Below are 70,635 nucleotides of genomic sequence, written 5' to 3'. Positions count from 1 at the left end.
AAATATGGTACTTGGCTGGAGAAGTGCAAAGTTCGGAGCAGTGCGAGTTTTGCGGGATGTCTGAGTTTGGGTTCGCATCTTGCTTTGGAAAAGGAGATTTGGGCAAGTCCCCCTTTAAAGGTGTACTGCATCCAGTTTTTTACCCCTTCCTAACTTGCCACTCTCTCCTGCGGTCTGCTCTCTTGACCTAAGGGAATTCCTTTCAGCATCAGCCAGAGGCTGGGATTGGGGAGTTACATAATCTGGCTGCATCTACCACATTGACTACCCCAGGTGCAGCCAATCAAGGGCAATCCAGTGATGGACATGCTTGTGTGATGAACAGACTTTAAAACTCCTCCCATGCAGCCATGTGCACAGAGACCCTCTGGAAAGCTCTCCAGTGCAGGCTGCCTTGAGATCTGTCCCAGAAACTCCAGCGGGTGCAGAATGCTGCAGCGAGGCTCCTCACGAGGTCCCAGCCATGGGAGCATATTCACCCAGTGCTTTACCAGTTGCACTGGCTCCCGGTGGAGTATCGGGTCGGGTTTAAGGTGCTGGTTTTGAACTTTAAAGCCTTTTGTGGCTTAGGGCCCTCATATCTACGGGACCGCCTCTCCTGGTATGCCCCACAGAGGACTTTAAGGTCCATGAATAATCATAGAATCATAGAGTTGGAAGAGACCACAAGGGCCATCGAGTCCAACCCCCTGCCAAGCAGGAAACACCATCAGAGCACTCCTGACATATGGTTGTCAAGCCTCTGCTTAAAGACCTCCAAAGAAGGAGACTCCACCACACACCTTGGCAGCAAATTCCACTGTCGAACAGCTCTTACTGTCAGGAAGTTCTTCCTAATGTTTAGGTGGAATCTTCTTTCTTGTAGTTTGGAACCATTGCTCCGTGTCCGCTTCTTCTTCATCATAGTTTAGAGGTCCCAGGCCCTAAATCAGATTATCCTCCACCAGGGCCAGGGCCTTCTCAGTGATGGCTCCGACCTGGTGGAATGCTCTGTCCCATAAGACCAGGGCCCTGCAGGATTTAACTTCTTTCTACAGGGCCTGTAAGACAGAGCTATTCCGCTTGGCTTTCAATTTGAACTTAGCCTGATCTTTTATTCCCCTTCCTTCCCTCCCCCTCCCCTTTTTATGAAGATTACCTGCTCTGGGATCCCACAGCTAATTCTCCCCTGGTCTCCTTGCTGGCCCAAAAAGGACTAACTTAGCCAGCTAGCCCTGGTGATCATCTAATCATCATTGGATGGATTTCCCCCCCTAAATTGATTTTTGAATTCTGAATCTATCATTATTCACGTTTTATACTGTATTTTATGCTGTTTTTTGTTGCATCAATAAGTGTTTTAAATTTGTTTTTAGCCGCCCTGAGCCCGGTTTCCTGAACCGGGAAGGGCGGGGTATAAATAAAAAAATATTATTATTATTATTATTATTATTAATGCAGCTTGCAGATTGCTCGTTTTGCACTGAAGCAGAATCTTTCCGCTTTGGCTACGGAGAGGATCCGCCCCAATTCCCTACCCTGGGGAAGGGCTGTATACCAGTGGGAGAGCCATCTGTCTTCATGAAGACGGTCCCAAATTCAATCGCCAGCATCTCCAGGTAGGATTCGGAGAGACTCCCTGCCGGAAATGTTCAAGAGCTGCTGATAATCAGTGTAGATGAGTGGGGGTCAGTGGGATTGCCACGGTGGGGCATTAAGAGGGCTGGGTGCAGCAGGCTAGGGTGCTGGAGGTATAAATGACCGCCAGGCTCTGAAAAGTTGGCATCACGGAATCAAGTTTTGCTGAATCAATTAAACCAAATGGCTTTAGCTGGATTTTGAATAAATATGCAATTAATCGTTACTGCTTGAATTTGATGCCGGGGACTGGCTTGGGGACAAGGAATGGGGGGGGCACCTTGCCAGGGAACCCCACCTCCAAGGGAAACCCCCAGAGGAGGAAGGCTCAGAGCGCAGGGATTAGTGGTGGGACACTGAGGAGAGGTCAGAGGGGGAAGATTGGGGTGGTGTTCCAGATGCTGAAGGAGCAACAGGGTTTAGTGAGCAGGGAGAGCCGGTGATAGAGAGCAGTTCAGACTCTGAGGCTGAAGCAGAGGGGGGTGGAGATCAAGAGGCTGCTGAAGAACGCAGGGAGTCTCCCTCGCTTGCTGCAACCAGCTCCCCTCCCCTCTGGCCTCCAAGAATGGGCAGAGTATTGATGAGAGCAGAACAGAGGTGGGCAGACACAGTTTGAGACTGCTGGGGAAAACATCTGGGAGACGGGGAGCCTTAGAATGGCTGGAGGGCAGGGACCTTCAGTCCTGGCCACTGCTCCATAGGGGCAAGACCTGCTGTGAAATGTTGCTGAATTGCCTGCCATTTCCTTGAATAAAGAGTTACCGTATTTGTCGCTCCATAAGATGTACCTGACCATAAGACGCACCTAGTTTTTAGAGGAGGAAAACAAGAAAAAATATATTCTGAACGAAACAGTGGATGTATAATTTTTGTGGTTCATGCTGTGGCCACAGACATGTGATTTGACTGTGAGTTTGGGGTAGCCCAATGCAAAAATCCTGAGGATCCATGTGAATCCGTGCTTTGTAACCATGTTTTTGTGCCATTGTAGCATCCCTTATCTCTCTCCCCGACTGCTTGCCGATCAGCTGCTTCCTTTCAACACCCCCTTCCCTCTTGTTTGCCTTAGTGTCTTTTCCTTAGCTGGAGCAGTTTTTTGCTCCTCCTTTTCTTCTAATTTCTCTCCTCATTGCTTTAGTATTCCTGTCTCCTCTCCTTGCAAGTTCCCTGTCTTTACCTCCCCCCTCCCAGGCAGCCCCCTTTATCACTAGAGTCCCTTATCTCCCTCCCGATCGCTTGCCGATTAGCTGCTCAGCAGCTTCCTTTCAACACCCCCTTCCCTCTTTCTAAAAAAAAAAAAGCATGATCTGCCTGGGCAATTCGGCTCCAGGGACCACGCATTCGCTCCATAAGACACACAGATATTTCCCCTTACTTTTTAAGAGGAAAAAAGTACTTCTTATAGAGCGAAAAATACGGTAACTTGACGGACACCTGACTGTTCCTTTGTGCTGACCTGCATCTGACTCCAGCCTTAACCATTTCTATCATTTTTAGTGGGTCGTGCAATCTGCCATTCTGAATAATTGCCTTTTACAGGGTAGGAGGCACTGAAGATGAGTTTATGAAGTCAAGGAGCAGTGATTCCCCCCCCCCCCACTTGAGGAACCGCTGGTGTTTCCTGAGCTTGACAGATCAGCGGTCTGAATCAGTATAAAGCAGCTTCTTTTGTTCCAGTGTTCACCCCTTAGGAGAATTTTCCAGGGTCTCCTTAAGGAACGGCACAGCAGCAGCAAGACAGTGTCCGCGTAATTCCATTAAAGCCTCATGAGAAACAGCCTTTACTTTATAATGCAAATCCGAGCCTGTCTCCCTCGCCAATAAACCAGGGCCTTCTGCAGATTTAATCTCTTTAACGGGCTGATCGCTCTTAAAGGGCATTTAATCTTATTGAGAGCGAAAGCAATTGATGTTCGCTCAGCGAGTTTGCTCTTCGGCGGTGACCTGATGGATGGCGGCCTGGCAGGCCTGCCAGGGACGTAGCAGGGGGAGGGGTGCCTTTTAATCCAGCTTGGATTATTATTCCAAAAAGAACAAGGCAGGTGCTGAGATTTCTATCAAAGAGCGGCTCATACGACTCTGCTGGCAGTATCAGTACATTTAAATAAGGACCCATTACAGTGGAGCCTCGCAAGACGAAATTAATCCGTTCCGTGAGGCTCTTCGTATAGCGGTTTTTTCATCTTGCGAAGCAAGCCCATTGACAGTTTAGTGGATTAGCGCTATTAGCAGTTTAGCGGCTTTTAGCGATCAGCTGTTAAGCGGCTTATCAGCGGATCAGCTGATAAGCGGCTTAGCGGCTTAGGAAAAGGGGGGGGGAAGGGGGAAAACCCCGCAGGAACTCGCAAGACATTTTCGTCTTGCAAAGCAAGCCCATAGGGAAATTTGTTTTGCGAAGCGCCTCCAAAACGGAAAACCCTTTCGTCTAGCGGGTTTTCCGTCTTGCGAGGCGTTCGTCTTGCGGGGCACCACTGTACTTGGTTCGATTCCCTTTTGGGACAGCTGCATATTCCTGCATTGAAGGGGGTTGGACTAGATGATTCTCAGGGTCCCTTCCAACTCGACAATTCTAAGATTCAATGTTGTTCCCCAAGGTTAATTTAAAGACATAGGAAACTGCATTATACTGAGTCAGAGCACTGGTCTATCTAGCCCAGTAGTGTCTACACTGACCGACAGTGACTCTCCAGGGTGTCAAGTCAGGTTGTTTCTCCCAGCCCTCCCTGCAGATGTCAGAGATGGAACCCTTCCTTCTGCATGCCAAACAGCTGCTCTACCTCTGAGGTGCAGCCCTTTCTGCCAAAACACAGGCAGATATCCACCAGGTCAGTGTGCAAAAGCAAACCTTTTTGGTGAACATTGCAGGATACGGGTGATATTGGAGGCACAATATCCGAATGGCAGCCGGCTGGAGAAGGCAGGCTTAGCTGGTTTAGTGCCCAGCTGTCAAAACTGGCCAGTGGCATAAAACAGTGTTGAATCGATTTACATGCAAGCATGATCCCTAAAGCTCTTAGTGTGCAATGCTAGGTGTGTGCTGACTCTGAAGTACAGCAGCCCTCTCTAACAAGGTGCCTTCCAGACAGTATAGACTACAATTGCCATCTATTATTAGAGCAGGAATAGGCAAACTCTGTAGGAGTGCAAATATCCAGAGATGTAGTGATCAGATGGGATTACCATGAGGAATTATAAAATATACATCAAGCCATCGTGTCCACGATGAAAGCATTGTGTTGACTGGGTTTGATATATTGACGGTAATTTCTGATTAAATCCCATAAGATTCTACATTCATGCCCTTTTGCCTCTACTGCCCATTTCTCTTGTCATGTACACAGCCAGTTGCTTCACCAGGCAGGCATCCTGGGCCATAAAGATAGTGGGCAAGTTTCTTTGAAGTACCGTATTTTTTGCTCTATAAGACTCACTTTTTCCCTCCTAAAAAGTAAGGAGAAATGTGTGTGCGTCTTATGGAGCGAATGCAGGCTGCACGGCTATCCCAGAAGCCAGAACAGCAAGAGGGATCACTGCTTTCTTTTTTTCTTTTTTTTTAATAATATTTATTAAATTTTGTATAACCAATAAAAAACATACATAATAACACAATATTTTCCATTATCCACATTTCATTCTCAACTTTGGACTTCCTCACATCTCTTGTTCCTGCTTTCTAAACATAAATTTTACCAGCAAATTATTAACTTGATTTAATTCATATAATATAATTTTCCAATATTTAATGTCTCAAATTTTGGGGTTTAACATACTCTTATTGAAGCTTAATCATAAAATATTACTTATCCCAAATTTATCTTTTCATCTTCCAATTGAATTTAAATTTATATTCTTTATAACTAGTTTGTTGAAGCCATGTTTTTGCTAATCTTACATCTTTCTTAACAATCATACAATTTACAATATTTTTGTAGATAGTCCTTGAATTTCTTCCAGTCTTCCTCCACCGAGGGATCGCTGCTTTCACTGCGCAACGATCCCTCTTGCTGCTCTGGCTTCTGGGATTCAGAATATTTTTTTTCTTGTTTTCCTCCTCCAAAAACTAGGTGCGTCTTATAGTCTGGTGCGTCTTATAGAGCGAAAAATACGGTAGTTTTCTTAGGATTTTAATCTTAGGGCCTGGAAATAGTTTCACAGGAAGGTGATAAAGATGTCTACCTCCTTGCCATCCTTCCACCCTCTCTTGTTTACTCCTGTTTGTGATCTCCGGAGTTTCTCTAGTCCTCTTTTATTTACTCTCAGATTATGTATGCATACTCAGAGTAGTAGTCTTTGTAGTTAAAAGAATTTCTTTTGATATAACTTTCTCCCCACGTGGGTTTGTGGAAATGCTCAGAAGAAATCTGATTGGTTCTTACGAACACTCTGTAAAAAGCCTTTTTTGTGAATAAAACGGCCTGGGCTGGGGGCTGCGGAGATCTGACGGACAGGCACAGAGAGAGAGACACGATTACACGCACCCTTCCCAGAGTCTTGCTGGTTCAAGCCTCTGTGTGTATTCTTATTAAACAGAGTTCAATCCTTCCTTTACTTTGCAAACGCAACAACTCTGGCCCTCCAGATGTTTGGGACTACAATTCCCTTCATCCCTAGCTAACAGGACCAGTGGTCAGGGATGATGGGAATTGTAGTCCCAAACAACTGGGGGGGGCGAAGTTTGCCTTTGCCTGTATTAGAGCCTTGGCCTTCACTAGGGATGGGCTGTAGCCCATGCTCTATTCAGAAGGTCCTGGGTTCAGTTCTCGGCATTTCTTTGGCCAGTGACTGTTTCTCAGCCTAGCCTACCTCACAGGGTTGTTGTGAGGGTGTTAAAAAAAACCCCAAGGCAGGAGGAGAAGTATGCATGCCACCTTGGGCTACTCTTCAGTGAAAGGTGGGATATAAATGTGATATACTAAATAGATATTATTTCTGAAGGGAAGTGGGTGACCACTCCTGACACCAAAGAATCCATGTACTGGTGTAACTTCATGGTGCCATTAGTTCCCAATCCATTAGTGCCGCTGCTGGAGGGAATCATCTCCCATCATGCAGCCCAAAGAGCAGGGGTCAGACACTGAGAGAGAAAGACCACGGCCTCAGAATTAGATAAGATGACAGGAAGTATTCGAAACCTGCCAGACCAGAGATTTTCAGAGGACTGGAATAAATATGTGAACTATTTGAAAAGCAATTGTAATCAACAGATTACGCTAGTAGGATTACAATAAGTTTTGTAAGGAGGAATATAAGAAATATTGCAAGGACGATTATGAAGAGAGTTATTAGTTATGATAATTAAAAGTAATGGTGAAATTAAGAAATGTAAATTAAGTGGAAAAGATTGGAAAATTTTCAAATGTGATTGATGGAAGTCAAAAAATTGTATAAGGTATGAAATTGTGTTAAATGACCGCTGAAAATGATATGTTGAAAATTAATTATATAGAGAAAGAGGGAGAGAGAGGGAGAGAGAGACCACGGCCTCCTTCTTCTCTGGTCTTTGCTTTGATCTGCATCCTGGATTTCTGGATGAAGAGGGCAGGAAAGGGGCAGCTAAATGCCTTGTGATCCGCACACAAGCAACCTCCTCAAAGCATCCGGACTCTGCCAGTGCTGGATCTAGAAACACCATTCTGTACTAGTTTTAAATTCTCACTTTGGGCGGGGGGGGGGGATATATGAAAAGGTTCCATTAAAAAAATAATCAAATTTTGAATATTAAAATTCAATTGAGCCAGACGCTAGATAGAGGCATCGTGAAGAAATTCAGAGCAGGAAACCATCAGGAGAAGAAATAACAGCGCTTGGACAAGGGGAATCAAACTAGACTGCTGCAAATTTTTGCAAGCATGCACAAGAGGGAATAATTTTCCTGAGATTTCTTTTTCTAAAAAAAATTAAAAATCATTTGCATCTCTAGGGCTTGATGCAATAGGGAGAGATGGTACAGTCCTGAGAAGGCAAAGCAGACTGTACCAGTTCAGGATGAAGCTGGAGAACAACATTTTTGAGTGTGTGTGTGTAAGAGTTGTGTGTGATTTTTAAAGACAAGCACAAAACGGAGTTGGCTGGGCTGCAGCCTATCTCCATGATGTGCTTATTTTCTCTCTGCAGTGACTCTTTTTAAAACGAGTGACTATTCCAAAAATGTGAACAATCCCCACCATGTGTGGTACAGTCCCCCCCCCCCATCTTCTGCTGCTGTGCTTGTAGATTCAACCCTTGGCTAGTTTAACTTCTGCTTAGAAGCCTTTTCTTATATTCCCAGTTTTAAAAAAAATACCGTATTTTTTGCTCTATAAGACTCGCTTTTTCCCTCCAAAAAAGTAAGGGGAAATTTGTGTGCGTCTTATGGGGCGAATGCGGGCTGCGCAGCTATCCCAGAAGCCAGATCAGCAAGAGGGATTGCTGCTTTCACTGCGCAGCGATCCCTCTTGCTGTTCTGGCTTCTGAGATTCAGAATATTTTTTTTCTTGTTTTCCTCCTCCAAAAACTAGGTGCGTCTTGTGGTCTGGTGCGTCTTATAGAGCGAAAAATACTGTATTTTTTTTCCTCCTGCTTCCAGTTATAAGCAATTATAGGAATTTGTGGGGGCAACGAATGGACAGATTTGAAGGACAAGTGATGGCACAGCATTCAAAACAATGCTTCCCCTCTGTTTCTCATGATCGCAATACTGAGTGATACAGATTTCCTGGGTTGTGGCTGCACATTTTATATTTAGTTGAGAGTGGCATTTACTGGCAGCTGTACCTTTTAGAGGTCACCTTTCGTTTGGCCGCTTCTGAGCGATATCCATTTTTAAACTTCCTGCTGACACATTTTCATTTGCATTGCCCACATGCCGGCCTTCATTAATGTTTCATGCTTTGCATTCGAGACGTAATTGTATCTCCCGACTGCTGCAAGTACCTCCCTGCATCTGAGGCTGGCGACTTGGCGGACGAACCCATAGACGAGGAAGCAGAACCGCGGAAGGTTCTTTGAAAGCACTGCTCCCTTCTCGCTTTCCACGAACAACTCAGAAACAGTTTGGACATGGTGTTCTTTTCCCAGCGAGGCCGGGGAAACGGGTTTGCTGGTGTGGCAAGGCGGTGTGTTTGTGAGTCAGGCTGTGTGGCTGCGCGTGAAGGTGTTGCTTCGACAGACCGAGCATGTCGCAAGTACGAAAGTTGCAGCAAGGTCTTGGGAGATCCAGAAAACTCATACAAACCATGGAGCAGTTGGGTGTGTTCTGAACTTTTGCTGGGAGCGGCGACAGTTGCACACGTCTTCCAGATGGAACTATTGCTAAGAGTGTTTGCTGCAGGGAGGGGTGGAACGAAGGAACCCAGCTCCAAAGTACAGGCCTTAAACTGTGCTTGGTAGTATACAAATAATTCCAAAGAGGGCCTCCGAAATGTGGCTTTGGCTCTGTGTCTTCAGCATAGGCGATTTGGTTGTGCAACAGTTTTTTTAATTAAAAAAAAAGTGTGTTTTTTTTAAACCACAGCAGTGGTGCAGTACGTAGCACAGAACAATTTCAGAGGGGGACCGTGAGTTTTCTTGGAAATCTTTTCTTGGAAAGAAGTTCCCAAAATATAAAGCAACATTTAGCTTCCCAAAGTTCATCCTCATCCTTTCGTGTGTAAGTGAAAGAGGCATTTAAACAAGAGGTGACATTTCCACTACTGTTCCCCATTGAGGTGCAAAGCTATACTTAAATATGAATGTTGAACCTTATCCCCTCCCCCAACCCCCCAACAAATCATCATCTGAGCTCAGTGCTTTTAACTTGTGGAATAGAATCACAGATTTGTAGCACTGGAAGAGGACCCTTCATCTAGTTCAACTTACATCACCTACGAAGAAATGTCAGCAGCTCTGGCTGGTGTTTGTGACTTCGGTCATCTGAATGACCTCATTCTCGACCAAAGTCTGCCCCCCTTCTCCATTCTGCTGCCTCATCCTCAGGTTTATAGACCCATACGTCTTCCGGGGAGCCCTGGAAGCCGGGAACGACCTCCTCCGGTAGAGCTCCCCTTTGTAGATGGAGACCATCAGGAGGATGGAGAGCAGCATCCCGCCCAAAGTCAAGAGCCCCAACCCTGCGATGATGCACTTGTCCAGGTGGGAGCCTAGGTGGGCGTAATACATCTCCAGCCTCTCCATCTCCCGGGCGGACACAGAATCCGGGTCGACTCGCGCCTCCCGCGGGATGCTATAGGCGACAATCACCAGCAAAATCCCGCTGACCAAGAAGACTAAAGCCAAGATGAAGCCATAGTCCACTGAGTTGCCTGCTGCGTCCGGCAAAGGGCCATCCTCGGACCGTGGGGAGAGGTCTACCCTAGGGGGAGCTGTGTGCTCCCTGAGGCTGCTTCCTGTGCCTTGACGGTTCCGGAAGGAAGTTTCTGCCTCTTCCTCTTCCTCTTCTTCTTCTTCCCCCTGGTAAGAGGCGTTCTCAATGCCCAAGCCAGGAGCTGTCCATGGTGCTGAAGGTCCCCCTTCTGGGACTCCCCGGCTGGGCCCAGGTACATTCCCCAAGACTGTCAGTTCCAGGGGGTGTGAGGACGCCATTGCGATGCAGTCGCCTTGCTCATCCCTCTCAGCACTTCAGCTGCTGGGGCAGAAGAATGGAGAGGAGGAATCAATGAGAACCATTTGCACCCTGGCCTTCATTCACTGAATGCTCTGGTTATCTCCCACTTGGACTACTGCAATGCGCTCTACGTGGGACTACCTTTGAAGGTGACCCGGAAACTACAACTAATCCAGAATGCGGCAACTAAACTGGTGACTGGGAGTGGCTGCCAATACCACATAATACCGGTCTTGAAAGACCTACATTGGCTCCCAGTACGTTTCCGAGCACAATTCAAAGTGTTGGTGCTGACCTTTAAAGCCCTAAATGGCCTCGGTCCAGTATACCTGAAGGAGCGTCTCCACCCCCATCATTCTGCCCGGACACTGAGGTCCAGTGCCAAGGGCCTTCTGGCGATTCCCTCATTGTGAGAAGCAAAGCTACAGGGAACCAGGCAGAGGGCCTTCTAGGTAGTGGCACCCACCCTGTGGAACACCCTCCCAGCAGATGTCAAAGAGATAAACAACTACCTGACATTTAGAAGACATCTGTTCAGGGAAGTTTTTAATGTGTGACATTTTAATGTATTTTTCATCCTTATTGGAGGCCGCCCAGAGTGGCTGGGGAGGCCCAGCCAGATGGGTGGGTTACAAATAATAAATTATTATTATTATTATCAAATCACTGACCCACCACACCTCTCAGGGACCTCAGGGGACCTTCCTGACATGAAGCCAATTCCTCCAGGAATGAATGGGGGAGAGCTCTCCTAGGTTCAATCCCTGAAGGCATCTTCAGGTAGGACTTGGTGGGAAGGTCTCCTGCCTGGTGGGAAGGTCTCCTAACCCTGGACAGCCTCTGCCAGTCAGTGCAGACCATACTGAGCTAGATGCATCAATGGTCCAACCTTGTATAAGGCATCTTCTGTGTTCTCATGCCCTCTTCTAGGTGCCGATTGAACACATGGAAGGCAGCATGAAAGGGGCTGGAAGGGACCTTGCATCAAAATTGGTGGTGGTGGGGAAGCATCAGAATCTCCCAGGGTTCCTATACAGCTTTCTGTGTTCCTATGCAAAACCGAATAGGGCCAGTGCATTTTTTCCGAGAGGATGCAGGGGTATGCATACTCCTAAACATTTTGTGAATCTTTGTACTTTTGTCCATTTACTGTATTTATTTTTGAACTATAAAAAATAAACTATATTTTTGATAAACTATATTTTAGAACTATAAAAAATAAACTATTTGAACTATAAAATGGTGATTTTCTTGAGTCAAAATGAGAGTACCCCTAACCTTTTTTTAAAGGAAAAAAGCACTGAATAGGGCACTCCATGCCGCAACATTTTATTGAAGGCAGCACACACATTCACCACCTTTCATCTTCAGTGCGGCATGCATATTCTGCGCTTTCTATTCTTAGTCAGGCAGAGGGCCAATAGAGAGCAACTGGGGCAAGGTCGCCCACCAAGCCCCATTGACCAGACAGGGATTGGGAATATGGATCCCCTTGGTCAAAGTCCAATGTTCTATGCACTACACAAAGAAGACAAGAAGAGCTGGCCACTGGATCCGGCCAACGGCTCATCTAGTCCAGCATCCTGTTCTCACAGTGGCCAAGCAGATGTCCCAAAGGGAAACTGATAAACAGGATCCGTGCACAGCAGGACTCCTGCAGTTTCCATCATCTTGGATTCAGCAGCATCGCTGCCTCTAGCTATGGAGGCAGACCACAGCCATTATGGCTAGTAGCCATTGATGGCTACATCCTTGTCCTCCTTTAAAGCCATCCAAGTCGGTGACCATTGCTGCTTCCTGTGGCAGGGAGTTCCATAGTTTAGCTGAGCCCTGCTATCTTAAGTTATCCCCAGGGATACAGGATCATCCCTGGAATTCCTTGCAGAGGAGGTAATAATAATAATAATAATAATAATAATAATAATAATAATAATTTTATTTATACCCCGCCCTCCCCAGCCAAGACCGGGCTCAGGGCGGCTAACACCCGATATAAAAACAAATTTATTGAAATGCAACATAAAAACAAGATTAAAATACAACATTAAAACATTAAAATACAGCCTCATTTCAATGGAAACTCAAATCAAAAACTTTGGGGGGGATGAAAGCGTCAAGTCTTCACCAAGGCCAACTATCCAGACTGGTCCTACGTGGGCCAGAAAAAAGCTAGGGAAGTCCCCAGATAGGAGTTCCATCACAGGAGGAGAAAGGAAAAAAGAAGAGAGGGAGGGAATCAGATTACAATCAAGTGGTATGCGATTTTTGTTAATTAAGTGTGTCTCTTGAGCCTGGTGAGGTGGGTCTTGATCTTGCCCGCACCCTGTGTGACCAAGCGGCTGATATCCTGACTTTGCTGCAGCCTGCTGGCTCTGCCTGAGGCACCTCCTTGCAGGGAAAGTGCGGCTCTTGCAAACGGAAGAAGCAGAAAAGATCAGCAGAAAAGGAGGTGTGCAGGAGTCCGCCAATCTTACACACACACATACACTTGGGATTTTTAAATTTCTTTTAATCCACAGAAGTTCAACACAAAGCACCTTCGTGGTAAGAGTGCCGGACTAGGATCTGGAAGTAAAGGTAAAGGTAAAGGGACCCCTGACCGTTAGGTCCAGTCATGGTCGACTCTGGGGTTGTGGCGCTCATCTCGCTTTATTGGCCGAGGGAGCCGGTGTCCTGCTTCCGGGTCATGTGGCCAGCATGACTAAGCCGCTTCTGGCGAACCAGAGCAACGCACGGAAACGCCGTTTACCTTCCCGCCGGAGCGGTACCTATTTAACTACTTGCACTTTGATGTACTTTTGAACTGCTAGGTTGGCAGGAGCAGGGACTGAGCAACAGGAGCTCACCCTTTCACGGGGATTCGAACCGCCGACCTTCTGATCGGGAAGTCCTAGGCTCTATGGTTTAACCCACAGCGCCACCCGCCGTCCCTAGGATCTGGGAGACCAGGGTTCAAATCCTTACCCAGCCAGGAAGCGCATTGGGTGACCTTAGGCCAGTCCCAGTCTCTTAGCCTAACCTACCTCACAGGGTTGTTTTGAGGGTAAAATCGAGGCCAGAAAGAACCATGCGTGCCACCTTGAGCTCCCTGGATATGAATGAGATATAAATGTAATCAGCCATTAAATTAGCAAAAATGTATAAGACATGTAACAAATGTTGGAAATGTAAGGAAAGGGAAGGGTCATTTTATCATATGTGGTGGGAGTGTAAGAAAGTAAAAGGCTTCTGGGAAATGATATATAATGAGTTGAAAAAGATGTTTAAATATACGTTTGTGAAGAAACCAGAAGCCTTTTTGTTAGGAATTACAGGAAGATAAATTAATAGAAGTGATTATAAACTTTTTCAATATGCAGTGACTGCGGCAAGAATTTTAATGACTCAAAAATGGAAACAAGAAGATTTACCAACATTGGAAGAATGGAGACGGAAACTGATGGACTTTGCTGAATTAGATAAACTGACAGGAAAAATAAGATACCAAAAAGATCACAAGTTCACACAGGACTGGAGAAAGTTTACGGTTTATCTGGAAAATATTAGTGATGAACAGACAACGCTAGTTGGATTTAAAGAGGCTTTGTGAGGAGAAAGGGTATTGTGAGAGGGAAAAGAGCTGTAAAGATTTATTAACTGGCAATACAATTACAAAGGAAATGTGAACCAAATTTAAAATTATGAGGATTGTGGAGGGAGCGGGGGGAAGTCCAAAAGAATTTTGTATTATAGTGGATATGAATGTGTTATTTAAATTTGTAAAAGAAAAATTTTCTTAAAAAATTAATAATAATAAAAAAGAGATATAAATGTAATCAGCAGCAGCAGCAGCAAGCAAACCAATAGCCACTGGGCAGGCATTGCTGACTTTGGACACATTTGCAAATTTGGGATATTGTTGTGTGTCACCACACAAAAACACACCATGGCCAATCACACACCACAACCTGTTTCATCAGCTATAGCAGAATGATTTTTTCTGCTGGCATGGGGTCAGACCTAAACCCAGTGGGACTTCTGAATAAGCATGCATAGGAACTGGGCCGCCAGACCCATTGACCATCAATGAAGGAGACAAACCCATAACTTCATTTTGCTGCATCATGTGAATCCTTGGACACTTTGCCCACTTTGTGGGTTGCCGTGGCTGCTACCCAGCATGACACGCCCCCCCCCATCGCTATGCGCCATGCCATTTATTTCCCTACTCTCTCCCTCTCACACGTGCAAGTTTCTGTGTCTTTTCAACCCTGCAGGGAATAGTCTGGGATTCCCCTGGTGAGGTTGCAGTGCAGCAGGTGTGATCCTGACCAGCACCAGTATGTGGGCCCCACATTGGAGCACTCTGAAAACGAGAAGCAAGAGTGGAGTTGTAAAATATCTATCAGTGCCAGCGAAGAGCAACTTCGTTCTCACACCCACCCAAGCTGCGAGAGGATAGTAGGATAGATCCATGGCTGCTCAGAACACACCCTTCATTCAGGCATAATTATTATTATTATTATTATTATTATTATTATTATTATTATTATTATTTATACCCCGCCCATCTGGCTGGGCTTCCCCAGCCACTCTGGGCGGCTTCCAACAAAATATTAAAATACCGTAATGCATCAAACATTAAAAGCTTCTCTAAACAGGGCTGCCTTCAGATGTCTTCTAAAAGTCTGGTAGTTGTTGTTCTCTTTGACATCTGGTGGGAGGGCGTTCCACAGGGAGGGCGCCACTACCGAGAAGGCCCTCTGCCTGGTTCCCTGTAACTTGGCTTCTCGCAGTGAGGGAACTGCCAGAAGGCCCTCAGAGCTGGACCTCAGTGTCTGGGGTGGATGATGGGGGTGAAGACGCTCCTTCAGGTATACTGGACTGAGGCCATTTAGGGCTTTAAAGATCAGCACCAACACTTTGAATTGTGCTCGGAAACCAACTGAACAAATTACTCTAGGGCAGCCTTCTTCAATCGAAGTGCTCTCCAAATGTTGGGGAAGACTGCTCTAGGACAACCCGCCTTCCTCTTCCGCACCCTGCACAGTTACCGTAGGGAATAGCACCAGAGTGCCCCATCTAGCCCAACATCCTGTTCCTACAGTGGCCTGTGGAAAACCCACAAACGGGATTCGAATACAAGAGCAACTCTCCCTGCGGTTTCCAGCAGTTCAGAAGCACTGCTGCCTCCAGCCGTGGAGCCACCGTGGTTAACAGTGATGCTGTCCTCCGTGAATTTGTCTAATATTTGGGCTCACGCATCCTGGTTTTTGGTGCCAGCATTGAAGGATGACTTCATACCTGCTCCCTCCTCCTCTCCCGCGCGTCCCCAATCCCTTCCACCCAGATTACAACCTCTTATCGTTTAGGAATAATCTTCCCCCACGCCCTGCCGCTGTCTCAGACACGCATGCAGCAATCCTCTCCGCCTCGCCAGCAATGGAAGCCCCAAGGAATAAGCGGGTGGGCGCGCACGGCTGCCTATTCCCCACCCCCCACCCCACTTCCAGCTGCCCTGTCCTACCTGTCCTTGCCCGGCCTGCCTGCCTGGCTGCCGCGGGGCGCATGCTGCCTGTCTGGGGACATCCAGCAGGTCCTCCTAGCTGGGGGTCAGCGCTGCAAGCGACCATGGATGCTGCCGCTGTCTGCCGTGGGCTCCTCCTCTTGCGATGTTTCGTTGCTCGGCCAGCCTGGAGCGAGGGAGTGGACTGGAGGCTGGGCGTAGGGGGCGGGGGAGAGAGAGGTGGGCTGCTGGCTCGGTTTAGAAGGGGTTTTAAACCGGAGTGAGGGGGGGGGCGGGAGAAAAAGAGACAATGCCAAAATCCTGCAGCGGCGCCCCCTGGCGACGGCCTCGGGCGCCGCAACTCGGCTCGCGCAAGGCGTGGCTGGCCGGCGGTCGCTGTCCGTTCAGCACCACGGCGCCGCAGTCGGCGCGCCGGTCTCGCTCCTTGCGAGTAGGCGGCGGCGTGCAGGAAAGGGAACCGACGGTCCGCTTTCTCGCCCTCCTCTTCACCGTCCTCCCCCCGTTTCTCCCCACAAACTGATCTTTCCAGCACTCTTTCTCTCCGTGCAATGCAAGCTTCCTCTGTCTCTTTCTCTCTAACCGGAAAATGGAGCCCCACACAAACCCCCCCACACCCAGGGCTCTGGCTGTGCTAGGATCGCTCTACAAATCGCGCACCACCACCCGGCACCAGCGCACGGGAGAAGGGAAACGGGGCCAACCCGTGGCCCGAGGCTGCGACGCAATCGCCCGATGGCACCTCCAGCTCCGCAATAAGCTGCTGCGCTCGCCCCCTTCCTCCTGCCCTAGAGGCCTCTGGGGGTGGGGGAGAGCCGGGGGGAGGAGCTGCCTGTTGCGGAGTCTCCAGCCTGTAGCCTCCTGGGGGCCAGAGGGAGGGAGGGGCGCGGGGAGAGTCGCTTCTTACCTCTCCCACGGCGGCGGTTGCTGCAGGCAAAGGTGGGGTCCTCTCCGCCGCCAGGGACCCTCCCCCACTCACCCCCCCCCCACCCAGCCAGCAAAGGGAAGGGTGGGAAGGGCATTCCCTCCCCCCCCCCACCACCGCAGCTTTGTGCCAGCTGGCTCCAGGAAAGCCAGAGGATGGGTAGGGGCCCCTCGACGCAGTCCCGGGCTTGCGAGAGAGGAGCCGCGGGGGGCATGCGGGCAAAAGGCGGGCGAGGGAACGGGCAGAATTGGGCATCCCGGATTGGGGAGGGGGTGCAATGGCTGCTGCCAGGAAGGATATGCAAACTCCCACCTTGATCTCCAGGATGTTTCAGGGATCCCTGCGGAACCGCCGGCTGGCTGCTGGCTTGTGCGTGTGTGTGCTTGTATTTGTTTATTTGTGGGTTTATATGAGGCACCCTCCAAAATAAGTTTTAACGGTCTTCGATCTGCACCGCTAGCGCTGTTACAAGATGCCACACAATGCTCGTTTTGCATTTGTAAGAGCAGGATCTTTTAGTGCGGCAGCAATTACCCTCTGGAACTCCCCGCCTATTGACCTCAGGCAGGTGCGTTCTTTTCGGCACTTGCTAAAAACGTTTTTGTTCAGGCAAGCCTACCCAGGCACGCTCGTGGATCTGTTTTTAGTTTATTCTGATTCCGTATAATTTAAAAGAGTTGGGTTTTTCTTTACTTATAATTGCACTGCGTTATTCTCTTTGTAAACCGCTTTGAGGGTGTGGGTGGGTGTTTTAAAACAATCAAATGGATAAATGGAAGAGGGTAAGGATTTGCTGATTTGAATATTTTAATGGGAATACAAAAAGGGGAGGTGTGAGGAAGTCAAAGAAATAAGCTAATGAGTTTAAAGTTATAAAAAACGGATTTGTTTTTTAACTTTCTTTTTTCTATTTTTCTATTTTTATTGTTTTTTGTACCTTGTATTTTTGTTTGAGAGTTTTCTCCTTTTTTCTTGTTTTACTATGCATTTTTGTACTTATGATTTTGTAAAATCTTAATAAGTATTCTTAAAAAAAATAAAAATAAAACAATCAAATGGTGTATAAATATTACGAAATAAATTACAACGTGAATAAATAATAGGAAAAATACTGTGGCATGTTTTCTTTAAGAGGAATGTAGGTGAAGGTCTTGTTATGAGTTTGGTGGGGTCAGTTTGGATGACCATCTGTCACGAATGCTTTAGCTGAGATTCCTGCATCGCAGCGGGTTAGACTAAAGGATCCTTGAGGGTCTCTATCATTCTATGATGCCCTATGTACTTTCCAAACCTGTGCTCCTCAGATGATGATTGCAGGGTCTGGGTCAGTGGGTCAGTGGCATCACAACGGGGGGGGGGCGCCCCGGGTTCCATGTTTGTGGGGGTGACAAGAAGTCACCCCGCGGGGACTCTCTGCGGTGCAAGCAGCCATGTGGAGGATCCTCCGTTTGCGTCTCCAGCCGCGAGCAGAGGATCCCGGCACCGGCAGCAAACCGCTATGTACAGAGCATGTGCGGCGTCGCACACATGCACTGTACTAGCGACTGCACGTGTGCTGTATAGTGGTTTGCTGGCACCACCGCTCCAGTGCCGTACGGACAGTGCCAGGATCCTCCATTCACAGCTGTAGCGGCAATGGATCCCGGCACCGTCCGTATGGCACTGGACTGGTGGCACCAGCAAACCACTAAGTACAGCGCATGTGTGGCGTCGCTACGTATGCCGCATGCGTCGTACGTAGCGATGCCACACATGCGCCCTACATAGCGACGCCTGCCCCAGGTGTCATGACGCCTTCCTTCGCCCCTGGTCTGGGTCAGTTCAGATGCAGAGAGGCAGCCCATGAGGTACTGTGATCCTAAGGCATTCATATTATTATTATTATTATTATTATTATTATTATTATTATTATACCTTGGGTTACAGACGCTTCAGGTTACAGCAATTCAGGTTTCAGACCCCATTAATCCAGAAATTGTACCTCAGGTTAAGAATTTTGCTTCAGGACGAGAACAGAAATTGCGCTGCGGCGGTGCGGCTAAAGTGGTACCTCAGGTTAAGAAGAAGAAGAGAAGAGTTTAGATTTGATATCCTGCTTTATCACTACCCGAAGGAGTCTCAAAGCGGCTAACCTTCTCCTTTCCCTTCCTCCCCCACAACAAACACTCTGTGAGGTGAGTGAGGCTGAGAGACTTCAGAGAAGTGTGACTGGCCCAAGGTCACCCAGCAGCTGCATGCGGAGACGCGAACCCAGTTCCCCAGATTACGAGACTACCGCTCTTAACCACTACACCACACTGGCTCAGGTTTCAGGTTAAGAACGAATTAAGTTCTTAACCCGAGGTAAAGGTAAAGGTAAAGGTACCCCTGCCCGTATGGGCCAGTCTTGACAGACTCTGGGGTTGTGCGCCCATCTCACTTAAGAGGCCAGGGGCCAGCGCTGTCCGGAGACACTTCCGGGTCACGTGGCCAGCGTGACATCGCTGCTCTGGCGAGCCAGAGCCGCACACGGAAACGCCGTTTACCTTCCCGCTGGTAAGCGGTCCCTATTTATCTACTTGCACCCGGAGGTGCTTTCGAACTGCTAGGTTGGCAGGCGCTGGGACCGAGCAGCGGGAGCGCACCCCGCCGCAGGGATTCGAACCGCCAACCTTTCGATCGGCAAGCCCTAGGCGCTGAGGCTTTAACCCACAGCGCCACCTGCGTCCCCGCCACAGGGATTCGAACCGCCGACCTTTCGATCGGCAAGCCCTAGGCGCTGAGGCTTTAACCCACAGCGCCACCTGCGTCCCCTTAACCCGAGGTACCACTGTATTATTATTATTATTATTATTATTATTATTATTATTATTATTATTAATAGACTACAGCAACTCCCCCCTCCCTGACCCTCAAGTCTGCCCTGTTAATGCGCCGAGTACCCAGGTGCGCACAGGTGGGTGAGACCATCTCTGCCATGCTCACCCACCCAGGCCCCAGTGATCCAGACAAGAGCAGTCTCCTCATCCACAATCAAATCATGGATGGCGGAGGTCTTCCTCTGAGCTGACCTGGAATTCAGCAACTGCAGCCACAGACCCAAGGGCTGCCTGATAGCACAACCGCAATTCCCCAGATTGGAGGAGGGGCTGGCCTGTGGCACAGTCGTCAAATAATAATAATAATAATAATAATAATAATAATAATAATAATAATATCTTTATTGTCATTGCCCCCTCTCAGGGACAACGAAATTTACTGCCTGTGCCGCGTGCCCCTTACCTGGCCTGTCCCACCTCCCACAACATAACTCCCCTTACCCAGAACCACTGTGATTGGCGGCAGGGGGGGGGGGAGCTTGCTTTTCCTCCAGCTCCTCTCTTCCCAGGGACATCCCCCCTCCAACAACAACAAATTAAAAAACAGGTTTTTTATATGCTTTTTATTGAGTTTTCTGTAACATATTCAAACAAAATAAATACTCTATAAAGTTCAACAATCATATGTCTACTTATTTACTACCTACTCTATTGCGCACGGACTTCCCTCCCTCCCTTCAACAGGCTTTCGTATTCAATTTTCTTTTTCACAGGTTCTTATTTGCATTCTACACACATCACAAGATTTATTTTAATCCTGCTACAGTCTTTAAACTTCTACAGTTGTTACCTATATACTCAAGAAATTTACTCCATTCCTTTTTGAACTTTGTTTCTTCTTGGTTACGGATCCTGTGGGTCAGTTTTGCTAATTCTACGTATTCAACCATTTTTGTCTGCCACTCCATGACTGTTGGTATTTCCTGAGTTTTCCATTTTTGAGCTACTAAGATTCTGGCGGCAGTTGTAGCGTACATAAATAGTCTATGGTCTGCTTTTCTTAATTCATCACCTATGATCCCCAGCAAAAAAGCTTCTGGTTTCAAATTAAAAAACAGTTAAAGCAATTGTAGCAATTGTCTCTGCCTTGCAACTGGCGTTGAACTAGGAGATTTAGACTGGTTGCAGGTGCAAAGGTCATGAGACCCCCACCGCTCTCAGCTGCTGGGGCAGGCATCCCTGATGGCGAGAGGGGTTAGAGCAGGCTTCTTCAACCTTGGCCCTCCAGATATTTTTGGCCTACAAGTCCCATGATCCCTAGCTAGCAGGACCAGTGGTCAAGGATGATGGGAACTGTAGTCCCAAAGCATCTGGAGGGCCGAGGTTGAGGAAGCCTGGATTACAGGATCAAAGTCTCTCCCTTACCCACTCTCCCTCCTGTTCACTGCCTTGCTAAAAACAGCTGTCCCTTGCGCCACGTATGCTCCCTGTGCTGCTTGAGAAGCTCCTATTATTGTGCCCCACGCGCTGGGTATTTTACCCCCCATGGAAGTGGGGCAGGACGCAGCTTTGTGGAACAGCTTCTGCCGCGTCGAAAGACTCAAACCTCATGGGCTCCCTCCTGTAATTGCTGGTGCAATTAACAAAGGAAGCCAGCTCAGCTATCCCCAGATAGCTTTTTGCCTGTTTCATTATGACTTGTTCGCATTGTTAACTATTTCACCCCTAGCCCAAACTTAGGAAGCTGCGTAATGCAGAGCCACGCCCTTGGTTCATGTGTTCTGCCAGAGCAAGGACTCTGAGCCATTCCAGGGAACAGGCAAATATGTATTGACTAAGCAAAGACGCGGGTGGCACTGTGGGTAAAACCTCAGTGCCTAGGACTTGCCGATTGCATGGCCGGCAGTTCGAATCCCCGTGGCGGGGTGAGCTCCCGTCTTTCGGTCCCAGCTCCTGCCCACCTAGCAGGTCGAAAGCACCCCTAAGTGCAAGTAGATAAATAGGTACCGCTTTCTAGCAGGAAGGTAAACGGCATTTTTGTGTGCTGCGCTGGTGCTGGCTCGCCAGAGCAGCTTCGTCACGCTGGCCACGTGACCCAGAAGTGTCTGCGGACAGCGCTGGCTCCCGGCCTCTTAAGTGAGATGAGCGCACAACCCTAGAGTCAGACACGACTGGCCCGTACGGGCAGGGGTACCTTTACCTTTACTTTAAGCAAAGAATAAACCACAGAGCCTAGGACTTGCCGATCGGAAGGTCAGCGGTTGAAATCCCTGCAACGGGGTGAGCTCCCGTTACTCAGTCCCAGCTCCTGCCAACCTAGCAGTTCGAAAGCCCGTCAAAGCCAGTGTGGTGTAGTGGTTAAGAGCAGTAGACTCGTAATCTAGGGAATCAGGTTCACGTCTCTGCTCCTCCCCATGCAGCTGCTGGGTGACCTTGGGCTAGTCACACTTCTCTGAAATCTCTCAGCCTCACTCACCTCACAGAGTGTTTGTTGTGGGGGAGGAAGGGAAAGGAGAATGTTAGCCGCTTTGAGACTCCTTCGGATAGTGATAAAGTGGGATATCAAATCCAAACTCCTCCACCTCCTCCTCCTCCTCTTCTTCTTCTTCTTCTTCTTCTTCTTCTTCTTCTTCTTCTTCTTCTTCTTCTTCTTCTTCTTCTTCTTCTTCTTCTTCGTGCAAGTAGATAAATAGGTACCACTCCGGCAGGAAGGTAAACGGCGTTTCTGTGCGCTGCTCTGGTTCGCCAGAAGTGACTTAGTCATGCTGGCCACATGACCCGGAAGCTGTACACCGGCTCCCTTGACCAGTAAAGCGAGATGAGCGCCGCAACCCCAGAGTCGTCGGCGACTGGACCTAATGATCAGGAGTTCCTTTACCTTTACCTAATTGCTGATCATGTGAACACAAGGAGGAACCTGTTCAATCAGAACATGAGCCCAAGAAACATACCATCCTGTTTCTCACAGCGGCCAAACAGATGACCCCAAGCAGGGTTGGATTGTCTTCCATAAACACAATTTCAACAGTGAGTCTGTAAGTGACTGTGGAGGCCATTTCTGGTTCCACACGTCCTTCCACTGTGGGGAAATCGGTTTCCAGGCGGGAGTTGATCACGGTGTGGATTTGCCAAGCGAGCCTTCCTCTTAGCACGTTTCTCCCTTGCGTCCTGAGTTTGGGTGTCTTCAAAGCCCATGACACCTTTGGTAAAGGCTGTTCTCCAGCTGAAGCACTCGCAGGCCAGTGTTTCCCAGTTTCTGGTGTTTATACTACATTTTTTTAGATTTGCCTTGAGACAGTCTTTAAATCTCTTTTGTTGACCACCAGCATTACGCTTTCCCTTTTTAAGTTTGGAATAGACTAGTTGCTTTGAAAGACGATCATCAGGCATCCATACAACATGACCAGTCCAGTGAAGTTAGAATCATAGAATCATAGAGTTGGAAGAGACCACAAGGGCCATCGAGTCCAACCCCCTGCCAAGCAGGAAACACCATCAGAGCACTCCTGACATATGGTTGTCAAGCCTCTGCTTAAAGACCTCCAAAGAAGGAGACTCCACCACACTCCTTGGCAGCAAATTCCACTGTCAAACAGCTCTTACTGTCAGGAAGTTCTTCCTAATGTTTAGGTGGAATCTTCTTTCTTGTAGTTTGGAGCCATTGCTCCGTGTCCGCTTCTCTGGAGCAGCAGAAAACAACCTTTCTCCCTCCTCTATGTGACATCCTTTTATATATTTGAACATGGCTATCATATCACCCCTTAACCTCCTCTTCTCCAGGCTAAACATGCCCAGCTCCCTTAGCCATTCCTCATAAGGCCTTTGACCATTTTGGTTGCCCTCCTCTGGACATGTTCCAGTTTGTCAGTGTCTTTCTTGAACTGTGGTGCCCAGAACTGGACACAGTACTCCAGGTGAGGTCTGACCAGAGCAGAATACAGTGGCACTATTACTTCCCTTGATCTAGATGCTATACTCCTATTGATGCAGCCCAGAATTGCATTGGCTTTTTTAGCTGCCGCGTCACACTGTTGGCTCATGTCAAGTTTGTGGTCAACCAAGACTCCTAGATCCTTTTCACATGTACTCCTCTCAAGCCAGGTATCACCCATCTTGTATTTGTGCCTCTCATTTTTTGTGCCCAAGTGCAATACTTTACATTTCTCCCTGTTAAAATTCATCTTGTTTGTTTTGGCCCAGTTCTCTAATCTGTCAAGGTCATTTTGAAGTGTGATCCTGTCCTGAAGTGTGATCCTGTTAGCCACCCCTCCCAGTTTGGTGTCATCTGCAAATTTGATCAGGATGCCCTTGAGTCCATCATCCAAGTCGTTGATAAAGATGTTGAATAAGACCGGGCCCAAGACAGAACCCTGTGGCACCCCACTAGTCACTCTTCTCCAGGATGAAGAGGAACCATTGATGAGCACCCTTTGGGTTCGGTCAGACAGCCAGTTACAAATCCACTGAGTGGTAGCATAGTCAAGACCGCATTTTACCAGCTTCTTTACAAGAATATCATGGGGCACCTTGTCAAATGCCTTGCTGAAATCAAGGTAGGCTACATCCACTGCGTTCCCTTCATCTACCAGGCTTGTAATTCTGTCAAAAAACGAGACCAGGTTAGTCTGACATGACTTATTTTTCAGAAATCCATGCTGACTATTGGTGATCACAGCATTCCTTTCTTGGTGCTCACAGACTGTTTGCTTAATGATCTGCTCCAGAATCTTCCCTGGTATTGATGTCAGACTGACTGGGCGGTAATTATTTGGGTCCTCTCTTTTCCCCTTTTTGAAAATAGGGACAACATTTGCCCTCCTCCAGTCTGCCGGGACTTCGCCTGTTCTCCAGGAATTCTCAAAGATGACTGCCAGTGGTTCTGAGATCACATCTGCCAGTTCTTTTAATACTCTTGGATGCAGTTCATCTGGCCCTGGAGACTTGAATACATCTAGACTAGCCAAGTATTCTTGTCCTATCTCCTTAGTTATTCTGGGCTGTGTTTCCTCTGCTGAATCATTTGCTCCAAATTCTTCAGGTCGGGCATTGTTTTCTTTATCAGAGAAGACTGAGGCAAAGAAGGCATTGAGGAATTCAGCCCTTTCTGTGTCCCCTGTTTGCATTTCACCATCTTCTCCTCTGAGTGACCCCACTGTTTCTTTGTTCTTCTTTTTGCGTGGACAGGCGGAGTCCCCAGATCCCGCGCGGTCCCCCCCGTCATGTGGAATAACGACTCAAGACAGCGTGCTATGGGATTAAATTGGCCACAACTTTATTAAATTTCAAATGTGGGTAGACCTTGGCTCAGGCATTGGGCGTTCTCCCTCCCCAGTCCCCAGCCGGGGACCTAGGGAGCATCAGGGTTATCCAGTGTGGGGGGGGATGGGCAGGCTCTGGAGAACATATGTTCAAGCAGAGATAGCCGCCCCCGTTACGCCGCCGCCGCAGGGGAGAGCAATGACGACCTTTCGGCATACGGTCAAAGCTTCCCTTCAGAAACCCCTTTAACGGGGAACCCTGGTATCGCCGCCGCAAAGAGGAAGATGGACTAAAGGATTCTGCCCAAGGCCTGATACCGCCAAAGTTGTGACGTTTTGCTACGGGAAAGGCGAAACCTGCCAATGCAGGGAAATTCCTTTCCGGCCCTTTAACAGCGACCTTAACGTAGCAGCACCCGCATACCTGTGAAGAAAAATTAACCTGCGAAACCTGTGAAGAAAAGTTAACCTGCAAAATAAGACATTAACTGAGGGTGGGTAGGGTGGGAGAAGCTCTGGAGCCAAGTGAGGATTCCCAGGTAAGATCCTCCCTCTATTGTGTGGGCAGGTAATCCCTCCCCTACCTGGCCTGGTCTCCTTGGCAACGCTTCCCCCAGGTGGGATTGGACAACTGACTGAGGTAGGCGGAGACCTCCAGGTATCCCACCTGAGGGAAGGCAAAGCCAAGCCTATGCTGTTGGAGCCGCTCCAGATCTAGGGGCTGCACGTATCCACGCAAAGGGCGCCCCCCGTTTTAGGCAGGGAGCGGTCATTGCTACGAACATACCCATAAAAGCCTTTTTTGTTGCTTTTAACCTCTCTAGCAAGCCTGAGTTCATTCTGTACTTTAGCTTTTATGACTTTGTGTCTACACGTGCTGGCTATTTGTTTGAATTCCTCTTTGGTGGTTTCCCCCCTTTTCCATTTTTTGTACACATCCTTTTTTAATCTTAACTCAGTTAAAAGTTCTTTAGATAGCCACCCTGGCTTCTTTAGGCACCTTCCATGTTTCCGTCTCATTGGTATTGCCTGATGTTGATGTTGAAGAATCATTGCTTCAACACTGGTGATCTTTGCTTCTTCCAATACACTGGTGTTAGAGAAGAGTGATAATAGTTTAGTGTACGTAGGCTGAGACCCTGTCTGCCTGCAGACTGTCTCGCCAGAGTGGTGCATGCTCTGGTTATCTCCCGCTTGGACTACTGCAATGCGCTCTATGTGGGGCTACCTTTGAAGGTGACCCGGGAACTACAACTAATCCAGAACGTGGCAGCTAGACTGGTGACTGGGAGCGGCCGCCGAGACCATATAACACCAGTCTTGAAAGACCTACATTGGCTCCCAGTGCGTTTCCGAGCACAATTCAAAGTGTTGGTGCTGACCTTTAAAGCCCTAAACAGCCTCGTTCCAGTATATCTGAAGGAGCGTCTCCTCCCCCATCGTTCTGCCCGGACACTGAGATCCAGCTCCGAGGGCCTTCTGGCAGTTCCCTCACAGCGAGAGGCCAAGTTACAGGGAACCAGGCAGAGGGCCTTCTCGGTAGTGGCGCCCGCCCTGTGGAACGCCCTCCCATCAGATGTCAAAGCGATAAACAACTACCTGACATTCAGAAGACATCTGAAGGCAGCCCTGTTCAGGGAAGTTTTTAATATGTGACATTTTAGTGTACTTTTCATCTTTGTTGGAAGCCGCCCAGAGTGGCTGGGGAAACCCAGCCAGATGGGTGGGGTACAAATAATAAATTATTATTATTATTATTATTATTATTATTATTATTATTATTGATTCTTTATTGTAATTGATAAGTGTAAACTGTTTAATTATTATTTGCTGATGTTCAGTTTTACTGTTTACTATTATACTCTATGGATTATTGAATATTGCTTTATTTGATGTTAATTGTTTATTTTAAAATTATTATGACTTTTGTATTGGATCAGATTGTTATGTGGTTTCTTCATCTTGTAAGCCTCCTTGTGTGTAGCAATATAGAAAGGCGGTACAGTATACAAATTAAAAGTGAAATGGGGAAAAAACGTTGCCCAAACACCTCAAAATAAAGTTGAAGAGATAGGATTTGGTGTCTCAAAAAGTTTTGAAGTTGTGCATCCTGCGAAAGCCTCAGAGAGATTTGTCCCATTGCTCACACCCTCGCCTAGAAGAGAGCGATACCCCTGCCAGCCCAAGATGTGCTGTGCCAAGGAAGGGGATCCCTTGCCACTGCTAGATCCTCCTTTCCCCAGATTTACTCATTCAGAAACATTCTGTCCTTGCTGTTCCTCGTGACAAAGCCAAGCCGCAGCCTGAAAAAGCTGGAACTGTGTCACATACAAACAAATGAAAAGGCGTCGCATCGTGACTGAGGTTTCCTTGGAAACGCATCTCCAAGGCTGGCGACAGGTCAACGGAGCCTGCAGAGATGTGCAGGGCCATTTTCTCCTCGGTGCTGCGAAAATACAGTTGCAGCAGCTGCCTTGGGAAAAGGCAGGCTTAATTCTCCATTTTGTCCCATGTTGGGGAAGGGCATGGGCTCAGTGGAGAACATTTGAACGTCCCCACTTGGCAGGCAGAATGTTCCAAGTTCAGTACCCAATGGCATCTCCAGATAGCACTGGGAATGCCCAGGATCTGAAACCCTGGAAAGCAGCTGCCAGTCAGTGTAGACATTACTGGGCTAGATAGACCGGTGGTTTGATTTAATCAATCAATAGCAGATTCCTATGTCCCCGCTGATTAGCAGAGCCTCTCTGGCACACCCCTTTCTCGCCATCACCCGCTATTTAACTGGAGACCCTAGATGTCATATCATGGGGACTGTATGCTGCCTTTCCAGGGGGCAGCCACACTTTGATCAGTTCCAGCAATGTCTATAGGTAGCAAGAAGGTTAGATAATAATAATAATAATAATAATAATAATAATAATAATAATAATTTATTTATATCCTGCCCATCTGGCTGGGCCTTCCCAGCCACTCTGGGCGGCTTCCATAAAAACCAAAAATACAGTAAAATCACAGATTAAAAACTTCCCTGAACAGGGCTGCCTTAAGATGCCTTCTGAATGTCAGGTAGTTGTTTATCGCTTTGACATCTGCTGGAAGGGCGTTCCACAGGGCGGGCGCCACTACCGAGAAGGCCCTCTGCCTGGTTCCCTGTAGCTTTGCTTCTCGCAATGAGGGAGCCGCCAGAAGGCCCTCGGCGCTGGACCTCAGTGTCCAGGCAGAATGATGGGGGTGGAGACGCTCCTTCAGGTATACTGGACCGAGGCCGTTTAGATGTGCCATTGGCCTGATCAACAGACAAGCCATTCTTAAACCACCTACAGTGGTACCTCGGGTTAAGAACTTAATTCGTTCTGGAGGTCTGTTCTTAACCTGAAACTGTTCTTAACCTGAAGCACCACTTTAGCTAATGGGGCCTCCCGCTGCCGCTGCGCTGCCAGAGCACGATTTCTGTTCTCATCCTGAAGCAAAGTTCTTAACCCAAGGTACTATTTCTGGGTTAGCGGAGTCTGTAACCTGAAGTGTATGTCACCCGAGGTACCACTGTATTCTCGGCTTACGTTCTCTTGGGACACATGTGGTTTACAGGCTGCCACAGAATTGGGCATGATCCGTTTGCCCCTCGCAGCCGCCAGAGCCTTGTGTTCCCCTGGCAGAGCCGACAAAAATGCCAGTCTCTGCCTTGCTCAGCTACTCTTGATTCCACCTCCTCTGATCCAAGAAAGGAACCATTTTTTACTTGATGGCTCCCCCTCCTGTCTGTCCGTCCGTCTGTCTGTCTGCCTGCCTGTCCTCTCTCTCTAACACACACACAAACACACATATCAGGTGCTGCTTGGCATGGCATAGAGGGGCTCCTGACCAGCTCTGCTCAGAGTGTGCTGCAGAAAGATGGAATTGGGGGGGGGGGAGAGAAACACCCACTCTCTCACCCAGGCACACATGTTCCAAGCCGAGTCACCAGTTGCTTCTGTTCTGCTGGCTGCACGGTGCCACTGCAACTGCGTAGAGGCTTGCTGGGGGGGGGCGCCTTCAGTTTGGCTGGAAGAGGAGGCGGCAAGCAGTGGGAGAGGAAGAGAGATTGGAGCTCCTGGCCTGTGCATTCGGAAGCCCCATGCTGCCCCCTCAGCGGGCAGAGCCTGGCGCTGCCTGAATGCTCCACATTTCCAGCATGCAGCTGGAAGAAGAGAGAAAGCTGCGTATCGAACAGGCGCTGGCGTGGCTGAGGAGAGAACTGGTAAGGTAAAGCCCAACTCCCTTTGTGCAGCTCCTCCCCAGGCAGAGAGGGGGAGAGACGTAAGGCTCCCTGGGCGCTTGGAAGAGCAGGCCAGCAGGCAGGAGTTTGGCAGGTGAAGCTTTTCAGAGCTGCTGGAATGCAAAAGGCTTCACCCGCAGGATTTGTGCCAGTCACCTAATACAGTGGTGCCTCGCAAGACGAAATTAATTCGTTCTGCGAGTTTTTTCGTCTAGCAAATTTTTTCATCTTGTGAAGCATGGCTATTAGCGGCTTAGCGGCTTAGCGGCTTAGCGGCAAGACGTTTTCGTCTTGCGAAGCAAACCCATAGGGAAATTCGTCTTGCGAAGCACCTCAAAAACGGAAAACTCTTTCGTCTAGCGAGTTTTTCGTCTTGCGAGGCATTCGTCTTGCGGGGCACCACTGTAACAACAACAACAACAACAACAACAACAATTTATTATTTATACCCCGCCCATCTGGCTGGGCTTCCCCAGCCACTCTGGGCGGCTCCCAATCAAGTGTTAAAAACAATACAGTGTTAAATATTAAAAACTTCCCTGAACAGGGCTGCCTTCAGATGTCTTTTAAAGATAGGATAGCTGCTTATTTCCTTCACATGTGAAGGGAGGGTGTTCCACAGGGTGGGCGCCACTACCGAGAAGGCCCTCTGTCTGGTTCCCTGTAACCTCACTTCTCGCAATGAGGGAACCGTCAGAAGGCCCTCAGCGCTGGACCTCAGTGTCCGGGCAGAATGATGGGGGTGGAGACGCTCCTTCAGGTATACTGGACCAAGGCCGTTTAGGGCTTTAAAGGTCAGCACCAACACTTTGAATTGTGCTCGGAAACGTACTGGGAGCCAGTGTAGGTCTTTCAAGACTGGTGTTATGTGGTCTTGGCGGTCACTCCCAGTCACCAGTCTAGCTGCCACATTCTGGATTAATTGCAGTTTCTGGGTCACCTTCAAAGGTAGCCCCACGTAGAGCGCATTGCAGTAGTCCAAATGTTGAAAAGGGGTGGGGTGCAGTGAGGAAGCTGCCAGGTATCCACAGAGCAAACCTTCTATTTCAGCTCTTGAGCTTCTCCAGGTGGCACAGAAGTTTGACCCTCCTTTTCTATACTGTTTGCAGAGCCACAGGTACCCTCCTAAGTGATTCCTTGCATTTGCCTTCCAACCTTTTCTGCGAGATGCTTTGTGCAACATAAGGATCTCATTTGATCCACACGACAGGTTAGTCCTTGAGATGGCAATTGACCCTACTGGCCTCTCAGTAAGCTGATTGGGGACTGCAGGCAAGAGAGAGAAAGAGAGAATCAGACTGCTTTGGCACGGAATTTATTTTGGAACGAAACCTTCTTGTGACATGCCAGTCACAACGGCTATGTTCTAACTCTGCTGGGAATCACAGAGTGCTCTTGCTTAAACTTCTCTAGGAAGGGAGTTCCCAATCCTGGGAGCAGCCACCAAGAAGGCCCTGTCCTCTAGGGCAGCTGGATGAAAGCCAGCTGGCTACTCCTGAATTTTAAGTGAGCAGGGACAGCGTTCTTCACACACCAGCTTATTCATCCCAGGGAGATCTGCTGGAACTTGTTCTTTCCATTTTCCTTTCTTCCATTTTCCAAGATGAGCAGTTGGCACTCCCTGCTCCGAAAGCCTGGCAGTCTTCAAAAGGTGGGCACTTTGCTTACCACTGCTGCAACCAGCTTTCCTGCTTCCCAGACGTGCCACGCTGTCAAATGCTGCCGCTGCCGCTCTGTGGGTGGTAGGCAAACAATTCCCTTGATTTTTAAACAAAACACCCTAGTGTGCCACCAACTTGGGTGGCTTTTAAAAGAGCATTTGAAAACCCATTGAGGATCAAGCTGTGAATGGCTACTGGCCATGATGGCTAGTACCTATCCCTACTGCCATAAGATGCCTGCCTCTAAATGCCATTTTCTGGAAACCGCAGAAGGGGAGAGTGACCTTCTTTCTGTAGGCCCTTAAAAGGTAAAGGGACCCAACTGTTAGGTCCCATCGCAGATGACTCTGGGGTTGCAGCGCTCATCTTGCTTTATTGGCCGAGGGAGCCAGCGTACAGCTTCCGGATCATATGGCCAGCATGACTAAGCAAACCAGAGCAGCGCACGGAAACGCCGTTTCCCTTCCCGCCGGAGCGGTACCTATTTATCTACTTGCACTTTGATGTGCTTTCGAACTGCTAGGTTGGCAGGAGCAGGAACAAAGCAACGGGAGCTCATCCTGTTGTGGAGATTCGAACCGCCAACCTTCTGATTGGTAAGTCCTAGGCTCTGTGGTTTAGATCACAGCACCACCCACATCCCTCTGTAGCCCCTTAGAGGGATGCAATTGAATAATGGATCTTTTCCCTTGCCCTAGGGAGGCATGCCTGGAGCCACCATTATTTTTAGGCAACAGGTGAAGACTTTTCCTCGCCAGGGGTTTTGGCACTTAACTTGGAAGAAAGAGGCATGAAACAAAAATGAACGTCTTATAAATGGAAAGAGAAAGAGAGGAGGAATTGGGAAGGGGGAAGAGGAAATAGCCAGAAAAATCACAAATTCTGGAAGCTGGCAAAAAAATGTGACTTACACCATGAGGGCAAGTGCACCCAGAGTGCTTGTTTCCCAGGCAGCAGACAGACTGAGTTTCTCTCTCTTGCTCAGCCGAGATGGAAAGGGTAAAGTTTCACTCCTTCCTCCTTAGTATTCATAGCTTTGCACAGCAGACCGAACACCCAGAGACTAACGCTGATCAAGGTTACTCAAAGGTCGAGATAGGATGATGAGCCGGATGGTGGGAGGAGGTGAATATCAGAGTGTTTCTGCTGTAAACTCGTTGGCACGGGGCTGATTTGTTTCTGAAATGGGAAGTGTCAGCACTTGGGCATGACAGGGAGCCATGTCTCCGATGATTTGGCCAATGCTGACATCACTCAGCAGGGAGGGAAAGTCACTTTGCGCATGCTCAATGACACTCTGCTTTAAGGTTACGTCACATTTCCAGGGCCTTGAAAGCACATTATCAATCTTAACACAGCCCTCAAATTATATCCAGTATGTGCCCCTTTAGAGAGAGCAATATTGCCTGACCCCCCCTCCTCTGGCAATCTGCACAGAATTTTGTTTATTGGTTGCCATCAATTTGATTTTAATTAATTTTTATAATGTAATGTTTTTAGAATCGTTGGATTATTTTGATTGTTGTTAGCCGCCCTGAGCCCAGCTTCAGCTGGGGAGGGCGGGATATAAATAAAATTTATTATTATTATTTCTTTGAATAAGGGAGACATTTGTCATTTCAGCTGCTGCCAAAATTGTTGTGGGGTTTGGGGGGAGGCAGCATTGCCATTTGGGATGGAACCTTTTCTGATTTTCTCTGAAATCTTGTTTGTTTCAACGTATCTTCGCCTTGCTATTCTGCTCACAATGAGCATCCATAGTTGCTTATAACAATATCACAGTTCACAAATAATACTCAGGCAGTAGCAAACTAATCTCCCAAGAACCTCCAAAACAAAACAAAACAAAACAAAATCACTGAGAAACTAGGAAGAAGGGGTGAAGCTGACCTCTCAGGGGAGGGAGAGAATTCCAGAGCCGACACAATGGCAGACCCTCCAAATGTCCCTATTTTCCAGGGACATCCCTAATATAGAGAAGCCGTCCCTGTTTCAGATTTGATCCCAGAATGTCCCCACTCCACGTGGGGCTGGCCTTGAGACTGACCCAGAAACTCCAGCGGGTGCAGAATGCTGCGGCGAGACTCCTTACGGGGTCCTCACTGCGGGATCACATTCATACCAACTGCACTGGCTACCGGTGGGGTACAGGATCAGGTTCAAGGTGCTGGTTGTAACCTTTAAAGCCCTATACAGCCTAGGACCCTCGTACCTACGGGACTGCCTCTCCTGGTATGTCCCATGGAGGACCTTATGGTCTTCAAACAAAAACATCTTGGAGGTCCTGGGCCACAGGGAGGTTAGGCTGGCCTTGACCAGAGCTAGGGCTTTTTCAGCCGTGGCCACGATCTGGTGGAACGCTCTGTCCCAAGAGACTAGGGCACTGCGGGACTTGACATTTTTCCGCAGGGACTGCAAGACGGAGCTGTTCCACCAGACCTTTGGCCAGGGCACAGTCTGAACCCCTCCTTTGGTAATCCTCACAGAACTCTAGCCCAATGGTTGCCATTAATTTAATTTTGAATGGATTTTAAAATGAATTGATTTTAGAATGCTGTGTTACTTTTATTGTTGTTTACTGCTCTGAGCCCGGCTTCAACTGGGGAGGGTGGGATATAAATAAATTATTATTATTATTATTATTATTATTATTATTATTATTATTATTATTATTTTATCCTTAGGATGTCCCTATTTTCATTGGAGAAATGTTGGAGGGTATGGAGTTATCCGACCCCCTGTCTGAAGGCAACCCTGTATAGGGAAGGGGTTTTTAAAAAAATGTTTAATGTTTTGTTATGTTTTTCTATATGTTGGAAGCTACCCAGAGTGGCTGGGGCAACCCGGTAAGATGTGTGGGGTATAAATAGTAAAATTATCATTATGGAATGGGACGTCCCTATTTTCATCGGAGAAACATTGGAGGGTTTGCAGTGGCGAAGAATGTCTGGCAAACGTTCGAACCTTCCTAATCTCCAAAGGAGATAAGATGCAGAGTGCAGGCAGGATCATAAGATACTGGAAAAGATACTTAGCCCTCAAGCGCTTTCCTAACTCCAGTTTATTAGTGATTTGATTTAATTGATATTCCACCTTTCCTCTAAGGAGTTCAGGCGGCATGCAAACATGGTTCTCCTCTCCCATTTTTTATTCTTACAACCACCCTTTGAGGTAGGTTAGGCTGAGGCAATGGCTGGTCCAAGCTCACCCAGAGAACTTCCTGGCTGAGTGGCAATTTGAACCCTGGCACTCTAACTACTACACCACACTGCCTCTCCACTTTACCTTAGCACACCCAGCAGTACTGCTCTAAGGTATATCGGAAAGGAAGTCACCTGCTGTACTGCAAATATGGCCATCAATCCCATGCCTAAATCCTCCAGTGTCATCAGCTAGGATGCTTTTAACACTGGCAGGCCAAGAAACTCATTAACCAGAGAGTCAAATTCGTTCCAATGTGACGTAACAGGTATCTTTGCATTTAACACGCAGGATTATTATTTTAATGCAAATTGCCTTAGCTCTGGGTTGGGGAGCACAGATCACAGGGAATTTCCTCCCAATGCAAAATGAGCATCACAGGGAAAAGTTTCCTCAGAGCTGCAGCAGGGAAGGGTTGAATCCTCCCTTCCATGCCTGCTGTGATGCTGATAAAAACTTACTTCACCCTCTGATGCTATTTGCATTTTTGAAACTCAGGGCCGTCTTTACCCAGGGATGCAAGGGATATGGGGCACCCAGGTGCCAAATTCTGGGGGGCACCAGGTGCCCACCACTGAAACCGCCTAAGCTCTTAACTATCTACCTGTTATGAAATAATAAATAATTTTGATCGAGCTAGAAAAGCAAAATATATACCCAGGTATTACCAAAATGTATACCTACTGTTTCACTAAAGGACTTTTGACTTTGTGCGCTCATTTAGCAAAGACATGCTAAGACAAGCGGTGGCGCTTGTCATTCACAACAGCGGCGCTTGTCATTCTCAACGGCGCTGGGGCTAAACTAAATTTGGGGGCGCTGGGTGGATCTTTGCACCCCGGCGGCACATATGCTAAAGACTCGCCTGTTGAAACTAGTCCAGTTAAATGCAAAGATGCATTTAACATTGTGCCAAGTTTGTTCCTGAGACCCAAGAGAACATTAAGCATTCCCACATAAGGCTTCCCAGTAACTCTGTAGTGTAGACCACTCTTACGATCTTCACATTTTAGGTGCAGGATTGAGAATGTGGTTTCACTTTGACCATGTGTGGCCTAATCCTTTGCCTGTTTAAAAGGTAAAGGTACCCCTGCCCGTACGGGCCAGTCTTGACAGACTCTGGGGTTGTGCGCCCATCTCACTTAAGAGGCCAGGGGCCAGCGCTGTCCGGAGACACTTCCGGGTCACGTGGCCAGCGTGACATCGCTGCTCTGGCCAGAGCCAGAGCCAGAGCCAGAGCCGCACACGGAAACGCCGTTTACCTTCCCGCTGGTAAGCGGTCCCTATTTATCTACTTGCACCCGGAGGTACTTTCGAACTGCTAGGTTGGCAGGCGCTGGGACCGAGCAGCAGGAGTGCACCCCGCCGCAGGGATTCGAACCGCCGACCTTTCGATCGGCAAGTCCTAGGCGCTGAGGCTTTAACCCACAGCGCCACCTGCGTCCCCCTATTTTGCCTGTTTACTCAGAAGGAAACCCTGCAATGTTCCACAGGGCTTACTCCCAAGTACACATGCAAAGAGCTGCAGGTAAGATGTGACTGGGAGACCTCCCGCCAAACATTTGTCGAAGCTACCATGCTACAGAGTCACTCAAATAGTTCTCCCTTTCTTGCTTGTTTCCTCTTCTAGTTAGAAATGCAACTCCAGGACCAAGAGCTGCTGGAGAAGTTGTTGCAGCTGCACAGCACCTTACGGGAGCTGAAAGCAGAGTGTGCAGACTGGGAGAGCTCCGATCCAAACAGGGATGTGTTTGGGGCCAGAGCCCGCTCGAGTTCGGAGGACATGGGAGCCCCAGTCCTGTCAAGAAGGTCCCTCAGACTCAGAGTGAACAGGAGAAACTCCCTCCCATGACAAATCAAGGGTGGATGCAAGGGCAGGTGGTCATTGGTCAGTGCAAACAGCTTCTTTGGCATTCCAGTGAAAAGTTTCCGGACTGTCTTGGTGCATTCAGAGGTGGAGAACATTGTGTTAGTTTTCCTGATCATAATGCTAGAGCTTATGTCCTGTTTTCTGATGTTCCTGCAACACCTGGTGGCATTATGAAATGGTGGCTTCTTGACCGATATAGTACCAGCATCTCGCACTAAATTTCATTCACACCAGTGGAACAACAAGGAACATTACTGGGGAACTTTGTTACCCTCCCACACTTTCTGCACTTGCATTCTTCTGTTCCTCTATGAAAACAGCAGGAAAGAACTACGTATATGCTGGAATACTGCCCCAAATTTCATCACTTTACTCCTGACATTTACTGGGCGAAGGATGCTGCAAATTGACTTTTTTCCTGCAATCAAATAACATGGAAATGAACACTAAACATGTACTACATGCTGTTTGTTTTACCAAATGTGGCTTCTATGTTGTGTGAAAGCTCAAATATATTGCAGAAATTAACCGCAGTTAAGGAAACATCGGGGAAACAGAATAAACTGCAGCTTGTGTGTGCCAGCTCAACTCTTAAATATGAAAGAGGGGGAAAATCAAAATATAATTCTGTGACCGGGAAGCAGAATATATTACTGTTCAAATCAAGTGTTTGCATAATTAAGATATGTGTGCTTGCATTATGTCATGATTCTGCAGTCATGACTTGGCTTTTCAAATGATTCATCTTTGCATTTTTTTTGCAGGGTGGCAGGAGGTGGGAGATGATGCCATTGCAGGCAGATGGAGGAAATCCTAAACTGTTTCAACCTCAGCCCCACCAGCAATGGCACCAACATTGATAGTTATATAGTGCCAAAAATTACTGGGTCCCTACAGTTACATTTTTAAAAAAATATATACCGTAATTCATAGCCTCTGTAAACCAGTTTTTTTTTCAATCTTCAAATCCAGATATTACAAGTTCATTAATAAATTACAAGTTCATTAATAAATTAATCATAAATTACAAGTTCATTAATAAATTAATAAATGTCAGTAATGGTTGTTCTCTAATTAAACAAGTTAACTTTGCCATTAGCCATTCCTCTAGGCTTTCCAACTTTGTGCATATAGCAATCTCACCGCTGCCATCATAAATTGGAGTAATCTCCCATCATCCTTTTCCAGTTGTGTATCCATTAACCCTGAAAGAAAGAGTTCTGGCTTCAATTGAATATTAACTTTTAAAATTTGCTGTATCAATGTATGTACATGCATCCAATATTTTTTAGCCTTTTCACATGTCTGCCAAGCATTATAAAATACAGTGGTACCTCAGGTTACATACGCTTCAGGTTACATACGCTTCAGGTTACAGAGTCCGCTAACCCAGAAATAGTCCCTCGGGTTAAGAACTTTGCTTCAGGAGGAGAACAGAAATCGCACGGCGGCAGCGGGAGGTCCCATTAGCTAAAGTGGTGCTTCAGGTTAAGAACAGTTTCAGGTTAGGAACAGACCTCCGGAACGAATTAAGTACTTAACCCGAGGTACCACTGTTTCCCTTCGTGTTCTTGGCATTTCCAGCAAACATTTGAAACACCTTTATACATTCTGAATAGTTTCTCAGGTTGGATCTTAATGAGTGAATACTATACTTAGCTGCAAGGCAGAGAACCCAAAGTATTTATTGGCCTCGCTGATGTGGTCCAAAGGAAAGCAGCGCAATAGGTTTGGCACCAGCCTGGCTGCAGGAGTTGCTCGAAAGAGGCACACAAGGCACCCTCCAACTGCCTTAGGGACTCCATTCTGTATTTCTGTAGGGTTTACTCCTTAGCCTTTTATTCTCCCAAAGATGTCCTGCAAGGCAGCAGAGATTTAGGATCAGAGTTTTCCTTCTCCTATATGGGCTGCCATGCCAGGTTGATGAGCCCCATCTGCACCATAATAGTGTATTACTGGTAGATAGATTTAGACTAGGATATGCACAGATCTAGGGATGTATGGAAGTGAGAGCTGACCATAAAGAAGGCTGATCGCCGAAGAATGGATGCTTTTGAATTATGGTGCTGGAGGAGACTCTGGAGAGTCCCATGGACTGCAAGAAGATCAAACCTCTCCATTCTGAAGGAACTCAGCCCTGAGTGCTCACTGGAAGGACAGATCCTGAAGCTGAGACTCCAATACTTTGGCCACCTCGTGAGAAGAGAAGACTCCCTGGAAAAGACCCTGATGTTGGGGAAGATGGAGGGCACAAGGAGAAGGGGAAGACAGAGGACGAGATGGTTGGACAGTGTTCTCGAAGCTACCAGCATGAGTTTGACCAAACTGCGGGAGGCAGTGGAAGACAGGAGGGCTGGCGTGCTCTGGTCCAGGGGGTCACGAAGAGTCGGACACGACTAAACGACTCAACAACAACAACATCCACAGATCATTCTGCTCTATTAGTTGTTCTGCTATGCCTCTCCAATGTTGCTGCATTTTTGCTCTCTGGAGGGGCACCCCTGCACTACAGCACAATGAAAGCAAGACAAAAATAAGTCAACCTGGAACATTTGAAGAACAGAAAGTTACAGGATTTCAGCGGGATGTTACAGGGCATGCATCAACTGGAAACACAGCAGCTTGTCTGTGCCGAAACTTTCTGAGTCTAAACAGTGTTGAAAGCAGGGTTGTGTATAACTGCCCTAATCCCATCAGGAGACAAATGCACAATAAAAGGGACATCTGGAGGAACCCTATCTGTTGTGGTGGTGGTAGGGAATACACACATAAAACTGGGTATCAGAAGGATGGGACAGAATCACTCCACCCTGAAACATTTTGTTGCAGATCCCATTTTTGACTTCTAAATCCACAACCATAACAGCAGAAATGTTTATAGAAGGAAACATACTGATATTGCTGAACCCCCAACTTCCATCAGCCACAGCAAGCATGGCCAATGACCAGGGATGATGGGAGTTGTAGTTCAGCAACACTGGGAGTGGGGGGCAAATGCCCTGCTCGTCTGCTGCACCCCAACAGCTTCCACACATCTCTTGGGGCTGGCTGTCACAAACGTCCACCACTACTACTGAGCATCACTCACCAACAGGGGCATAGCATGGGTTGCTGGTTCCCGGCGCAGGGCAAATGTTGCACCCCCCTGGTGGACTGGGCATCTGGGGTGGGGGCCGTGCAGGAAACCTGCACAGAGGGCGAATGGAGCCCACCTCCAACTGGCTCCTCACCAGCTGCCTCCATCCATCCACCTGCTCACTATACTAACCCACCCGCTGCTGCGCCTCCCTCAGCTGCCAGGGCTCTGTGCCTGTCGTGGGGGCGCCTGCTTTTACCCGCTTTAAAATGTGTGCCAGGGGCCAGGGCCCCGCCGCTGTCGCTATTCCTTTATCTCACCAGTAACCAAAAGAATGGTCCATATTTGTCAGTTGAAAATTCTTGTTACCAACAATATGACACAGAGAACTATAGAAGAGCTATACAACTTTTAGAAGACATCTGAAGGCAGCCCTGTACCTGGAAGTTTTTAATGTTTGGTGTTTTACTATGTTTTATATGTCCTGAACGCCAAAGAATTGATGCTTTTGAATTCTGGTGCTGGAGGAGACTCTTGAGAGTCCCACGGACTGCAAGAAGATCAAACCTCTCCATTCTGAAGGAAATCAGCCCTGAGTGCTCACTGGAAGGTCAGATCCTGAAGCTGAGGCTCCAAGACTTTGGCCACCTCATGAGAAGAGAAGACTCCCTGGAAAAGACCCTGATGTTGGGAAAGATGGAGGGCACAAGGAGAAGGGGACGACAGAGAATGAGATGGTTGGATAGTGTTCTCGAAGCTACCAGCATGTGTTTGACCAAACTGCAGGAGGCAGTGGAAGACAGGAGTGCCTGGCGTGATCTGGTCCATGGGGTCACAAAGAGTCGGACACAACTAAATGACTAAACAACAACAAAAGCTGTCCAGAGTGGCTTGGGAAACCCAGCCAGGTGGGCAGGGTGTAAATAAAATAACAGTAATAGTAATATCCCACCCACCTAGCTGGGTTTCCCCAGCCACTCTGGACAGCTTTTGTTGTTGTTTAGTCATTTAGTCCTCCTCCTCCTCCTCCTTTTCTTCTTCTTCTTCTCCTCCTCCTCCTCCTCCTCCTCCTCCTCCTCCTCCTCTCCAGTACTCTATTTGAACAGCAATTTTGGATCACAACTAGAATGGTCCTCAGTATCATTTTGCAAAGGTATTTTTTTAATTTGCAAAATATGGATATTTTGATACTATGCTATACTACACTGAAATGTTTAGATGTTTCCTTGATGGTCTTTGAATCTTCCTGCCATGCTTGCCATCCTCTCTTGCCACACTAGTGTGGAGCATCACACCCTTTGAGAACCTCTCTCTAACCACAACACTACACTTCTCTCTCTCTCTCCCCCCATTCTAATTTGCTGGAGAGCAGCCCAGGCAAAGGCCTGTTTTATAAACCCCTCAACGATAGTTTTATTGCTTGCTGACTGCCCTCTCTTCACAAACAGGCAGCCGCCTCTAGAAGCTTTCCAACCCCTCCTCTGGGAATCTGCTCATATTGCAAGCTCTGGGAGTAAATAAACAGGCTGGTGTTATTTTGGAAGCTTGCCAAGATCGGGGCGCGGGGGGGGGGGAGAGAGAGAGCGCAAACTCTCCTCAGCAAAGCACATAAAGCACATGGTTCTGAGGGGTTTTACAGGCAACCAGGGTGCTGTTTTCAGCCCACCTGAGCACACCAGGATTTCCCTTGTTGCTAGGCAGCAGTGTCTTCCAGCTGCTCTAAAACCTGAAATTACAGAGGCAATGGCAAGTCATCATTTAGCTGGGGTCTTTAAGATGCCACGTACGGTCCCTGAAGACAGGTGGCGCTTTCTGCAGTTATATTTCGCAATATGCCATTGACACAGTAATGAGAAGAAGAAGAAGAAGAAGAGTTTGGATTTGATATCCCGCCTTTCACTTCCTTTAAGGAGTCTCAAAGCAGCTAACATTCTCCTTTTCCCTTCCTCTCCCACAACAAACACTCTGTGAGGTGAGTGGGGCTGAGAGACTTCAGAGAAGTGTGACTAGCCCAAGGTCACCCAGCAGCTGCATGTGGAGGAACAGGGAAGCGAACCCAGTTCCCCAGATTACGAGACTACCGACCGCTCTTAACCACTACACCACGCTGGCAGCACATTAGTGCTGGATTTATGTTGATCTGTCTGCACATTATTCTGCTCTGCTGAGTGTTCTATGAGGCTTCCCCAATGTTACCACATTACAGTGGTGCCCCGCAAGACGAACGCCTCGCAAGACGGAAAACCCGCTAGACGAAAGGGTTTTCCGTTTTGGAGGCGCTTCGCAAAACGAATTTCCCTATGGGCTTGCTTCGCAAGACGAAATGTCTTGCGAGTTCCTGCGGTTTTCCCCCCTTTTCCTAAGCCCTAAGCCGCTTATCAGCTGATCCGCTGATAAGCCGCTTAACAGCTGATCCGCTAAAAGCCGCTAAAACGCTAATAGCGCTAATCCGCTAAAATGTCAATGGTCTTGCTTCGCAAGACGAAAAAACCGCTATACGAAGAGCCTCACGGAACGGATTAATTTCTTTTTTTAAAAAAAGATATTTATTAGAATTTCCAATTTAATACAAAAAACCAATACACAAAAGATTACAAAAATACACAATTAAGAAAAAAGAAAAAACAAAACAAATGATTTCCATTACTTATTCCATTACCTTAATTCCCAGACCTCCTCTCACCTCCCCTTTTTGTATTCCAGTTCAAATTCTTAACTCAGCAAATCCTTATTATAACTTATTATTACTTATTTAACTTATTGCTCATCCTTTGCATTACAGCTGGTAACCACTTAATTTCTGTCCAACATCATTTCAACATTCCTTAATTTTACAATATTTCTGCAAATAATCTTTAAACTTCTTCCAGTCTTCTTCCACCGCCTCTTTTCCCTGGTCTCGGATTCTGCCGGTCATTTCTGCCAGTCCCATATAGTCGATACGGAACGGATTAATTTCGTCTTGCGAGGCACCACTGAATTGCCATCTGGAATAGAAACACAGAACTGTAGAGCTGCGAGGGATCCTAGGGTTCATCTAGTCCAACCCCCTGCCATGCACTCTCTCAACACAATAGCGCAACAAAAGCAAGCCAACAAACTCTGGGTTGTATTTAAAAGAGTGCTTTGGGAAAGCAGAACAACTTTGCCTTGCACGACATGAGTTTCCTCCCATCTCCAACCTCCACATGCCATTTAAATCTGTTTGGGATCCTCTTCTTAACTTCTTTGCTGTAACTAATTCAGAGATACAGCAGAATTAACTTCCCCCAGTAGAGACTGATTAGGACAGGCTTCCTCAACCTCGGTCCTCCAGATGTTTTGAGACTACAATTCCTGTTGAGTTGAATAGGATCCAAATTGCAGCAGTCTGATTGGTCCTAGAACAATAGGATCCAGAATGCAGCAGTCTAATTGGTTCGCAGGAGCCACCCAATCCAACTCCAGGTGGAAGTGGATCTGCAACCTGATTGGCCTACAGGAGAATCCTGGAATTAGCCAGTCATGTGGGGCCCATTCTGTAAATAATGTACCGTATTTTTCGCTCTATAAGACGCACCAGACCACAAGACGCACCTAGTTTTTGGAGGAGGAAAACAAGAAAAAAAATATTCTGAATCTCAGAAGCCAGAACAGCAAGAGGGATCACTGCACAGTGAAAGCAGCAATCCCTCTTGCTGTTCTGGCTTCTGGGATAGTTGCGCAGCCTGCATTCGCTCCATAAGGCGCACACACATTTCCCCTTACTTTTTAGGAGGGAAAAAGTGAGTCTTCTAGAGCAAAAAATACGGATATAAAGCAGACATTTCGGGGGAACTGTCATTCCTCCTCACTACTATGAGCTGAACAAAATCCACACTTGACTCCGGGTGTATTTCAGTTCCCATCATCCTTGACCACTGGTCCTGCTAGCTAGGGATCATGGGAGTTATAGGCCAAAAACATCTGGAGGGCCGAGGTTGAGGAAGCCTGGATTAGGAGGCAAGACCTGGGTGGTGAATTGTGCATTTTGTGCAGAGATGCAACGGGCACATGAGGCTCATAGGAGATTTTATTTTAAAGTTATCCCTCACGGTGCATTAGGATTATACTAGTGTATCCAGACACACAGTGTGGAAATGACTGAGATAATCTTCTGTTTACATCCTGCTAATATGGTATATAGCTCTTCTATGCTACAACTTTGCTTTCCCTGAAAATACAGCACCACCTGCTGTCCAGATGTGATTATTATTATTTTTTTAAAATAATATTTATTAGCTTTTCAACCAGAAAAGTTACAAAAATAGTAAAAATACAAAAAATACAAACACCAGAAAAGAAAAAAAGCAAAAGGAATAAAAACAGTTAAAGATAGATCCCTCTTTCTGTTGTCTTACCACTCATTTACTTATTTTCATGACTTCCTCACACCTCCCTTTTTTGTATTCCAGTTAATAGTTGGTTCAGCAAATCCATACCCTCTTTGTTTACTCTTAGTTCTTTATCTTCACATATTATAACTTCAAATTTTCATCTAACATCAAACCAATTTTACATATTCCTATTTTGCCTTATTGCTAAAACCATTTCGTTTCATTCCAACATCATTAACATTCAATAATTTTACAGTGTTTCTGTAAGTAATCTTTAAATTTCTTCCAGTCTTCTGTCCAGATGTGATTAGTTCACTTTTGCAGTGTCCTGGGTAGGGGACTGAGGATCAAATTTATAGAGCACAGTTCTATAAAGACTATATGGGTGTCGCAGTTGAGCCCTGTCTGGACTCAGAAGTGCCAATTCTAATTAGGTCAGCCTACAGCTAACTCAAGGGACGCGGGTGGCGCTGTGGGTAAAGGCCTCAGCGCCTAGGGCTTGCCGATCGAAAGGTCGGCGGTTCGAATCCCTGCGGCGGGGTGCGCTCCCGCTGCTCGGTCCCAGCGCCTGCCAACCTAGCAGTTCGAAAGCACCTCCGGGTGCAAGTAGATAAATAGGGACCGCTTACCAGCGGGAAGGTAAACGGCGTTTCCGTGTGCGGCTCTGGCTCGCCAGAGCAGCGATGTCACGCTGGCCACGTGACCCGGAAGTGTCTCCGGACAGCGCTGGCCCCTGGCCTCTTGAGTGAGATGGGCGCACAACCCCAGAGTCTGTCAAGACTGGCCCGTACGGGCAGGGGTACCTTTACCTTTACCTTTACAGCTAACTCATCAGACAATGAAGAGTTAGGAAAACTGCTTAACAGTTATATGCACATGTCACAAGCTGAACAAGGTAGTTCATTTAGTAGTTAATTTAGTCCGGCAAAATATTTTTTTTAAGTTACGAAAATAATGAAATATTAACACCCACCTTAAAATACACAAGGAAGCAGTCCAAATAAAACTTTTGCAGAATGGGCCTTTTCTGTGGTGACCCCTCGCTTCTGGAATGCTTTCCTCAGGCAAGTTTGTTGGGTGCCTGTTAGTTATCTTTAAGACACCAGGTAAAAACCATTCCTCTTCTCTCAGACCTTTGGTGAATTATTGGGAAATTTTTAATGTTTTACGTGCTGTAAGCCGCCCAGAGTGGCTGGGGAAACCCAGCCAGATGGGCGGGGTATAAATAATAAAATTATTATTAATAATCATAATCATCATCATTTAAACTTTGTGGGGGGTACCATGGGTGTAGCCTAGAGGGGGGGCAGCTGCCCCCAAATCCTCAAAAGGAATTGACATAAAAAATACTCAATTAACTGAGGTTCTGCCCCTCCCCCAGCAAAAGCTGCTCATCGTAATGTCCTCTTTGGGGGGGGGGATTTTTACCTGTGATCTCCCTGCAAAAACAACTTTTTGGGTGATCTATGGGGGTGTACTGCTTTTGTCATTGCTATGTGATGTATTTTTGTGTTTTTATATTGTAATATTTTTTAAAAAATAATATTTATTAAAGTTTTAAATGTTACAAAAGGAGAAAGAGATAGTTCCAAGTTAAACAAAAACTTAACACATCACAATAAAGAAATAAGAGAATAGAAAAAAAAATATTATAAAAAAATATTATAAAAAACAGAAAAACAGAAAAATAGAGACAATTAAAAAACACAACCTTCCCATAACTTATCTTTCATTTACTTGTTTCCTTGACCTCCTCGCACCTCCCTTTTTTTTGTATTCTAGTTCGATTAGCTATTTCAGCAAATCCTTTCCATCTTTCCCAATTTTTATCCTATAATTTATCTTAATATAATGTAACTTTACCTTTCCTCCTTTCATCCATTAACAATCTATTTTTACTTAATCCTTTATAATATTTCCGCTAAAGCCACATAACTTCATTCCAGCCTCCTTCTAACATTCCTTAATTTTACAATATTTCTATAAATAATTTTTTCTTCCAATCTTCTTCCACCGACTCTTCTCCCTGGTCTCGGATTCTGCCAGTCATTTCTGCCAGTTCCATATAGTCCATCACCTTCATCTGCCATTCTTCCCGGGTGGGTACATCTTGTGTCTTCCAGTACTTTGCAATAAGTATTCTTGCTACTATTGTAGCATACATAAAGAAAGTTCTATCCTTCTTTGGCACCAATTGGCCAACCATGCCCAGGAGAAAGGCATTTTCATTTCATTGTAGATCATTTCCCAGAAAATCTTAATCCTTGGGCATGTCCACCAAAGGTGAAAGAATGTGCCTTCAGTCTCTTTACATTTCCAACATTTATTATTGGGCAAATGGTAAATTTTTGCAAGCTTGACTGGTGTCATGTACCACCTGTAAATCATTTTCATTATATTCTCTCTTAAGGCATTACATGCCGTAAATTTCATACCTGTGGTCCATAACTGTTCCCAGTCAGCCATCATAATATTATGTCCAACATCTTGTGCCCATTTAGTCATAGCTGATTTCACCATTTCATCCTGAGTGTTCCATTTCAACAGCAAGTTATACATTCTTGACAAGTTCTTACTTTTGGGATCTAACAGCTCTATTTCCAATTTTTATTTTTCCACCTGGAAGCCAGTTTTGTTTGTCCAGATTATATGCCTCCATTATTTGATAATAATGGACCCAATCCCGCACTCTATTTTTTAGTTTTTCAAAACTCTGTAGTTTTAATCTATCTCCCTCTTGTTCCAGAATTTCCCAATATTTCGGCCATTTGGCCTCCATATTGAGCTTTTTCTGAGTCTTCGCTTCCATTGGTGACAACCACCTTGGGGTTTTATTTTTGAGCCAGTCCTTGTATCTTATCCAGACGTTAAACAGTGCTTTTCTGACAATATGATTTTTAAACGCTTTATGTGCTTTGACCTTATCATACCACAAATATGCATGCAATAATAATAATAATAAACTATTATTATTAAAATATTACTATTATTATAATAAACTATTCCAAGATCCAGCCACCTTAATAATAATAATAATAATAACTATTCCAAGATCCAGCCACCTTAGGCCACTCCCACATGTGCTCATACCAATGAGAATTTGCTTATTTGGAAAGGGCTGGTGCAATTCATAGAATCATAGAATCCTAGAGTTGGAAGAGACCACAAGGGCCATCGAGTCCAACCCCCTGCCAAGCAGGAAACACCGTCAGAGCACTCCTGACATATGGTTGTCAAGCCTCTGCTTAAAGACCTCCAAAGAAGGAGACTCCACCACACTCCTGGGCAGCAAATTCCACTGTCAAACAGCTCTTACTGTCAGGAAGTTCTTCCTAATGTTTAGGTGGAATCTTCTTTCTTGGAGTTTGGAACCATTGCTCCGTGTCCGCTTCTCTGGAGCAGCAGAAAACTACCTTTCTCCCTCCTCTATGTGACATCCTTTTTATATATTTGAACATGGCTATCATATCACCCCTTAACCTCCTCTTCTCCAGGCTAAACATGCCCAGCTCCCTTAGCCGTTCCTCATAAGGCATCGTTTCCAGGCCTTTGACCATTTTGGTTGCCCTCCTCTGGGCACGTTCCAGTTTGTCAGTGTCCTTCTTGAACTGTGGTGCCCAGAACTGGACACAGTACTCCAGGTGAGGTCTGACCAGAGCAGAATACAGTGGCACTATTACTTCCCTTGATCTAGATGCTATACTCCTATGATCTAGATCAGTGTTTCCCAACCTTGGGCCTCCAGCTGTTTTTGGACTACAACTCCCATCATCCCTAGCTAGCAAGACCAGTGGTCAGGGATGATGGGAATTGTAGTTCAAAAACAGCTGGAGGCCCAAGGTTGGGAAACACTGATCCAGATGATCTATACTCCTAAGATCTATACTCCTATACTCCTTGATCTAGATGCTATACTCCTATTGATGCAGCCCAGAATTGCATTGGCTCTCCACGTACCAGCTCTGCAGCGCCTGGATGTCATCTTCCTCCTCCCGCCTCGCCTTGAAACATCCACCAAAGTCTCTCCATCACTCTTGCACGACCTACCAAGGACCAGCGCACCTTAAACGAGCTGCGCGTGCGCAGCTGGGCGAGGAGGCCATAATAAAAGAGACGAGCCTATCATGTCACGCATGCGCAGCCCTCGGATGGTCCTTTTCCCCTCGGCCGGGAAAAGACCTTGAGGGGGCGGGATCCGCAAGCGGGGAGAGCGCATGCGTGTCGGGCTCCCCAAGATACCCGCGAAGCTCCGCCCCTTTTCACACAAACGCCTCAGAAAAAGGCGCCAAAATCTCTTATTTTAAAAAATTTCTGACCGGTTTCCTGAACAGTCTGACTTGTTAGCGCACTCCCTCATACCTATACAGTACCTCTTTTAAAATTCTTTTCCTCATATTCGCCTCACTTAAAACCCGCCTTTTTTAAAAAAAACAAACCACCTCAAGTCCGGAATCGGCAGCCCCCTCAGCGCCGACACGTGTAGAGGAAAGAAACACGTGAAGGGAGACTCACACGAGACCCGAGGGGAGGCGGGTGTTTCCCTTCCGGACTCAACCCTGATAGGAATCTAGGACTTGGGGGAAGGGGCGGGCTTTTCCCTTCACGGGTTAAGGAAAGGTTGGATGGCCTTAAGGGGTCCCTTCCAAATCAGCGACTCAATAATAATGAGGAGAAATAAATGCTGACATTAACCTGCAACGTGGGGTCCACGTGTAATCATGAGCTCCCCAAACCCTCCGCCTTCCACTCCTTTCTATTGAGCTAATAATAATAATAATAATAATAATAATTTCCGAATACGAAAGAAAGGAATGTGTATTAAAGGTATAAATATGGATGCTTGTCAGAGATGCTGAAGGAAGTCAAAAACAGTCATAATTTGTTGTATGCGGGATTAAATGAATAATTGGATGGAAATTTATAAAATGCATAATAAAAAAAATTACAAAATAATAATAATAATAATAATAATAATAATAATAATAATAATAATTTCCTTCTCCTCAGGGGCCTTAAAAAGCCTCCCATCTCCCTCAGCTCCTCCTCCTCCTCACGCCACTCCTGTGTTAATTGAACGCAGCCGCCTCCATTTCCTCTCTTAAAGCAGCCTCACTCCGAATCAAGGCCGCCCCCTCCGTGTGCACGCGCCTTGCTGCCCGTTGCTTCGGACCCGGGTCTCTCTCTCTCTCAGTCCGTGTCTGAAGGTTGGTTGGAACCCGCTTGAGGCAGAAGTTGGGTGGGCGGCGGTCGGGAGTTCTTCCTCTGCGATTCCCGCATCGCAGCGGCGGGTTGGGATGGATGACCTTCGGGGGTCCCTCGCAGCTTCTGCGATTCTGATCATGCAGCCGGGGAAAGGTCCTCTGGCGCGGGGTGTCCATTCATGGGAAGCGAGGTCTCCCTGGGAAGCATTTTAGAACCAGTGCTTTTATTCTAAAAAAAATTATTTAGGGGTATACTCTCATTTTGACTCCAGAAAATCACCATTTTATAGTTCAAATCGGGGAAAATAAATGCAGTAAATGGATACAAAGATTCAAAAAATGTTTTTTTTTAAAGAATATTTATTAAGTTTTTCCAAATTAATACAAACCACAAACAGACAAAAGAAAAAAGAAAAAACAGATATGCATAAAAAAGATAACAAAAATAGAAAAAACAAATAACAAATATAATTTTCATTACTTTCTCCATTATCTTATTTCCCGGACCTCCCCTCACCTCCCCCTTTTGTATTCCAATTCAAATTCTTAACTCAACAAATCCTTATTATAACTTATTGTGGCTTATTTTAACTTATTACTCGATCTTCACATTACCGCTGGAAGCCAGTTAATTTCTGTCCAACATCAATCTAAGATTCATTAATTTTGCAATATTTCTGCAAATAGTCCTTAAATTTCTTCCAATCTTCTTCCGCTGACTCTTTTCCCTGGTCTCGGATTCTGCCGGTCATTTCTGCCAATCCCATATAGTCAATCATCTTCATCTGCCATTCTTCCACAAAGATTCAAAAAATGTTTAGTGGGGTGCGCAGGGCCAGATTTAGGTTTGATGCGGCCCTAAGTTACTGAAGGTAATGGGGCCCTTTATATGTCCAGCTGTCCTTTGTCAACAAATTGTCATTGTTTTTTGTACTTAATATATGGTAATTGATGGACCTAACAGGTATCTAAAGTCATTTGCACATAACTTATTTGTTTTTTATCTTATATTTTGGAAAAATCCAGGTTTTTTTCCTCTTTAAATTTTTTTTGGGGGGCCCTAATAGAGCTGTAGGTTGTTTAGCTTATACGTAAATCCGGCACTGGTATGCGTACCCCCATAAAAAAGCACCAATCTGTTGGCTTCTAACCTAATATTGTCATTTCTATGGAGGCACACAATTGCCTTCTTTGCAGTTCTTCACTTAATGGTGATTTGTGGTGGCCAGTATGAACCATGTGCTGTGCCTTTAAAACACGTGGCTTCCCTCACAGTGAACCTGGGGATCTGTAGATGCAGGACGCTGACCCTTACGATTTAGTAAATTGTTCTTTTTTTCATTCTTTCTTGCTTTCTTGCGTGTTTTGCCCTAATCTTTTTTTGTTCTACTATAGCACAATAACTTCTGGTACGTACTCTAGTACTTCTCAAAAATGCATATGGTGTTTTTGTTTCTCTGTTTCATTTCTTCTGCTGTTCTGGGTTTTTAGTCTGTTTTTTTGTGATTCCTAAAAACAAGACACTGAGCCCAAAACTACATCTACTGGTTTTTTGTGTGTGTGTGTGTGTGTGTGTGTGTGTGTGTGTGTAGGGAGCCAGCCAGATGGGTGGGGTATAAATAATAAAATTATTATTTTATTTTGCAGGAATGTCCCAAGCTTCAGCTACAATCTTAGACACTTCACCTGCAAGTTAATCTCTCTGGACTTACTTTTTGAGTAGGTGCATATAGGTTTGTTCAGTGCTGCAATTTCCAGGTGAAAATGCTTAGAAATATTGTAGCCTTGGCAAATGGCACACAGTTTATTGATTTACATTCTATAAAACTCATGTTTTATTGTTTTCGAATAAGCATAAAAATTGTTTACCATCATACTCTTAAGTAGACCCACTGAATTTAATGGATATGAGTAACTTTTCTGTTGATTTAAATGTGTCTATTGTGAGTGTGCCTTTGTTGGATACCAACCTTGATGTTTCAGAAAATTCACGTATGTGTTTTTCTGATGTACTGTAGTCATTTTGTTTTGGGTGGTTATTTGTTGCAATTGTTATGAGTTTGAGGCTGCCTGATTCCTCTAACTTCCTGGCTGCAGTGTTAGACTATAATCAAGGCTTTGGGGTGTTAAACTGGGTGTCAGACCCATTCTAACCCCTGGACCCAACAAATGTTAAAATACAAGCCAGGCTGTAGTGCTGTGTTCAGGTGATGAGCCATTAAGCGAACAAAGGAGGGGGGCTCTGTGCCAGATGGCAAATGGGTGGGGGCCCTTCTCCAGCTCTTAGTTAGGACAAAGCTGGAGTTTGATGTGGCCCAGAACTCCAGCTGCAGACTGGAAAGCCAGAGATGCAGAGCACAATGTTTGATTTCTGCTGAATCCAAGGCTGTGGCTATGAGATTTAAAAAAGACCCTTTTGTAATGTTGATGCTCTGAAGCTCAGGTTGTAAATATGTGTAAAGGAACCATATATCATAGCGACACCATAGTCTCTGCTGTGCCTCATTCCCAAAAGGAAGCATAAACCCTGGTTTAAGTGCCTGGAACCCCTGGAATCTCTCATCGCTCTGAGATTGAGGTGATGTGCAACAGTCTTGCATGGAGATTGATACGAAATATGTACAAATGATATTATGTACAGAAGTAGCTAATCAACCTTATTTGTTTTTGTTGTAAAGCTACCTAGCTTTTGTACACAGCCATTTGTTTAAAACAATTTGCAAGAGCTTGGAAATCTTAAGCAAAAACAGCGTCCCTCCCTTCCAAATCATTTACTGCAGATCAAGGTTGTTGGGGGGTTTTTTTGTTTTTGCTTAATAGCTTTGAAAATGATACAAAAATGCCACATTCAGCACTTAATATATGTGTTCTGTTTTCCCCCCTTCAGCTCATCAAGTTAAAGAACACAATCTTGGCAAAATGTTCTACACGCAGCTGCTTATGAATAACCGTGGGCCTTTGGCCAAGATATGGTTGGCTGCTCACTGGGATAAGAAACTCAAAAAATCTCATATATTTGAATGCAATTTAGAGAAGACTATTGAAAATATTCTCTGCCCAAAGGTTTGATCCTCACTGAGATGTCTCATAAAAATCTGCTGTAGAAATGTCCCTAAGGTTTTACCCATCGTTATGGGGTATTTGTCACTGCACCCTTTGTTGATTACTAAAATATAAAAAGAACAATAAAAAGGGTAGGAAGACAGTTACTTCTTGGGACACCTCAGAAGGTGAAATTTTCTCGTTACCTGGGAGTTACCTGGTTTGCAGCATTCTAAAGGAGTACATTTTGAATCCCCGCGACAGGTTGAGCTCCCGTTGCTTGGTCCCTGCTCCTGCCAACCTAGCAGTTCGAAAGCACATAAAAGTACAAGTAGATAAATAGGTACCACTCCAGTGGGAAGGTAAACGACACTTCTGTGCATTGCTCTGGTTCGCCAGAAGCGGCTTAGTCATGCTGGCCACATGATCCGGAAGCTGTATGCCGGCTCCCTCGGCCAATAAAGTGAGATAAGCGCTGCAACCCCAGAGTCGTCCGCAACTGGACTTAATGGTCAGGGGTCCCTTTACCTTTTAAAGGAGTACCATCAGCCAGATGCACATTTATTATATTAAGATGTTTGCTCCTGTTTGTAGCAGTCCAAATAGAAGATACTGCCTTTCACCTGTGGTGAGGTGTGCAAATATTCTTGGACCACATCTTCCTTCATCCCTGAACTTTGGCAGTACTTATAGGAGTTGTAGTTCAAAACAACTAGAGGGCATAATGTTGGCATCCTGTTGGCTGCCTCTATCATTCCTGTCAACTAGTTACATCTGTTTACTGTTTTTCCATTATTGTTGTTTTTTTAAATAGCTACAAGACTTATTTAACTAGTTAATTACTGAGATGCAACAGAAGCTTAAAGTGTTTAGGGCTTGTTGAGAAAATGGACAACAAAGGGCAGACATAATAGCAGTTCATAAAATTAAGCAAGGTGAGGGAAAAATAAAGATAATTTTTCCTCTTATCCCATGATTCTTGAACTCGGGGGAATCCAGTGCTACTGATTGGCAGTGGATTCAGGATAGACAAAAGAAGAGGGTAATCCATATTGCAAAGCATAATTCATATATCAAAATCATAGCCGCAGAATGTAATCATGGCCACTAGCTTAAAAAGGTAAGGGACCCCTGACCGTTAGGTCCAGTCATGGCCAACTCTGGGGTTGCGGCACTCATCTCACTTTATTGGCTGAGGGAGCCGGCATACAGCTTCCGGGTCATATGGCCAGCATGACTAAGCCGCTTCTGGCGAAGCAGAGCAATGCACGGAAATGCCGTTTACCTTCCCGCCGGAGCGATAACTATTTATCTACTTGCACTTTGACGTGCTTTCGAACTGCTAGGTTGGCAGGAGCAGGGACCGAGCAACGGGAGCTCACCCCGTTGCGGGGATTCGAACCGCTCACCTTCTGATTGGTTTAACCCACAGCGCCATCCACGTCCCTGGCCACTAGCTTAGATGGCTTTAAAAGTGGGGTGGAGGGAGAGGGTAGTGAAATTCATGGTGGATATGTCTGTCAGTGACTGAACCAAGGTGGTTCAGAAGCAATATGTCATTGAATACCAGTTTCTGGGGGTCGGGTGGGAGAACTATTCCTCTTTATGTCCTGTTTTATGGGCTTCCCAGAAGAATCTGGTCAGATTCAGCAGGTCTCTTATGTTCTTATGTATCGTGTTCTTTCCCACAAACATCAGTATTAAATAATGTAAACATTTCTTCCAAGTTTAAACTTGCCCTGCGAACCTCAGGACACCTCTTGTTAGGAGTGGTGCGCATCTACCACAGGAAAACCAAGTACCTCTTGTCCGACTGCAATGAAGCTCTACTTAAAATGCAGTCAGCTTTTCGTCCAGGTAATAATAATAATAATAATATAATAATAATAATTTATTATTTATACCCCGCCCATCTGGCTGGGCCTCCCCAGCCACTCTGGGCGGCTTCCATAGAAACCAAAAATACAGTAAAATCACACGTTAAAAACTTCCCTGAACAGGGCTGCCTTCAGATGTCTTCTGAATGTCAGGTAGTTGTTTATCACTTTGACATCTGCTGGAAGGGCGTTCCACAGGGCGGGCGCCACTACCGAGAAGGCCCTCTGCCTGGTTCCCTGTAGCTTTCTCTGCCTGGTTCCCTGTAGCGTCCGGGCAGAATGATGGGGGTGGAGACGCTCCTTCAGGTATACTGGACCGAGGCCGTTTAGGGTATGCTTGCATCCACTGTTCACCTGGGGTTTCTTATGCATTACTACATACCGGGGGAGCAGTTAGATTTCTTTGCGTCCTCTAGCAAATTATATCTTTTTGTGGACTCCAAAAGATATTAGTAACTTGGCTATTCATAGCTGTTCTTTCAGAACAAGGAATGGTCTGCAGCACCAATTATCCGTAGGTGTTGCAGTTCAAGTAAGACTAGAGCATTAGAAAGAATTTTTATATTGATGATGCAGGTTACAGTCCCATACTCAGTAAGCCCCATTGAACTGAAATGGACTTACCTCTGAGTGGACAGGTATAAGATTGTTCTCTAAGTGGCCACTTATCCACTGAAAACCACTGGAGAGCCTGCTGAAGATTATTGACATGAATGACAGTTAAGTTTCATCCCAGTCTGGAGATTCCTTGTACGACTGGAGCTTTCAGTGTTCACCTGCATTTTCATATTCAGTAGAATGGATTGTTCCTCCTATGCTTTTGCTTAATTAATGCTTATTAATCCTTTGTTACCTTGAATAGGAAATGACACACAAATGTGAATGACACTGCCCCAGCTTTGTTTTTAGCATATTTTATGCCCTTGGGACACGGTTGGCGCTGTGGGTTAAACCACAGAGCCTAGGACCTGCCAATCAGAAGGTCGGTGGTTCGAATCCCCGCAATGGGGTGAGCGCCTGTTGTTCGGTCCCTGCTCCTGCCAACCTAGCAGTTTGAAAGCACATCAAAGTGCAAGTAGATAAATAGGTACCGCTCCGGCGGGAAGGTAAACGGCGTTTCCTTGCGCTGCTCTGGTTCGCCAGAAGCGGCTTAGTCATGCTGGCCACATGACCCGGAAGCTGTACGCCGGCTCCCTCGGCCAATAAAGCGAGATGAGCGGCGCAACCCCAGAGTCGGCCACGACTGGACCTAATGGTCAGGGGTCCCATTACCTTTACCTTTATGCCCTTGCACAATTACTTGTACCTTTATATCCTGCAGGATACATATATAATAAATACAATTTCAGCATACCACAATTAATCCTGTGCTGTATCTCTCTTTAGGACTTGTTGATCTCCCAGAAGGGAACTCAGAATTGAATTATGATGCCATCACATTGCCTGAAGTATTTCATGATTTTGACACACAACTCCCTGAGGTGAAGTATGTGGTTTTCAGTTTGCTTATTTTTTGAAGCTTCCTTGGGAAGCATCTACGGTTGGCAGTTTTTCACATAGATGACTCATCCTCATGTGAGAAAGATGTGGGACCGTGATTGTTTCCAAATATCTGTCACTTTGTGCATTTTGCAGGATTTATCTGGACAGAAGAATTTAATTTTTATTTTTTTTTAGTAAACATGATTATTAATGCCAGAGCAATACACTGGGGCAGTCCAATATCACTATGTTCATAATATGTGTATTATAGAAACCCCCAATGAACGAAAACAGTAATAAAAGCAGTGCTGCATTTACTGAGTGCTTTTCTCCTGGAGTGCTTTGACAGAAAGTCAGTGTTACGTTTATGATTGTCAGTGTTATGTTTATGATTGCAAATTGTAGTTCATAACAGCTGGAGGGCACTCGGTTGACAAAGTCTGTGGTAAGGATACGAACAGGGGCGTCTTACCCATAGAGGCTAGTGGCACCAGGGCGGCAAGTTCTGGAGGGCGCCAGGGAAGAGGCAGAGGCTGGACATGGCACCTCCTGGTATCAGCTCACCACCCTCGCCCACCTCCACCATGCCACGCCAAAGCAGTGCCACTCCCGGAGCCTCCGTCTGCCATGGCCACCGTGGCACGAAGCTGCCAGCTGAGCCGGGAGGCACCATGTCCAGCCTCCGCCTCCTCCTTGCCGGAGGAGCCGCCCTCCAGCCGCTGCCCGCCTCCTCCAGCCCTGCCAGCAGCGCCGCCCTCCCTAAAAAAAAGGTCGTCAACTCTGGGATACGGGCTTTGCACCACGGCGCCGGATATGCTTAAGACGACCCTGGATACAAATAATACAATATATAAAATCTTAGTTCATTGGATGTTAGGAGTTGTAAGCAAAATATGCCCCTGTTATATAACACATACAAGCACACTTTTTCAGTTGAATCCCTTCATCCCAGATAAAGTCACATTTTTCTCCTTAGTGCCATTGATGTTGCTGAACATTTTACACTGAACCAGAGCAGAGCTGAGGACATCACTTTGCTGGAAGAGGATTATAGACGGGATCTACTTCTCCATGGCGGTAGTTTTGGTGAAGCGGCTGTTCTTTCTTCAAAAGTCAGAATATGAATGCTCACTTGGTTGGGGCGTAGTGCTGATAACACCAAGGTTGCAGGTTCGATCCCCGTATGGGACAGCTGCATATCCCTGCATTGCAGGGGTTGGACTAGATGATCCTCAGGGTCCCTTCTAACTACACAATTCTATGATTCTGTGTTAGGTTCTAATTGGCCCATTTTCAATATAAAGGCCTCATCTAGAATCACCGTTGCTGATGACTGAAAATTATGAACTGAGCACCACACCAAAGAATGGATCTGTTTTTTAATCAGGCAGCCTGCATGTCTTTTGCACTAAAGAATTATATCAGCTTGAGCAGGAGGCAAATTTCTGCTCAACCTTTGATATTGATGAAAATCCCACTCAGATTTTGTACACCTTCAGAGAGAAGATGCCACTGTCACTAATGGCAGCATCCCATCCAGAGCAAATAGTGATTTTCATTGGAACCGCAGCACAGGGGAGAATCTTCCTCTGCCTTTACTGTAGTCCTGATTTCGCCAGACCCATGCCTGGTACACTGGCATAGCCAGGATTTTTGTTAGCAGGGGCAGGACTTTGTTGGGGGGGGGGGCAGAACCTATGTGATTGGTCAGTTAGTTAAGTGTTTCTATTCTTTTACTTGATTGGGAGGGGGGACAGCTGCCCCCTTCCTCTCTCTTGGCTACACCCATGGCTTGGTATTTTTAAAATGAAATAGAAAGCCAGATATGTGATTGTGCATTTCACATCTTGTTAGGCCCTCAATGTGTTTAATATATGGTGATGATTCAGTCTTAACTTTCAGAGGTTACATGTAGGTTTAATTCTTCTTCTTTTTTTGCATTTGATTGATTTCTTTTCAAAACTGTTTTATTTTTTAAAAGATGTTTTAAAGAAAATTATAGTGAAATTAAGGTCAATATTAACCTTAAAATGTTGATTTTTATGCCATATGTCTTGTGTGTATCTGTATCCGTATTTATATGCACTAGAAACCACACACTCACTTGCAGGGGAGAGGGAGAAGTTACCACTAGCCCTTCTTATGTGCTTTTTCAGGTGAAGAAATTGAAATGCCAAGGCAGCAAAGCTTTCTCAATGACAGCATATTGGCTAGTTCTGGTGGCCTCTTGACTGACAGTTTTTTGAGCTTCACTGAAGACAAAACTGCATTTGCTGAAGATGCCAATTCATTCAAGTATGATGGGTTTGGAGATGAAGGAACTGCAGGCGATATGATTGGTATGTATGAACAAAATCCAATAGGCACAAGTAACTGGGAGCGTTTCCTGAATTTCCCACCCTGAAAGGAAATTAACGTGACTTAAGCATGAGCCACTGGCCAGTCCTGCACTTCAGAAATTATGATCTGACATTTCTACACTACCTCCTAAATATGGGGCAGTTAACAATATAAAGGCAACCCCCCCTGTAAAATTATACAGTGGTACCTCGGGTTAAGTACTTAATTCGTTCCGGAGGTCCGTACTTAACCTGAAACTGTTCTTAACCCGAAGCACCACTTTAGCTAATGGGGCCGCCTGCTGCTGCCGCGCCGCTGGAGCACGATTTCTGCTCTCATCCTGAAGCAAAGTTCTTAACCTGAATCACTATTTCTGGGTTAGTGGACGCTGTAACCTGAAGCGTATGTAACCTGAAGCGTATGTAACCCAAGGTACCACTGTGCATTATAAAATATTTTGAATACATGTATTCAAAACGCAGGTGGCGCTGTGGGTTAAAGCCTCAGCGCCTAGGACTTGCCAATCGAAAGGTCGGCGGTTCGAATCCCTGCGGCGGGGTGCGCTCCCGCTGCTCGGTCCCAGCGCCTGCCAACCTAGCAGTTCGAAAGCACCTCCGGGTGCAAGTAGATAAATAGGGACCGCTTACCAGCGGGAAGGTAAACGGCGTTTCCGTGTGCGGCTCTGGCTCGCCAGAGCAGCGATGTCACGCTGGCCATGTGACCCGGAAGTGTCTCCGGACAGCGCTGGCCCCTGGCCTCTTAAGTGAGATGGGTGCACAACCCCAGAGTCTGTCAAGACTGGCCCGTACGGGCAGGGGTACCTTTACCTTTTTATGTACTTAGTAAAATACAGAATGGACTTATGATTGTGACGGAGGCTGGGGTGGGGGGTGGCTAATGCCTTTTTGCCCGCCTTCCCTGCTTTGTTGAAATCTTTTTCCAGGGTGGCTAGTGGTAGATTACCCTGCAGGAGGAGGAACTATTCTAGCTGGAAATAGGAGTTGGTGCCTGGTGTTATCCAGCCTGCCTGCCTGCCTGCCTGCCTTGCTTTCCTGGAATCTTTCTCTCAGATAAGCCCTAACACAGCTGTCTGGTAAATCCTCACACCCACCCCAATGTATAAATTAACAGTATCTTGTAAACCAATTGTTAAGTCCATTTTTCCTTAAGATGCTGTTCTTGGAGCTGAGCTGAATGACCACGTTCTTACGGACCTCAACATGGAGGAAGAATTTTCTTTACTCCAAGAGCTGCCGACTGATAATACAGCAGGTGAGTTATTTCCAGAGATGGCTCTGTGAGTCTAACAGCAAAAACAACAACATGGTTGTTGGATGAATAAGGTTTTTTGTGGCATCTTCTTCTTTGGCAATCACTTGTAGCTGAGTAAGATTGTTTTCCAAGAACATGGTCTTAACAGTGAGTCCATAAGTGAGTCCGTTATTATGGCATAAGCTCTCATTGACTAGAGTCTTCTTCACCAGATGCATGAAGTGTTGTCATGAGTACAGTGGTGCCTCGCAAGACGATAAGAATCTGTTCCGCGATTCTCTTCGTCTAGCGGTTTTTTCGTCTTGCGAAGCAAGCCCATTGACGGCTTAGCGCTATTAGCGGCTTAGCGGCTTTTAGCGGCTTTTAGCGGCTTATCAGCTTAGCGGATAAGCAGATAAGCGGTTTAGCAGCTTAGAAAAAGGGGGGGAGGGAAAAAACCCCCGCAGGAACTCGCAAGACATTTTCGTCTTGCAAAGCAAACCCATAGGGAAATTCGTTTTGCAAAGCGCCTCCAAAACGGAAAACCCTTTCGTCTAGCGGGTTTTCCATCATGCGAGGCATTCATCTTGCGGGGCACCACTGTACATGGCTATAGAGGGAGTAAAAACTGTAAAGAGTGAGATGGAATAGAAATGAAATGCCAATAAAATAAACTAGAGTCTGACAATTTTGTGGAGTACTTGAGAAGCAAAGAGACTATTCACAGTGGCAGTAATAGATGATAACACACCCTGTCACTGCTAAGTTAATAAACAGCAGTGGTGGGAGAGGAAATCATGAACTTGTTTCAGGCCTAAATGGATAGAATCGCAGTTCTTGATAAGTTCCAATTCAGCAGCCTCTTTTGTAGGAGATGGAGACTTATTTATTTATGCTTATAGACTGCTTTTCAAAGCGTCTTGCAGTAAAAACAATATCCAAAACCACTGCAACATTAAAATACCAGATAATAAAATATTAACAATTAATTATGAAAATTCATCTGAAAATCACAAGGATCACTTAGAGCAGAAGAGTGTTTCAGGCAAAAGTAGAGTGTTTTGGCCAAACAAGTAGAGCAGCAGACCAATAATAGAAAGCAAGAAACTATGCAGGACTGAAAGTCTGGGTAAATAAAGCCTTTTTTTTAACAGCCTGATGAAAACCTGTTTTCTGTAGGCAGTATGAATTTGTTCTACATCCTAGATGCTGCTACTGAAAAGGACCTGTTTGCAGTCAGACAGGTTTGAGAAATTCAATTCCATGCATTTAGGCTTGAATCAGGATAATGGTTTCCTGTTAAGATCTGTTGCTCTTTTGTGAATGGTCACTTTGTTTATGTCGTAATATCTGCCTTTAAGCTGTCACAAGCTTCTTTATTTTAGAAATTAAACTTGTGCAAGTGAAGTCAGAAAGTCCCTCTGGTCCCCTCTTGCCCTGTTTGAGCCAGTTGTAAACGCTAATGCAGGAGCATAACATAAATATTGAATGCACATTTTAATTAGCACAGTTTCTGCCCTTAAAAAACAACAACACCACGAGTGTAGGTTTTAAATTTGCTTTATAGGGTAAGACCGCAGTTGTATACACACTTGCCTGGGAGTAATTTCCCATTGAATTGTTGATTACATGCAATAAAATACAAGAATGCTATACAGTATGCAAAACATTAAGTGGCAAGACATTCCTCAGGCACATGTACAAAAATAACTAATTTTAAAAAATGGAATCCTTCCATATAATGTACTATTCAGCTTTTCATTATTTACCATTGTGGAATAATTCTATACTGGTTATGGATTGGTGTTTTACAGACCATCCTAGATCTGAGCAGGAAGCAAGAAGTTGCCCAATTAATGAAACCACCTTGTTGCTCAGTGAGGAAGAAGAATTTGTACTTGAACCACTTGACAATACAGGTTAGATTGGTCACATTTCGCTCTTGACTAAAAACATAAAACCTGGGAGTCCTCAACACCAGCTCTGTCAGCTCAGGCAAGGAAACTGCTGGGCAACTAGGTGGGCAGTAAACTAGCAGAATCCCTAATCTGTCCCGATTACCCAGGAACCCCCACACTAGATCCCCACACAACTGGACAGAGAGCCTGAGAAGAGAGAGATGGGATTTCTATAGGTAAAGGTAATGGGACCCCTGACCATTAGGTCCAGTCGTGGCCGACTCTGGGGTTGCGGCGCTCATCTCGCTTTACAGGCCAAGGGAGCCGGCGTACAGCTTCCGGGTCATGTGGCCAGCATGACTAAGCCGCTTATGGCGAAACAGAGCAGCGCACGGAAACACCGTTTACCTTCCTCCCGGAGTGGTACCTATTTATCTACTTGCACTTTGATGTGCTTTCGAACTGCTAGGTTGGCAGGAGCAGGGACTGAGCAATGGTAGCTCACCCCATCGCAGGGATTTGAACCGCCAACCTTCTGATCGGCAAGTCCTAGGCTCTGTGGTTTAACCCACAGCGCCACCCGCATCCCGGGATTTCTATAGACCGCAACAACTGCCCCTCCCTGACCCCATAGTCTGCCCTGATGCTGCACCGTGTGCCCAAGTAGGACAGCTGAATAAGACCAGCTCCAGTCTTAGTGAAGCAAACCAGACCAGCCTTCTCATCCACAATCAGATCATGGATGAGGGAGATATTATTCAGAGCCATTCTGGTATTAAACAGCAGCAGCCGCAGACTAAGAGTTGAGCGATAGGAGAAACACAATTCCCCAGGTTGGGGGGGTGGGCTGGCACATAAAACAGTCACTAACTGCCTTTGCTGTGTGCCTCACCTCCAACACCATCCCTACTCATACCCAGAACCACTGTGATTCCCCGTTCTTCCGAACTCCTCTCCTCCTAGACCACTGTTTCCCAAACTTGGTTCTCCAGCTCCCTTTGGACTACAATTCCCATTATCCCTTGCTAGCCACGGGTTATGGGAGTTGTAGTCCAAAAACAGCTGGAGACCCAGGTTTGGGCAACACTGTCCTAGACACATCTTCTCTCTCTTCCACTCAACAATTAAAATAAACATAAAAACAATTGGGACAAGGCCAGTCCCACAGCAGATGATGTTAAGGGGGGTAGTCTTGCACTTGCTCCAAAGTTACCACCAAACTAAGGTTGCCATATGTCCAGAATTTCCCAGACATATCCGGAATACTTCTGTGTCTATCAGTGTCGGGGCAGAAATCAGTAAATGTCCAGGAAAATCCGGATGTATGGCAGTCCAGGTTGGCAGTACCGTTTTTCCATTTAAAAAAACTCCAAAATGGCTTTTTATGATTTTGCCAAAAAACTTTTCTATCTGGATTTTCTCCGTTTGAAATACAGCAGCGCTACCCCAAAGGCAAAAAACTGATCCTTTGCTACCATATTCCTTGGGTCGACTTGCAATATTTCACTTATGAATGTGCCTTTTATCTAGTTCTCACAAGGAAACAAAGAAGGAAAAAGAAAAGAAAGTTACTTGTTGATTATGTGAATCAGCTAAGCAGAAAAGCTATGCAAAACCAGCTTATGAACTATGAAGACACATTAACTGCATTAGATATTGCACCCCCTACAAGAAGGCTGATGATTTTACAGGACTTGGGGAGTGCGGATAAACTTCTGGGCAGACCTACCCAGACTACAATTAATGAAGATTTGCAAAAGGTAACAGTTTGTTATTTTGGGCGCTTCCAGACAACCTATTTGTTGAGTAGTCTTTGTGATTTCTTTGCAGGGAGATAAGATGATGTTGACTATTTAGTGCGCATTCATTCTGATGTGTTTGTGAGGAGTTTCCTATGCTTTCCAGGATATTTTCCAATCACTTTCCTTCTTGCAAAAAGTCTGATCTTTGGGGGAAGTGCGTTTGCTGCACAAGACCTCCCAGCAACAGTCAAGTGTAATTTTGCAACCTGAATTTGGCATTTTGTAATTGAATCCCACCTGAAAATCACAACAGTCTGGAAGAACACCATATATGCTCCTGCACTGTTGCCATATTTATGTATATATCTTGAAATATTGTGTGTTCAGAACTGCTCCATCCAATATATTTTCACAGATTTTAATGTCTGGGGTATTGCAAAGATCACAGAGCAAGTACGAGATTATCAGAATTATCCATATGTTCTGCAGATCCAATAGTCAGCTATTAAAGCTGCTTCTGTTGCTAAGCATTTAAAAACAATAAAAACCTACTACAACGATACAAATAAAAATAGCTAAACAAAATGACAGGACTACAGGTCCTGGCAACCCTCCCTCTTAGATGTTTGTTAGGTTTCTTTAGTGTGTTCCCAAGTAATCTGATTTGTTCCTGAATCACCTGGTCTTGGAAATTAAGGTCTCTTGGAAGGTCTACTAGGTGCACTACAGTTAATGGAGATTTCCTAGAGGAAGAGGTGGCTTAGGGCTCAAGTTTGCCTACATCCCAAGGGAATATATTTAATAGTGAGTTAGGCATTTCTAAATATCTACAGACGCTTTCTTTATCAATGAAAAGGTTAAGCAAGTCAAGAACTATCATATTAGTTGTCACTTATTTAATTTTTAATTCATTAATATGAAACTTGAATTCCAGAATTGCAGAGAAAAAATATATATGAATACTGTTTTTACAGCTCTTTGCTAAAAGTCTCAGGTATGGAAGAAAAAGGTTGCAAGAGCTTGCAGTTGAAAGAAGCAAGGAACAAGATGTCCAAGGCAAGATTTTAGAATTATGCCTATTTTCAACTAGTTGTTATAACTCCTCCATCTGTAGTTTTTGGGGCAATGCACCACATTCAGCAAGTGTACCCCAAAGACGAGCATGCTTAAATTCAGAAGGCGCAGATCTGTGTTAGTACATATTCCAGTAATGGAAAAGTCAATGGTGGTGTGATTGGACTGGTGCAGTGGTCAAGAAGTTTGATTATCTTATTGCTATTTTGTTGTCAATTCAGAATTGCCAACAGCAGAGATTCCAAAAGCTATGCAAGACACAACTTACCAGTTTGTGTCACAAAGTAGCAGAGAAGAAATGGGAAATAAAGAAATTGTTGAACCTATGGTAAGTACTTTCAGTGCAGAGTCATATTACTGTGCACTTAAGTTTTCCATGGCTCCATGAAAAGCCTGAAACTACTTCCCTTCCAACTAGGGGGTGGGGGAGAGGAGAGAGATTGGGGTCTGTGCTCTACACATCACTCCTTCCCTTTCCCGGAGTAGTCTGGAAAATATTTTAGCCCTCTTAAAGTCTGTCAGCATCATGCAGCTCCACCAGACACTAGGAATCTGGAAGCTCAGCCTTGCTCAATGCACTACTGCCAGACAGCCATACTTTTGTAAGGGTCTTGTCTTGGTTCCTTACTGCTTAACAAAATGAGTTTGGGTAGGTTCCTCTGGGGTTTTTCCTGAAGTCTGAGATATTAATGATACACCATAACTGGGTGCTTTTGCTGAAATAGCAGTTCATACTATAAAAGAAGTAGTCTTCTTTGGTGATCCCTCGTAGCCGAATAAGATTGTCTTCCATAAACACGGTTTTAACAATGAGTCCGTAAGTGACTGTGGAGGCCAATTCTAGATCCACACGTCCTTCCACAGTGGGGACATTGGTTTCCGGGTGGGAATTGATCACGGTGTGGATTTGCCAATTGTGCCTTCCTCTTAGCACGTTTCTCCCTTGCGTCCTGAGTTTGAGTGTCTTCAAAGCCCATGACACCTTTGGTAAAGGCTGTTCTCCAGCTGGAGTGCTCACAGGCAAGTGTTTCCCAGTTGTCAGTGTTTATACTACATTTTTTTTAGATTTGCCTTGAGAGTGTCTTTAAACCTCTTTTGTCCAACAACCACCAGCATTCCGCTTTCCATTTTTAAGTTCGGAATAGAGTAGTTGCTTTGGAAGACGATCATCAGGCATCCACACAACATGACCAGTCCAACAAAGTTAATGTTGAAGAACCATTGTAGTGTCATCCTGCACACTATAATTCCATTGGGAGCTTATTTTCCTCTTTTCAGTTTTCTTCTCTTCTCACTCCCTTATTAATGTTTCTTTTTTTGAGTTGTCCTTTTAGGACAGGAAGCCTCATCATCATCCCAATACCTTAGCCATGCTGTCATATCCCTATTCTGATATAAGTGGAGTTTAGTGACAGTCCCCTCTCTGTAAGACTAGCGTCATAGGTACACTTGGCTTAGAATCATAGAATTGTAGAGTTGGAAGGGACCCTGAGGATCATTGAGTCAACCACAGCAATGCAGGAATATGCAGCTGTCCCATACAGGGATAAAGCCTGCAACCTTGGTGTTTTCAGAACCATGCTCTAACCGGCTGAGCTAGTAAGTGAACTTAGTGGAGCTGACTTCTGAGTCAACTGTTGGGATTCGCAGGATACTGAGTAAGTCTGCAGGCTTCCACAGACTGATGCAATACTCTGTGAAGTGCTGGGTCAGAGTGACTCAGCAGGAATGTGATTAATATGATTGGCTATCACCTGTTTTAAAAAGGAAAGCCTGTTCAACAGTGGTTGTGGTGTGGTTGTGCTGTAGTGTGGTGGTGCTGTGGTGGAGAGTATTCATTTGCCTTAAGGAGCAGGTACTCTGTATGGACTGTTTTTGTAAATACTTGTATATAGCTCACATTAAAAAGACTGCACTGAAAAGAAACCTGAGACTCTGAGCGTTTCGCTAAAAAGCGCCGCGAGGAATTCGCGACATCAACATGTGTGAGATTGCAGTGTAAAAAACAGTCTTGGAGTAGAGCAAAGAAAGACTACACATCCAGTTATATTATGGAAAAAACTATGCTTTCAACAGAATTGGGGCCTTGTTCTTAGGTGAAATTCTAATAGATCCAGCTATTTAGCTTCTACATCTCACATTTAGTCCAAAAAAGGAACCATAAAATTCAACACAGAAGCTCTGTCTAGCCTGAAATATTCATCTGCTACTGAGTAATGAACATATGCTCAAAAAGAACATTACTGAGAAGTAAATTTTGTTTGCTAAGAGACTGATCACTCCCCCCTCCCAAACTTGTAATATCAGGAAAGTGTTGGTGGAGTGCCTGCTGCATCTGATGGCTCTACCCAAGAGACTTCTGTAAGACTAGAGGTTGAGGGTAAGCAGGTTGCAGTGGAAAAGGTATGTTTTATGATTTGTTCCAAGTTTTATCTGTCACCCAATAAATAAGAATGTTTAGGTCTAGTATAACTGGATCCAATGTTATCCACGGACTTTTAGGGTCATTCTTGAGGATATGATTAAGAGCTGCTTTCAGATTTCACATTTGTTGTGATTTTGGCAACTAGCAGCCATGCAGAGAATTTTCCCCCTACCCCGTGCTGTTTTCCCAGTGAAACAAAACAATGACACACCACCACAAACACATTTAAAAAGCTGTAGAATATTAACCAGCTCCAGGCCTGCTGCCTAAAAGGATACCCTCCACAAGAAGGCCAATCTTAGCTCGTATCCTGAGATCCTTCAAGGACCAAATTAAAAAACCTGACTCTTCAGAAAGGCTAGTGAGAAGAGTATCGATCTCCAGCAATTTCAGGGCTAGGAGAAAAACCTGTAATCCTGGAGAGCTGTCCTAAGTCAGTTTAGAAAATACTGATCTAGATGGGCCAGTGGTCTGAGTTTGTGGAAGGCGGATTTCTGTGTGCTTGCTTCTGTTCCTGCTGCTCTGTTTTATGAGTTTTCATCTGAAAATGTAATATGAATTATAATTGTATTTGCACTGTTGGTTGTTGGTTGATTTTTGCATGTTTAGTGTCTTTGTTTTTGTTGAAAACTTATTTGGTTTAAGCTGGGGTGGTGGCCAACTTGTGGCCCGACTCCAATTCCCATCAACCCTGCGGTCAATGGTCATGGAAGATGGGAGCTGTAGTCCAACAACATCTTGAGGGCCACAAGTTGGCCCAACCTGGTTTAAAACTTTAAGCCTTGAAGAAAAATAGGATTAATAAAATACTTCAAAAATAAATGTGAAAGTAAAAACTGAGACAGCTTTGTAACTTTAAGTGTACAGTTGTACTGACACTTTTCGGTAGCAGTACTAAGATACTAGTCTAACCATATGACCATGTTTGCAAAATGAAGTTGACTGAGTAATTCCTTGGTAAATTTCTGTGAGACCACAAATGTGCAGCAGAATTCTTGGGAAATCTGTGAATTTTTTCACACTTTTAAGGATCATAATCATTCATCATTTACCCTTTGAGTGGCTGTTATAAGTCCTTGCATTGCTTTATAATGTAGGGAAATGAAGACAATGCTCCAGATAATGAAGAAGAAAAAGAAAAGGATAAAAGAGCTGTAGATTTGCTAAATACTTTCCGGGTAAGTTGCTTTTTAAACACATTCAAACATAATGCTGAACCATGGTTTAGTTAGTGCTATATGAACGGGCCTAAGTTCATATGCTGCCGCTTCCTCTCCTCTTCCCACACAGCTGCTAGGAGTGTTTGAGAAGCTTTTACTTTCCTTCGGCTTAACCATGACCTTTTATTTTGTCCAAATTTAAAATTGTAGATTAGCACAGTACTTAGTTTCAACAAGGCTGCTTCATAACCCATGGTTGAAAGGTAGCACTTTGCTTTTATAAAACACATTGTAGGTGTTAAGCTAGTTTGGAAGAAACAAGCTGTGGTTAAGTGAAAGCAAAAACTTCTTGAATCCTTCTGAACGTGCAGTAGAAGAGGAGGGAACAGGTAGTGTCTGAGCCTAGGAAAAAGCTAGGCTCATTCATGTAGTGCTAAACCATGGTTCACAATTACATATTAACATGGCCACAATATCTGCCAAGTCTATGTGAGTTGTTGTGCCCTGATTATAATAGCTGCACATAAAAATGAATGAAATCAAATGCAAGTATGTCTTTACTATGAGGAAAAATTATCAAAATGTCCCTAAGTCTAAACTCTGTAACTCTTAGAGCAGGCTTCCTCAAACATGGCCCTCCAGATGTTTTGAGACTACAATTCCCATTATCCCTAGCCACTGGTCCTGCTAGCCAGGGATCATTGGAGTTGCAGGCCAAAAATATCTGGAGGGCTGAGTTTGAGGAAGCCTGTCTTAGAGGTATATCCTGTATATCAATGGCAATTTCTGGCCTCTTTCTTTTGGCTGTGCTGCCTCTCAGTGCACACAGTCCTTACTCTTTCCTGTCTGCAATCTTGAAATAAAAGCGAAGAGAAGCACTCTTTTCAAAATCCCTCTCAGCAACACCACTGCCACAGGCTAACAAAGCAAAGTTATTGGTGGGGGCAAAGGATGCTTCCTTCCCTTAAAGTGGCTCAGCCTCTGTCTCCTGTGAGAGCTGTTTGCAAAGAACTGCAGGCTACATGAACCCATCACGAGTCATTCGCACATGACTTGGGTGCAAAGCCTATAGCCCTCTCGCATTGTTCCCCTGCAACTGATGTTAAGAGGCATGCTGCCCCTGATTCCAGAGGTACCAATAGCCATCGTGACTAGAAGCCATGTGTACCCTTGCCCTCCATTAATTTGTCAACTTCATTCCCCTTTCAAAGATATCTTCTTGACCATACCTTGTGATAGTGAATTCAAGTAGCCATGCGTTTCCTTTAGAACTTCCTTTTGCTTGTCCTAAATCTCACACCCTCAGCTTCATTGGATGGAAATGCTGGGCTAGATAGGCCTTTGCTCTATTTTTGCAGGGATCTTTTGATAGTGCTATGCCATGGCTAGGCAAACTAAGGCCCAAGGGCCGGATCTGGCCCAATCGCTTTCTCAATCCGTCCCGCGGACAGTCCGGGAATCAGTGTGTAGTAGAATGTGCCCTTTTATTTAAAATGCATCTCTGGGTTATTTGTGGGGCATAGGAATTAGTTCATTCCCCCCCCCCAAAAAAAAATACAGTGGTACCTCGGGTTACATATGCTTCAGGTTACAGACTCCGCTAACCCAGAAATAGTACCTCGGGTTAAGAACTTTGCTTCAGGATGAGAACAGAAATCGTGCTCCGGCAGCGCGGTAGCAGCAGGAGGAGGCCCCATTAGCTAAAGTGGAGCTTCAGGTTAAGAACAGTTTCAGGTTAAGAACGGACCTCCGGAATGAATTAAGTACTTAACCCGAGGTACCACTATATAGTCCAGCCCCCACAAGGTCTGAGGGACAGTGGACCAGCCTTCTGAAAAGGTTTGCTGACCCCTGTCTATGCTCTGACAAGCAGCGGGCTTGAATGCTTCCTGATGCAGGGCTGGGGAATCTGTTCGACTGCAGTTTATTTCATCCCTAATCATTGGCCACTGTGGCTGAAGCTGACAGGAAGTCCAATGACTTCTGGAGAGCTGCAGGTTTCTCATCGATGACATACAACATAGTGTGTATGTGAGAGTAACATGGGCATAGCCAAGGTGGGGCAGGGAGAGGCAGCTGCCCCCCCCCCATCAATAAAAATATAAAATCAAAAATACATTGGTAACTGAGGTTCTGCCCCCGCCCCCACAAAGTCCTGGCTATGCCCATGGAGAGTAGTGAATGGTTATGTCTTTATATATGAAGTGAGAAATATGGGGATAAATAGGAAGTAGAAGAGCAATCTGTAAGAAAGACCCTTTCACCAAAGCCCGATTCCTTCCATCAACAAACGTTGTGATGAATATAATACTGAATAGTGCAGCATCTATCACACAGCTGCTCACCAATCATTTTCATGTGTAAAACTGAACATCACCTCGTTGGTTTATTCCTTTGTTTTGTTCCCTATGCAGGACATGTACCAGACAGGAGCAAAGTCTTTCAGTTTTCTGACCCTCTGTAAAAACAAGACAAAGAAAGAAGTTGCAGAGAAATTCTTTAGCTTGCTTGTTCTAAAGAAAGAACGAGCTATTGAGGTGACCCAGGCTGCTCCCTATGCTGACATTGTGGTGACGGTGGGTCCAAACTTCCATACTCTCTGAAGAGTAGAGTGGTCTCCTTTTAACCATTAGTTGCTATGGTTGAAAACTGTACTCTGCATTCTATGAAAGTTGTAAAGAGACACCTTACAGCATACCTAGATCTTTGGAATAGACAGTGTCCTCCACTGCATAGATGTGCACATGCACTTAAGAACAAGAGCTAATAGACTATGTGCGGAAATATTATATTGTTAAAAAGAAAAAAAAAGAAACACAATGCCTTTGTTTAATTAGCACATCCAGAGTTCAAGCTGTATGTTAGGAGGAACACTGCTGCTGTTGTTGGTTTTAAAAAATGTTAAAGTATAATTTACATAGGTTACCTGTTTTTCTGTTTTCCATATGAAGTAAAAACAGGGTTAGCTATGTTTGAGTCTGTATGCAAAACTGGCTGATTGTTAGCTATCAAAATGTGGATATTGGCACGTAGCAATAATGGGAATTCTGTACAGCTGTGGTCTTCTTGACCGACATTTGTAGTATTTAACATTTTTAGTTACTGCACACTGTATGGAGCATTGTAATAATTTCATTAAGGCAAACGTGATGCTTGTTCTGTATGTTGCCCTATTTCAGGAACTGGATACATTTCTGCTGTGCATCCAAGTCCCCACAGACACCACACACTGGGTACTTGAGTTTGCACTTCGCAGACACTTGACGTATAGTGGCTATGGTGGCTTTGGATTGGTGACACAGGAGTGTTCCAAAAGGAGTGCTACCTGCCTCCTCGTCCTACTCCTAGCTTTGCAGTATTGAAGCTTGAGTACCATCCAGGGACACCCTTAGGCTGCAGAAAGTGACCCCCGCCCCAGAAAGCGATGAGACAGACCTATTGCTCACTATGGTTTAGCCCCAAAATATGGATGCTGGAACTCTTATAAAATAGTTGTATATATGTATGTGTTCTCCTATATAACCTATGTCGTTAAATACAGTGTTTTGATTTTTTTTTTTTCCCCTTCTATCTCCTGAAACTTTTGACTCATTAAGTAAATGCATTTTTGAACCTGAAATTGTATAATTTGATGCACTGTGTACGGGGGTGGGAAGCTTAGCAAAAATGTCGTCAAACTTAAACATTGCCAAGAGCCAAACTAGACTTGATGGCCACACAGTAGTTTGCTCAAACCTTAAGCCAGTTACTCAAACCTTAAACCATACACAAACCAGGGGGACGGGGGGTCTGATTCCTGGAGCAGAAGCAGCATGGAGATGCTAAATCCTTCCTTGTCCACAGCTGATCTGCTTCGTAGTCTGTGTCCACCAACAATTGAAGTGAAATGGTCCTCAAAAAAGCTTGAGGGGATGGATATAGGGAAACAAGCTGTGGATATATGAGGAGGGTTTTACCCCTCATATTTGTGTCCCTATTAGGAATATTATTTGATATATTATACCTGTTCATGGTTCACTGGCTCTTCATTGGATCTCAGT

The 70,635-nt window shown here is 45.6% G+C and overlaps 3 protein-coding genes across 7 annotated transcripts; 2 read left to right on the top strand and 1 right to left on the bottom strand.

The window, feature by feature from the left end:
* Positions 1-9,184: 9,184 nt before the first annotated feature.
* On the bottom strand, positions 9,185-17,181 carry TMEM74B (transmembrane protein 74B). 4 transcript variants are annotated; one of them, XM_079979951.1, is made up of 2 exons: positions 16,609-17,181; positions 9,185-10,219 (listed from the first exon to the last, which is right to left on the bottom strand). In XM_079979951.1, exon 2 carries the CDS (start codon positions 10,174-10,176, stop codon positions 9,472-9,474), a length of 705 nt encoding a protein of 234 aa, XP_079836077.1. In that variant the 5' UTR covers positions 10,177-10,219; positions 16,609-17,181; the 3' UTR covers positions 9,185-9,471. The 4 variants fall into 4 exon arrangements, with proteins under 4 accessions (XP_079836077.1, XP_079836078.1, XP_079836076.1 ...); XM_079979952.1 differs by having other exon boundaries at positions 9,185-10,216; XM_079979950.1 differs by lacking the exon at positions 16,609-17,181 and adding an exon at positions 15,705-16,292 and having other exon boundaries at positions 9,185-10,210.
* An 11,406-nt stretch (positions 17,182-28,587) lies between these two features.
* On the top strand, positions 28,588-36,278 carry LOC307218011 (uncharacterized protein C20orf202). The gene is made up of 2 exons (XM_079980164.1): positions 28,588-28,922; positions 35,433-36,278. The coding sequence occupies exons 1-2, from the start codon at positions 28,839-28,841 to the stop codon at positions 35,652-35,654; spliced, it is 306 nt and encodes a 101-aa protein (XP_079836290.1). The 5' UTR covers positions 28,588-28,838; the 3' UTR covers positions 35,655-36,278.
* An 11,009-nt stretch (positions 36,279-47,287) lies between these two features.
* Positions 47,288-70,214, top strand: RAD21L1 (RAD21 cohesin complex component like 1). Of its 2 annotated transcripts, XM_079979375.1 has the most exons (15): positions 47,288-47,442; positions 49,952-50,062; positions 51,192-51,367; positions 53,074-53,203; positions 54,610-54,709; positions 55,682-55,791; positions 56,862-57,044; positions 58,216-58,317; positions 60,111-60,215; positions 61,725-61,954; positions 62,911-62,992; positions 63,232-63,338; positions 65,318-65,413; positions 66,533-66,613; positions 69,010-70,214. In XM_079979375.1, the coding sequence occupies exons 3-15, from the start codon at positions 51,224-51,226 to the stop codon at positions 69,196-69,198; spliced, it is 1,659 nt and encodes a 552-aa protein (XP_079835501.1). In that variant the 5' UTR covers positions 47,288-47,442; positions 49,952-50,062; positions 51,192-51,223; the 3' UTR covers positions 69,199-70,214. The 2 variants fall into 2 exon arrangements, with proteins under 2 accessions (XP_079835501.1, XP_079835500.1); XM_079979374.1 differs by lacking the exons at positions 47,288-47,442; positions 49,952-50,062 and having other exon boundaries at positions 50,427-51,367.
* The last annotated feature ends 421 nt before the right edge of the window (positions 70,215-70,635 follow it).

Source organism: Podarcis cretensis (assembly GCF_951804945.1).
Source record: "Podarcis cretensis genome assembly, chromosome: 6".
Taxonomy (NCBI): Eukaryota; Metazoa; Chordata; class Lepidosauria; order Squamata; family Lacertidae; genus Podarcis; species Podarcis cretensis.
Note: the sequence above shows the minus strand (reverse complement) of the source record. Positions and strands in the feature narration are given on the sequence as shown.

Coding starts and splice junctions, on each gene's coding strand:
- TMEM74B (XM_079979950.1), bottom strand. CDS start 15,766: ATGTCCCCAGACAGGCAGCATGCGCCCCGCGGCAGCCAGGCAGGCAGG. Junction 10,211..15,704: donor GGCAGGCCGGGCAAGGACAG/GTAGGACAGGGC, acceptor CAGCAGCTGAAG/TGCTGAGAGGGATGAGCAAG.
- LOC307218011 (XM_079980164.1), top strand. CDS start 28,839: ATGCTCCACATTTCCAGCATGCAGCTGGAAGAAGAGAGAAAGCTGCGT. Junction 28,923..35,432: donor CGTGGCTGAGGAGAGAACTG/GTAAGGTAAAGC, acceptor TTCCTCTTCTAG/TTAGAAATGCAACTCCAGGA.
- RAD21L1 (XM_079979374.1), top strand. CDS start 51,167: ATGTGTTCTGTTTTCCCCCCTTCAGCTCATCAAGTTAAAGAACACAAT. Junction 61,955..62,910: donor TTAATGAAGATTTGCAAAAG/GTAACAGTTTGT, acceptor CTGTTTTTACAG/CTCTTTGCTAAAAGTCTCAG. Junction 63,339..65,317: donor AAGAAATTGTTGAACCTATG/GTAAGTACTTTC, acceptor TTGTAATATCAG/GAAAGTGTTGGTGGAGTGCC.